The sequence below is a fragment of the Squalius cephalus genome, assembly GCF_949319135.1.
Source record: "Squalius cephalus genome assembly, chromosome: 9".
NCBI lineage: Eukaryota > Metazoa > Chordata > Actinopteri > Cypriniformes > Leuciscidae > Squalius > Squalius cephalus.
Window position 1 is genome coordinate 38,957,645 of NC_137130.1, and position 72,089 is coordinate 39,029,733.

Below are 72,089 nucleotides of genomic sequence, written 5' to 3' on the forward strand. Positions count from 1 at the left end.
GACTGCAGTTATCAGGTGCAGTATGGATGTCCTGCTGAGATGCAGATCAGGAGGTCAGACTCCCCATCAAAATAGTGCCTCAGGATGAGGACAGTGCCATTAACCTGAGAGTCTGATGTTGGGTTTCCACTCTACAAAACCACCAATAAACAATATAATGTCATGCAAGTGCCCTCTCTTTCCTTGCTGATATACAATGTTTAATTAAAATTATGAATTATTTTACAGTGTCTTTGTTATACATATTACATGTAGTTACTATAATATATATAAATGATGCATAATTACATGCAACTAATCCTACAACAATACGGAAAAGTGTAGTCTGGAATTGGCTATTTAGTCCATAACAATAAAAGTCAGTGAGAGTGAAGTCAGTGATATATGCAATGTCCAAGAAGTGTCCAGTGTCCTCAAGCTGGTGGTCAGGTCTTCTGTAATGCTGGGTGAAACTCTGAGATGAAGGAGAGCAGGATCCAGAAGCAGTGAAAGTTTTATTAAAAATACAAATAAAGATAATTCAAACCAGGAACATAATCCAAACAGGGGAACCAGGAACCAGGAAACCAGAAACAGACCAACAAAACATCTTTGTCATGCTGTTGATTACCACAGAAAATGTTTACTCGTATTAAAATACCTGTTTATCTGGAACAAATGCTGTTGTAATTTGTCATCTGTAAGCTCTAAAGAAACTTATGACAGAAAACTACATGACTATTGGCCAGTCAAACACACTACACAACAGCTCTAACACTGATAATACCTTGTGAAAAATAAGTTTACTTTAGCATAGTTTTGAAAATAATACAATAAGAACAACCTATTGTAATCTGAATGTAATGCTTTTGGACACTTAATTGAAATTAAATGAAAATCTTTTATTGTTTAAATTTATATTAAACGCAATTAGCTGAACTTTAGAGTGTGTTTTGACCCAATTAAGCAGGACTTAAGTACATATGTATATGATATATAATTATATATAAATCACTTCATAATTATTTTGTCTTTAAAATATGGTTAAAGTGTGCTGCCAAATGTTACAGCTGACAGAGTCAAATGTTAGAAAGAGTTACACAGATTCATTTAAAGGAAATGCTCATTTTCACTCAATCTCCTGTTAATCTTGAGTACCTATAGAGTAGTATTGCATCCTTCATATCTACAAAAAGTCTTTAGTTTTATTATATTTTTAACAGGAAGATAGGCTGTACCGAGTCTTTCCGGAAAAAAACGAGCGGCTGGAGGCGGGCCCTGTGGGCGAAGCTAAAGCTGTGCTAACGCGCCGAGCTAACAACACACAGAGACAATAGAAGCAGTTTTACTCACCGAACCTTTATCATTGTGACTGCTCGATCCTTAAGCATTAGACGATCTGCAAATCCGTCGATCTGGGCTTTGTTTATAAAACAATCATCGTCGAAATGCAGGGAACAAACAGTCTACACCTCCGTTTATGCTCAGGAAAAACAAACTCCATCCACTGGTCCCTTAACGCTGGGTTCTTTGGGAATCTGTGCAGGGTTGTCTTGCACTGGCAACCAAAAACCCACTTCTTTGGTGACATTGGCTTCCCAAAAGCCGGGCAGGGCGCTTTGATGGCGAACTGCTTTCGCTCTCTCTCTCTGGTCTAAGCGTGCGCACGCGCCCGCGATCTTATCGGAGAAGTGCCCTTAGGACCCATATAAGGAAATTCCGTTACATCTGACGTCACACATACCCACACTCGAAAAAAAAACTTTCCTAAACTTGTGACAAACCGGAAGGACAATTTTTGGCACAGAAATACTCCTTCAAACGTACAATTTAATTTTTGAAACTTTGTCCATGTTTAGCATGGGAATCCAACTCTTTAACAGTGTAAAAAACTCAGTATGCATGAAATAGCATTTCACCCCCCCCCCCCCTTTAAGTTGCATGTAAAATAGATTTGGTGTTGGCGAGAAACTGGTGAGACTTGATCAAAAACACTTTCCGCATGTCACAAATGCTGTTGATCAAGCTTCACTTAATAACTGGAAGCATTCTTTAAGACTTCCTTAAGATCGTATCTTCAGTATGAATATCTTTCCATATGAAATTTGACTAAGCACATTTGTTTCACTGGTAGATTTTGTATTTGGTTTATTTTTCCAGCAGCAATATTCATTTATGCATATTCTGATATGCATATATGTAGATATGCTGCTTTCACTACATAAATACCAGTTGTGTGCGGTGGTGTTTTACACCGCACCGGAGGCAAAGTCTGCAGTTTTTATATACTGTATATCAAAAGTAAATTTATGTCAGTTACACTTAATTTTCCTGGTTAAATTATCATTACAATTCTATTTTGTTTTTTTGCAATTAAAGTTTTTCTCGATTCCTTAAACACAGTTCTTGAAACTATGCCTCGTATTCTCAAAACTGTAAACACAAATCCATAACATCTCACCCAATTCCCCAAACATCCTATTTTCAGTTCAAAATGAAGCTCTAGACTCAAAACCATTCACTCTTGCTGAAAAACGTACTCGGTTACTAATGTAACCTCGGTTCTCTCTAGAAGAGGGAACGAGTATTGCGTAAGGTTAGCTTACGCATCGGGAAAGTCTTCTTTCTTCGAGATCTGAAGCCAAAAAATTATCCTTAATTTTGTATACATTGTCAACGCAGTGCAGCAGCCGACAGACCTAGGCAGGCTGTATAAGCGTGCTCATTGGCTGCTCGGCGGCAACTGCTTAAGCCTATCGGTGAGCGCTCTGAACGCGGCAACCAATGAGGGCGCTTCGCGCCCTCCACACCCTTCTAACCGTCAGAATGGGTGTGGCCAGCGTGTATATATTCAGCGCTCATAGGCTAAAATTCTGGTTTTCGCAGTCTGAAGCGCAAAAGCTCGTGGCGCGACATGGCAGGTTACGCAATACTCGTTCCCTCTTCTAGAGAGAACCGAGGTTACATTAGTAACCGAGTACGTTCTCTTACGAGAGGTCTCTCGTATTGCGTAAGGTTAGCTTACGCATCGGGAACCCTTTGTCAACGCCGTGTGCGCCGAGCATCCAGCCCATGAATCCCAGGAAAACCGGGGAAAACACTCTGCTGGGAAATGTGGCCGGTCGGAGAGACGGGCCAGCGCAGTACAGGCACTTCATGCAGCATATGAAATAGAGCGGCGCGGCCGGTCTATAAACATATAACAGTACAAACAGTAGGGCCGGCAGAGCGAGCCCATACAGTACATAAGCACTCATAAGGGTAGGAGAAAAACGACATAGTCGGTCTCACATGAAGGGAAAAATTCCCGCGCGACAGAGAATAATACGGGCGGCCAGCAGCGCGGGCCAGCACCGACAACAGCGCGTAACGGGAAATAGGAAACAGAGCGGATCAGCCGGTCTGAGTCAAACACTTCACCCTGAGTATAGTACCAGAATAGCGCCAGCATATGAACGTAGTCTGCACACGAGAAATGGGCAGAGCATACATGTCACTTATGCTGACAGTATTTTTGCCTGTAGGGCAGGAACTTCCAGGTTATAAAACCTCACGAATGTTGACGGGGAGGCCCAGCCCGCCGCCATACAAATACCGTGATTAGAAATTCCGCTGGACCAGGCCCACGACGAGGCCATGCCTCTAGTGGAGTGGGCTCTGATGCCCAGAGGGCACTGCAGGTGTCTGGAGGCATAAGCTGCTGCTATCGCGTCCACTATCCACCTGGACAAGCTCTGTTTCGAGGCGGCAAGACCCTTGGTGCGTCCGCCGAAGGAAACAAAGAGCTGCTCTGAACGCCTGAAAGCGGCGGAGCGTGTGATGTAAACTCTCAGCGCCCGGACAGGGCATAGGAGGTTATCACTGTCCCCACTGTCGGATGCTGGCAGAGCCGAGAGAGACATAACTTGTGCCCTAAACGGGGTTCCAATCGCTTTGGGGATGTAACCGTGTCTCGGTCTGAGAATGACTTTCGAGTCATTCGGCCCGAACTCAAGACATGCAGGGCTAACAGATAGCGCGTGCAAATCACCCACTCGTTTGACTGAAGACAGAGCTATCAGAAAAACGGTTTTAAGCGACAGATACTTTAGATCCGCGGATTCAAGCGGTTCAAAGGGAAAAGCCTCTAGGGCCGCTAGGACCAAGGACAGATCCCACGAGGGAACCGAGGGGGGCCGCGGGGAATTCATCCGTCTAGCTCCTCTGAGGAAGCGGATAATGAGCTCATTCCTTCCCATTGCCCGGCCGCGCGTCGTCTCAGCGAACGCTGCAATAGCGGCCACATATACTTTGAGCGTGGAAGGGGATCTGCCCTTTTCCAACAGCTCTTGTAAGAAGGAGAGCACCCGCGGGACCCCGCATGCGCGCGGATCCAAGTTTTTAGTAGCGCACCATTTAGAAAACACCGACCATTTAGACGCGTAGAGCCGTTTCGACTGTGTGATCGTGTTCACGACCCCTTCTGACAGGTCAACGGGTATCCGTTGATCACCCATACATGCAGCGACCAGCGCTCTGGATGGGGATGCCAGATCGATCCACCGGCTTGGGAGAGGAGATCCTTTCTCACCGGGATCGGCCATGGGGGTGAGTGCGACAGCCTCACTAGCTCTGGGTACCAAGTTTGGTTTTCCCATTGCGGGGCTATAAGCAGCACTGAGTGGTGCGTTTCTCTGATCCTCGAAATGACCTGTGGCAACAGGGAGATCGGAGGAAAAGCATACAGCTGGAGGCTGGGCCATGTCTGGGACAGCGCGTCCTCGCTCTTCGAATAAAACTTCGGGCATTGAGCATTGTCTTTCGACGCGAAGAGGTCGATTTCCGCTCTGCCGAATAGGCACCAGAGAAACTGGACTGTCTGGGGGTGCAGAGACCATTCTCCCGGGGGAATGTTGTCCCTGGACAGTCTGTCTGGACCGACATTCAGGTGGCCCGGCACGTGCGTGGCTCTCAGCGAGCGCAGCGAGCGGTAAGCCCACACGAGAAGGCGTTCTGTCAGCCTGCACAGATTCCTGGATCTGACACCGCCCTGTCGGTTCACATAGGATACCACGGACGTGTTGTCCGAGCGGACTAGCACATGGTGATCCCGTATGAATGGGAGGAAGCGCCTGAGCGCGTTCTCGACCGCTATCATCTCCAAACAGTTTATGTGGAGGCATTTTTCCCGGTCTGACCACAGGCCAAAAGCCGGTTTGCCCTCGAACAGAGCGCCCCAGCCTGAGGTGGAAGCGTCCGTCGAGATAACTTTGCGGTGTGAGATAGCTCCCATTGTCACTCCCCGCTGGTACCAGTCGGCCGCTAACCAGGGCTTCAGAGCTGAAACGCAGCTCTGAGTCACTCTGATGCGGATACCGCCGGAAGCCCATGCTCTGTGAGGCACTCGGGCATTCAGCCAGCGTTGTAGCGGGCGCATTCGTAAAAGACCCAGCCGAAGCACTGCTGCGGCTGAGGCCATACAACCCAGTAACCTCTGAAATGTTTTGAGAGGTACGGTGCTGCCCGGCCGGAGGGACGCGGCCAGGCGTCGAATGCAGCGCGCGCGCTGTGTCGACAGGCGGGCCGTGTACTGATATACCTGACCGTCGAAGGCGAATCTCAAGAATGGCCTGTGACGGGGTATTATCAGGATCTGAAAAGCACGCGTCTTTTAGATCGAGAGATATAAACCAGTCCCTCGGGCGAATTTGCGCGAGAATTTGTCTGGTTGTGAGCATTTTGAACGGTCTTCTCATAAGAGCCTTGTTCAAACGTCTCAGATCCAAAATTGGTCTGAGAGCTCCGTCCTTCTTGGGAACGAGGAAATAACGGCTGTAAAAGCCCGACTCGCTCATGGAAGGGGAAACCGGTTCTATAGCCCTTTTGCACAGAAGTGTAGCTATTTCTGCTCGAAGTAGATGTGCTACTTCCCCATTCACTCTGGTCTCGATACGCGCTTGAAAGCGCGGAGGGCGGCGAGCGAACTGCAGAGTATAGCCCTGTTTTACTGTGCTTAGCACCCGTTCTGATGCGCCTGGAATAGCTTCCCACGCTTTTGCGTGTGCAGCCAGGGGCAGAATGGCCTCCGGGCTCCGATCGCCGCGCATCGCGGGCTCGAGAGCTCGAAACGGAGGGGCGGGCGCGGCGCGCGCGCTCTTGGTGCTTAGATACGGCGGATCGCACGCAGCGATAGCTGGCCGTTGTACACACAGTGTCCCGGTGGCTTTAGACGGGGAACATAAAGTGTGAGGCGTGACGCGCGATGGCGGCGTCGGGGGCGAAAATGTTCGTTAGTATGTGTGAGCGCTCGAGGGCGGGCACAGGACTTACATTCAGGGGCGGGCGCGGCGCGCGCGCTCTTGGTGGTTAGATACGGCGGATCGCACGTAGCGATAGCTGGCCGTTTTACACACAGTGTCCCGGTGGCTTTGGACGGGGAACATATAGTGCAGGGGTCGGCAATAGGCGGCCCGCGGGCCAAAACTGGCCCGCCAGCAATATTTTCTGGCCCGCCGGATTATTTTGGAAGTCCGTTTTTTTTTTTTTTTCAGCTTATTTTTATTTTACAATAACGGTTTACAAATAGGCCCCGTGTATCATTCGTTACTTATTATTTACTCGGGTAGCCTATAACACACTGATAAATAATATGTATTAGCCTACCTGATAAAAAATATTTGCACTAAATGCTGCACAAAACTCTTCCACTAGGCTACTTGAGAAAAGCCGTAGCCGCGCGGCGATTTCACCGCCGCATAGCCTACTGTGTAAAACGCGCATGAATCATGCGGCGCGGGATTCAATTTTAAAATATAAAGACGGTAGCGGTCGGAACTCTGTAGCCTACCTATACTTTGGACGGAGCGGGCGGTCTGACTGACAATAGCCCACTCCGACATCTTTTGACAGCGTATCCGCACTTCATTCTGACCACCAGGCTGTTTGGTACTGAAACCATTGTTAATAAATAATAAACAACATTATTTTTTTGCAAGAATGTTTGAAATAGTTGGCAGAAAATACCATGCTTCATTTGTCAGTAGGGCAATATGGTTTTCGTTTATGTTGCTTAACAATTTGAGTGATAGGCTTTGTCCTATTTAATTTATGTTATTTATATTTCATTATTTTTTTCTGTGACATTTTTTTCTCTGCTGACAGTAGCCTACAATGTTAAAATAATATTTTATGTTGACACGAACACAAAGCATTTATAATTGTTATAGGCTGCTACTTAATCTCTCAAATTTCAGTTAGAGACATTTGAATGTGAGATTCTGGAAACTAGATCTAAATTTTGCGGACTCGTCAGGTCGGGAAATAATGCGGGTGAACACAGAGTGTATTTTAATTGCTGAATTGAACCTTGTGGGAGCGGGACGAAAAGAAGAGAAAAAAAACAGTCCCGCGCAGACCTCCTTAAACCATAGGTGTGTATGTGTGTGTCCCGAATAAATAATAATAATAAAAAAGGAATAAAGTTCAAAAGTCGGACTGTAAGCAAATTAGGCATTGCTATTCACAACTTTATTAAAATAGCTGTAATGTTAACACAATAGTACTTGATCTGTTTAAAATGATTTCATTGATATGCAATGTAGACGTTAAGAGTATAATAATTAATAATTAATAGTTAAAGTCCCTGTAAAGGCAATTCTAAAAAAAAATTCTAAACACATTATAAATGTTAGAAATGTATTGCTAAATCATATTACAAAGACTGTGAACTGTGAAGTACTGAATTGTGGAGTTAGACCGTTAAACAGTTTTTCACCGTTGCTGTGTTCCGGATTTTTTGGGCGGGGCTAAAACGGGGGCTCGATGACGCACTGGAGCCCCTGAGCTCCTGGACACGCCCCTACTTGATGACGCACTGGAGCCCCTGGACACGCTCCTACTTGATGACGCACTGGAGCCCATTCGCATCAGTTTGCAACTCAATCGCGAGTTACTGTCAGTACTATTAGTTACTACTACATCCTACAGTTTGCTAGCTAGCTATGCCTTCGTCACGGAAATGCGTATTACCTGGATGCGATCACGTACAAAACAGATCGGTGTCCTTATTTAAATTTCCGAAAAACTATCATATCAACAAGAGGTGGATTAATTTTGTGAAGAGTCACCTTGATGGAGAGCTGAGGATCACCGCCAAAACCCGCCTCTGTAGTGATCATTTTACACGGGATAGTTTTATAAACTTTCGTCGGAGACAACTGGGATTCATTCACTGATAATCCGCTGTTACTGGTGAATGGGGCCGAACCGACTATCTCCCGCCTCGGCCTTCGTCCTCCCGTCGCGCCGACAACTGGTGCCATCATCGGCACTGCGTGCCCACCAATGAGTGTAAGTTGCCTTGTGTGCTTATGTTATAATTATAGTAGGTAGTCCAGGCTCGAACATGTATGGCTTTGTAAAACAAATTAAGCTGCTAGGAGCATCTTTTCCGGCTGTAGCGGTGACAGTTGAGTGTGGCGAGTCGACGGCAGCGAGCTTTCCCGCGAGTGGGCGTGGTTTGAGCGCAGCCAGCGGACACGCCCCCAGCGTTTGAGAGCAGAGACTACTGCTCATTTTTTCAAGATTTTGATCGCTTATTTTATGTACTTGCCGGCTTTTTTTATCATTCAAATTTGGCTGGGTGGCTAATAACACATTTTTCTGTGGTGTGACAAACTCAGAACACATACTTAATTTTGACTTTACAGGGACTTTAAGAGTATTTAATTTGTACCCATAGGGCTACTCCGTGTAGCTGGCCCGCCATCTACTGGCTAAAAGAAAAATTGGCCCGCGGCCAAAGTTAATTGCCGACCCCTGATATAGTGTGAGGCGCGACGCGCGATGTCGGCGTCGGGGCGAAAATGTTAGTTAGTATGTGTGAGCGCTCGAGGGCGGGCACAGGACTTACATTTAAAACATGACCGGTCGTGCGAGGCCGTGTGACAGAGCGGGCAGTGAGTAGGTGTGGGCACGGAGAAGTGGACACGTGACCTACTTTTAACACTAAAGCGGCTTTTGCCTGCTTCATGAGAGTGGGCTCTGTGAGAGACACGGGATGTATAGTGCTTGTGTACAGGGGTGAGCACAGAACGTGGGCACATTCACTGTACTAGAAACACATACGGCGTCAGCCGTGCAACCAGACATTATGCTCTTTTGAAATTTTTCTGGGTTGCCGTGAGAACGGCGGATGCGCGCAGGCGAGCGGGTAGATACCGGCTCGTTGACTGCGGGGTAAACAGCTGCAGTAGCCGTGGCAACGGGGACTGACAGAGCGTTAAGCTTCGACGGTGGTCCAGCCGCAGGGCTGCGGGATTTAACCGTCTTTTCTTCTCTCGTGTTTAGACGCTCAAAAATACTCGAGCACCCTGAGAAGGTGTGGTGCGAGAGGCGGGTTCGCTTTCTGTAAGTAAGAAAGACTGGCCGCGAGCTCGGAGAAGCAAACAGCATAAATTTTTATCTTCCCCGAGAGCTGGGATCGAACGCGGATCTCTCGCATGAAAGCGTATGATTCTGCCACTGAGCCACAGGGGAAAACACATAAGCTTTCAGTTAGCGCGAGCATATAAAAAGCGACCTCATGTGTCGCGTCGGCGTTTGTTTGCAGGCGTGCGTGTGTTTAAAACAGGCTCGTTTACTGCAATAGTAATATTTCCAGTCGCCTGAACTTAAGAGGGGACTGAGAAATGTGTGAGGATTGGCGGTTGTCCAGCCGTAGCGAGACTAACACACTCTCTTCTCTTTTCGCCGGTGAGTGAGGCGCGCACGCTGAACGCTGCTCGTGACCGTCCGCTTTGTCATCCCTTGAACGGCGCAATCTGCGCGGCCCAACGAGGGAGAGAGCGGGCTTGTTTTCTGTATGTAAGAAAAACTGGCCGCGAGCTCGGAGAAGCGAACAGCATAAACTTTAACTGCCGCGAGAGCGGGGATCGAACCCCGGTCTCTAGCTAGACAGTCTAGGATTCCGCCACTGAGCCACAGGGGAGAATACATTAGAACTCGGTTAGCGTCATCATGTCTTGTGACGGCGTTTGCTTGCAGGCGAGCGTGTATTTATAACAGGCTCGTATACTGCAATAGTAACAATTCCAGTCGCCTGAACTTAAGAGGGGACTGAGAAATGTGTGAGAAATGGAGGTTATAGTCCAGGCCACGGCGGGACGAAAACACTCTGTTCCCCTTTCACCGGTGAGTGACGCGCGAGGACGGAGTAGCTTTCTTGTAACGTAAAGAGAGCTCCAAGACCGTCCGCTCCTGCCATCCCTTGTGAGCGGCGCAGTTTGCGCGGCTCGAACAGAGGGAGAGGAAACTCGCTCCGAGACCGTCCGCTCCTGCCATCCCTCGTGAGCGGCTCAGTTTGCGCGGCTCGATCAGAGGGAGAGGAAACTCGCTCCGAGACCGTCCGCTTCTGCCATCCCTTGTGAGCGGCGTAGTTGCACGGCTCGAACAGAGGGAGAGTACGGGTATCTATCACATTCGCCTCATCTCCTGACGTGGCGGCGGCGCGGGCGAGAGCCGGCGGTTGAGCGGCCGGGAGGGAGAGGGCGAGAGAGAGCTCGAGGGAGAGGTTCCGGCGAGCTCCTCAGTCACAACAGTCTCCGGTGGTCGCTGCGAGCGGCGCTTCTTATTGCGCGGCCCGGCAGGGACAGGCGGAGCGACAGCTTGGTCGAAAGCTTCAAGTCGAGCCCGCAGGGTCGACATTGAAAGCTCTTCGCACTCGGAGAGTGCGGTGGCGGCGTGCCCGCGGCCCAGGCGGAGAGCGCAGAGAGGTGGCGGTCTCCGTTGCTGAGCGGGGCGCGGCACGAGCCGCAAAAACGAGGCGTTTTTACAAAAATGCCTCGTGCTCTTTTAGAGTACACACAGAAACAGTAATAATGTAAAGGATATGTCGCCGGATAGCGTAGCAGGCACGGATGGCTGAAGGCGGCGAAGACGGCCGGCTTCCTCAGGCGCTGTCCTAAGCTTGCTGGTCGCTGGTTTCAACGGCGGCGGCTCTCAAGATCCAGCGATGCGAAGAGCGTCGCTGAAGACAAGAAAATCAGAATTTTAGCCTATGAGCGCTGAATATATACACGCTGGCCACACCCATTCTGACGGTTAGAAGGGTGTGGAGGGCGCGAAGCGCCCTCATTGGTTGCCGCGTTCAGAGCGCTCACCGATAGGCTTAAGCAGTTGCCGCCGAGCAGCCAATGAGCACGCTTATACAGCCTGCCTAGGTCTGTCGGCTGCTGCACTGCGTTGACAATGTATACAAAATTAAGGATAATTTTTTGGCTTCAGATCTCGAAGAAAGAAGACTTTCCCGATGCGTAAGCTAACCTTACGCAATACGAGAGACCTCTCGTAAGAGAACCAAACTTTGCCCTCAGACAGGACACACAAGCCCTCACAAACACACACACTACAACATAGTCTAACACACTGGTGCAATAATTCAAAACAACATTTCCAAAACTGGTAAGTTATGTCGCTTGTGATTCCCCCCTCACAAACCTTTTCACATGATGAACACAAAAGACACAACCAATGGATACATTGGCACATTTTTATTCAGTCATGTACTACAGAGTACAACACACACAACAACAAAACAAAACAAAATTTCCACTCCACTCAAGGAGACAATATGATGAACACGTCTAAGAATGTTCCACATATGGTTGAAATACCATCACTTGCCTAGAAAGATAACATTCTGGGAGTCAAGACTATAAAGGAGAAAGGATGCCTTCACGGTCACACTCTGCAGCCACTCTGTGTAACTGTACGACTGCTGGCCTTTTCTTGCAAGAAAATAAACCTCATCAAAGACTATTGGAAATGTTTGTCTCTTATTCAGTGATAGAATTTTGTTTGTCACCACACCTCCCTGAAGGCTCTCGAGGCGACGGTAAAGCGACTCAAATTTGGCCTTACTCGTAGCCCAGCCTCCCTCATAGTCAAACCATTGATAAAGACATGGGCAACTAGAGTGGCTTGAATTTCATCTGAGACTGCTTGTCTTCTTGTCCTTGCCCTTCGTCCTCCTCCTCCTCCTCCTCCTCCTCCTCGATCTCTCCCTTCATGTCTTTCTGGATCCATTGTTCCAAAACTCAATAAACTGATTTGGGCCCTTTTATATATCTATTGAAGGATCTGATTGATGTGTGTTTAATTTTGACTCTTAGTGTTTCCACCTGGGTAATTGTGTGCTAACTGAGCTGAAGCCATGCTGACTTGAGTGAACAATATTGAGTGCTAGTGCTTTCTAAATGACAACATGGTCTAGGCAATGAGAAATGAAGGGATTTGTGTGTAGAGTTTTGCAGTGACAGTTCAACAAATCTGACTTATGTGTCAAAACAGGGAATAGTGTTTATAGTTTAGTGAAATGGGTGTGCTTTTTGATAAATGGCATTATGGTTTTGAAATTTTAGTTCAAAAGCCTGGTTATAGTGTTTAAGCAATCGAGGAAAACTGTAATATTCTATTTAGTAAAACCAAGTATAAATTTCATCAAGTTTTATTTACGCATTTTACATTTATTCCAAAATAATAACTAAAATGTAAACAATATATTATTTGTGAACTAATGTTCAGCTTTTTAATATTCATCTTATTTTCAGCAGTCATCAAGCTTGAAGACTCAACACACTGGTCACAGACACGAAGATGAAACTTTAATTTCCCTAAGCTGATTAAAACTTATCACTAAAAACCCCCACAGTCATTATGTTCTCAGGCAGTGGCGGTGCTGGGAATCATAGAATATCATAGAAGCTCCTCATCAGCAATGATCATATTGGAGAACTATGAAATATGAAGAAAAAGACTGCAGACTTCAGACACATCTCTGAATAGTTCAGAAGACAAATGAGATATTATCCTCTTGTAATCTGCTCTTGTAATCCATGAGTAACTACCCTGATCTTTTTGAACATTCACTCACATTATAAACAGAAAATAATATAGATTTTAATATAAAGTCTTGCACTTTGTTCACCCTAGGTAGCCTGATGATGAAAAAAAATAAAGAGAAAAGGTTGTTTTCGATCTAAACATATAGATTAATGCGTTAAACAGGTGTCTTTGACTGTTGCAACTGCTCTGATTTTTCAGTTTCTTGCGTCAATTTAAAATTCTGTGTCAAGTTAAAAGTTCAACTTTTGAAAACATGTCTCGGCACCCTGCTATCCTTTCCATTTTGTTTGCATTTTAATAGCACTGTATCAGTTATTCTGTTATCTGTGTGCTGAGTTTCGATTTCATGGACTTTTAGTTTGCATTCATCAGTTCCTGTTTTCCTTAGTTCAGGGCTGCATTCATCCCCGACAAAACGTTGCACAGCGTTTTTTAAACAGAAACGGTGATGCGTTGAACACACTGTTCTGATGACGCAGCTATGGCAGCTGAGAAGGCCATTCTTTGTGAAGAATTTTCTGAGCTTGATGAAGTCTGTATAAATATGTGTTTAATACTACAAAATATGCCCGATGTTACAGTTACTGCACTTGCCGCCCAGAAGAAAAGAGAACATCCCAATCGAGTGAAGGGATTGCTGAAACTGAAATGGAAGCACACATCTTACCTAATTCAGCCTAAAACACATCTATTTAGCCTCACATACTGACTTTATTTTGTAGTTCATACTGTTTTAATACCCTGTGTTTTCTTTCTCATTTTTAGGAAAAGCACTTAATTACCATTGTTTATTTCTATACCAAATGTCATACACTTGCAATGAAGCTAAAAATATAAACAACTACATCATTATGTTGATATCCTATATTTTTACAATAAAACTTTCGACAAACATGTCTAATATCCTCAGTTGTTGCGTATACCGAGCTGCATCGAACACATTTGTAAATTACTTTCCTTGAACCCATTGTGGGAGTTCACTTTAATACCGCGTGCTTTATATACATGTTGCTGCTGATTGGACTGCAGTTCTGACACACCCACCAAACAAGAGAAAACGTATCTCAAACCCCGTTGCACACCGGTGCACGCCGTTTCCAGGAAACATGACGTTCAACCCGGAAACCGTAGCAAAACATTGCGCACCATTTTGAACTTGAACGTGCCCCAGTTTTCCCGCTACTTCTTTGTTGTCATGGTAACTAATACGATTTGCGATCATGTTCAGCGGTGTAATCTTTAATCACCTCCTTTACCTGTGTATTTAAGTCCCTGTGTTTTTAGTTTCAGTTCAATTTGCACGCCCATGAAAAAAAAAATACTAGATACTGTTTTCTTTTCAGGCTATTTCAAGTTTGATTTTGACATGAAATAATATGGTGATATCTGAGTGGCTGAGTTGTTTACTAACTTTTTAATTAGTCTTCCCATTAAAGGCATCATTGTCTTCTGTCAGGGTTCTGTCACTTGAGTCTAGTTAATTTCTTGGTTTTGTGACAGAGCTCTGACACTCCCGGTTTTGTCTCGTCTCTGTGTTAGTGTGCGGTTTCGAGCGCGCTCAGGCCGTGCACTCACTTGTCTACGTGCCTTGTTATATGTGCGGGGCATGGTGTTTGGATCCCGACACGTCTGTCTAGTTAGGTTTCGGTTCTGTGTTTGTTTTCTTTTGTGAGCCCACGGAATGAGCTTTCGCTCGTTCTCGTGCGCTCTGTCTTGTCACGTGAGCGCGCGCGGTTTCGAGTTCGCTCGAGCCATGTTGTCATGTTTTGTGTGAACACGTGGCTTGTGAGTTCTCATTAGCTGCGTGTTCATGTCTTGTTAAGTGTGAGCACATGGCTGGTGATTTGTTTTACTGGCCATGTGCTTGTGTTTTTGTCATGTTTGGTGTGAGCACATGGCTTGTCATGTATGTTTCCTTGTGCCATGTGTTCTCCTGTCAATTGTCTAGCCCCTCCCATCTTGTTACCTGATTATTAGTTCATTTTCCCCACCTGTCCTCCCTCGTTACCTGCTTTGTTTGCTCTTCCTATTTATTCTCCTTGTGTCTTCAGTCTTGTGCTGGTTCGTCGTCGTACACTGTGTGTTTTCCTGCTGTGTGCTTCATCCAAGTCCAAGTCCAAGTCCAAGTCCGTCTTGTTTTCCCCCTCGGGGTAGTTTTTGTTTGTGTTTTGCTTTATTTTGTGATATATTGAATAAAAGCCCTTTTTCTCGCAATTGAGCCCTCGCTCCCTTCACTCAACCTGACAGTCTTCATTCAGGCCGATTCGAGAACACCCATGAAAACAAGAGGCAGGATTTATCGCATGAACCAATCATACCCAATCACAACCGATCATATCCAATCAAAGTGCAATGGAGGCATAGCCTCCTCTCATGTGACTTTCGCCCATTCATTATCAATTACCCCCAACTAAAACCACCTCATGCTTCACCGCCTGTGGTGAAAATCCAGGTTTTAATGTTGTTTATATGTCTGTGTTGTTTTTATAAATCTTTAAAGTTTCTGATGTCACAAACTACCTTGTAACCAATCAGATCAACGTGTGACCATCAACGAGTGGATCTCTGAGCTGTGAGTGAGTGGAGGCGGGGCTCATTTGCATATTCATAGAACCGTGTATACTAAATGAGGCAAGGGTTACATTCGAGTTACATTCAAGCTATTTTAAGGAATGAAGACTTTTTGTTTTCAAGGAAAATATGTAATTTGGGTGATAAAAGATGAGTTTTAAGGGATAAAATAATTGACTACAGGGGGACTTTAAGTCAATGGAGCTCAGAGAAGGCAAGAGAGACACCCCCCTCTGTAACTTCACCTGCGGGTGTCGCCGTTGGACACTCTTACTTTATAAATAAAAGTGACTTATACACTTTTTAATGTCACATTTTGTAATATTTGTGTTGTTTTATTTTTTGTAATATCGATTATTTTCTCATCACTGGGCAAAGGACCGCCTGATGCCAAAAGCAGGATCCAGACATAAAATGTGTAATGCACTTCATTTCACAGCATTACCTTAAATATTTTCCTGTCCCTTTGGATGTAATTTGTATTTCAAATTCATTCATTTTATTTGCAGTTCTGTCATTTAGTGAATATTTGGTTTACACAGCTTTGGACTTCTGTTAATATTTCTTAATAAAAAACATGCTTTTAAATGATTTACATTGAAATTTTAATTCAAATGTCAATTATATTGCACATTTTGCAGACATTTTTATCTAAAGTAACTTACATTGCATTCAATATATACATTAATGTAATGGTTTCCCTGGGAATGAAACCCATTACATGGGCATTGCTCTACTGTTTGCTACAAAAATGCCCAGTATACAATACTATAAATGCTAAATATAACAGTAAGCAAGAAGAGAAGTAGACTTAGAATTATCAAAACATGATTACAAAGATATAAGAATTTCCAGTATGCATGGTAGCAGTACTAAACAGATAAAAAAAGAATATCAGCATTGTTACATGAAAAGATCCTCATGATCGTCTCAGTGGAACATAGTCTGTGATTTCAAGCTACTTTAAGAAATGTATTCTTCTATTTTTTCTAAAAGCTTTGTTGCAATATCCAGTGCACTTCTAGCTTTATCGAAGTTGAACTGCTTGTTTGGAATGTGAGGAAATTGGTGATAGTTCGGATACTGAGTTTTTTTGCCATCAACACCAAGTTCAGTCAGTTGCTTCACAGTGTTTGGTAAAGAAGTCAACTGTGAGCTGTAATGGGACACCTGCTGAGCAAGGCTAGTTATTGAGCAGTTCTTGGGATGCTCTCCACTTCTCTTGTACATTGCTGCTATCAGGGCTTTTTCCACAGCCTGATGCACCTTAAACAGACACCACTCTGAGCAATCTCCTCCAGTGTCATTGTGAGCTGCTCTGATGTCACATTGAGCCTGTTCATACCAGCGCTTTGCCTCTCCTGTGTTTGGCCTTGGTGTTTCTCTGTGGTATGACCAAAAGTTATAGTGTCTTCTAGAGTAGTTCTGATAGAACCTCTCGCGTCCCGTCCTGTGGCTCCGTGCCTCTGTGTTCCACGTGTCATAGAAATCTCGAAAGTCTCTCCAGGTTGAGGATGTGCTATCTGCAGTTTTCCCTTGTTGTAGTTCCTCAATTCTGTTTTGCATGTATTTGAAAGCCTCATTGGCAAGTTCTTCATTGCCTGGGTTTTTGTCTGGATGCCACCGGAGGTAGAGACGTTTAATGGCTTTTTGTTTGTCCTCACTTGACATATTCCAGATTTCATTTAAGCTTTGGTCAATTTCTCTTTTGATTTCTTCAAATGTCCCCGGAAAGACTGTTTTGGGTGGAGGCCTGGACGTCAAAAGAAGTTCTATATCTGTGCAAGTGGACCCTGTTGACACAGTTGCCTTCTTTTCCCGTTTAAATTGGTAAAGGTCAAGAGCGCTTACTTCAATTAAGTCATCACTACCAACTTGTATTTTATATCTGGCAGGAAATTGTCCCAGTGGATCATCCAGTCGATTGATAACAATGGCATAGAAATATTCACCGGATTCATCCTTGCTGAAGCCAACATACTCTCCACTTTCAAAGTTGTTGAGGAAGTTCATATCAAGGCAGTCATGCCATTCTTCAGGTATGAGACATCCAGGTTTCGGTAAGGCATCATGTCCTTCCTCGAGGCCACTATTATGAATGCCATGATTCGCCAATGTTTTCTCAACATCCTCCATATTATCACACAACAGAAGTTGCCCAAGGACTAGAAGTCTTGAGATGGTCAGACAGTTCTTAAGAAGAGCATTGATTTCTTTAGTAAGACACATATTAACTTCATTTACTACTTTGTGGGCCATGTCATCATTGTGTTTCAAGTAGAAACTACATCCATCTTTCTTTCTTTTTACATAAACATCTGTTTCAGCCTTACTACCTTCAAGTGCCTCATGGTTTAACAGAAGTTCAGTTTGAAGAGTTTTGCAACAGATAATCTGAATCTTAGAAAAGATTTCTTCACACTTTCCTGCAGCTTCAGACTGTGAAACCCCACCTTTGCTGTCTTCTCTGATGAGGCAGACTAGACCATGAAGAAATGCAGCAGAAGACAAGTGTTTGTCAAACCAGCCACTAAATTCACATCCCCCTTCATCGCAATATTGGAAACTTGCTCCCTCCAGGTTTTCAGAAACTACAACCGAGAGAAATTTGGGGCGAACTTGCTGTGGAAGGAACTGCAACAATTTTTGATGTTCATAGTGATCATTTCCAAGATGACAGCAGTTAAATTTTTCCAGCAATTTCAGCTTGTTTTCCAAAGGACCCTCAAGTCTTGCAGGCTGGAAGACTGTGTCGTTGAAGAACAAAGTGTTGGATTCATAGAGTCTTCCATCTGTTGATGGAAGATAAAGTAGGTCGTTTTGGAAAGAGGTTTTGTTCTGATCCTCTTTCAGCAGGCAAAACAGCTGTTGTACAACACGCTTCACAGTTATCTGCTGATTTGCCTGAAGGCTGTCTTTGTCAGAACTATCAGAATAGATTTCTTGAAGAACAGTGATATATTGATTAATGGTGGGCCTCTCCTTTACACCAATCTTTTTAAAGAAATCTTCAAATTTCATATAATTCGATGGTATGCGGTACAAATAAGGCCTAAACTCAAGAGCATCATGTAGCACAAGTGCTGTCTGCTTTGCCTTCACAAGTTTTGTCCTGCTTTCTACCAAGATAATGGGGAGGTCTGAGAACAGAGAGGCATCAACATTTATTGACTGAAGGTATGCGTATGACTTGCTAAATACTGTGTTTCTTGTTTCTAATAATGTGTCAGTGTGACACTGAGACGTACAGATGTTTTTCAGATTAGCAGCTATTTGTCCAAGGGTTGGAGTCTCCAAGGCTCCGGCATCCTTCATTTTCTTTATGTGATGTGAAGAGCAGAGTTCTGAAGGTAGGATTGGCATAGATGTCCATATCAGATAATGGTGATCACTGTCTCTGTCAATCAATGATCCACTGATTGCAACAACGTCCCTCTCTTGAGCAAAGGCCTTGTGATAATCACAAAGTTTTTGCTGAATTTGCACTGGGAAGATGAATTTTATGTCAGCAACTCTGTTAAGTAAATTTGAGTTTTTGTCACTGTTCTTTGACAAAACACTCTTGAGCAAAAGTTTTGATCTTTTCTTGAGAACATCTAGAGGAGTGTTGCCTCTTGTTTCAGATTCAATTTGTTTTGCAAACTGAATAATTTCCTCATCAGACACTTCATGTTTTAAACCAAGGCCGTTTAAGAGACAACGTGCTTCTGTACGTTTACCTTGGAAAATGTCCCAAAACTTTTCTGGCACAAATCTCTCTTTTGGAAGCATTGCACTGTAAAGGTGTACATTGTCATCATAGAAGTATGAAGCCACCTGAAGAGAGCCATGGATGTCTCTAATAAATCGGACATCTCTCAATGCAGAGACAATCCTGGGGTCCACTGGTCCAAGTTCCACTAAAAATCGCATTAAATCAAGAAGCTTGGCCTCTTTCATCATGTGCACAGAAGGAAGAATAAACTGTACACAGAACTCCAGATCATCTAGAATCTTTATGTTTAGACATTCTGCCAAGTCTAGGTTCACAAAGGTGTTCTTCAGGAAAATACTGTCACATCCATCAACATGGTACAAGTTTGGAAAGTCATTCTGATGCTTGGATTTCAGAATGAAAATCATTCTATGTAAATCGATCCTTTCCCGTTTTCCTGTTATTGACTCAAACAGGGGCAAGGACTTGAGTATACCCACATGTCCACTTTTCTTTTTGGAATCTCTGATCCCATTCTGTAAGAAGCGTTGAAGATCTACACATTCATCTTTTGACAGCTCCTCAAACTGGGAATGAGGTACATGATAAACCTCTTCTAAGACAGCACTGCTGTCTCTTGTTTGCAGGAGTTCTGGATTCATATACATGAAACGGAACTCAACAATGAGACCAATGAAAAAGCTGGAGTCTAATTTCATAAACCCGAGTTTTATGAGAATGGAAGCTATTTTTTCATCTGGCTTCAGAGTCACTTCTTGATACTGAATCACTTTTGATATGTTTCCCAATGTTTGTAAGAAATGTGTGTTATTTTGACTGGGGCAAATGACTGGTAAAATAGGACTGTCATCAAAGTGCTTTTTTATCTCACTGAAGACATTCATATTTTCATTTTGGTAGAATATCTTTTGATCATCAAAGAAGCTCCATAATGTTTTCAGCCATTTGATCGTCTCTGCCTCTGCTTTGTAAAGCTGGCACCTTTGATCAGGTAATGACTGACTGAGGAGTTGAGCAAGTTCTAGTTTCAAATACTCTGCTGCTATGTCAATTGTTAAGTCCTTAATTAACTTTCCCTGACACAGAATTTGGACATGACTTCTATTCACATAACTGTCTGCAAACATTTCCTGATGTCCTTGGAAAAGACAGTTAAATCTTGATATCAGCTTTGGGGATTTAGAGTCGAAGACTCTTAACATCTGATCTTCTGTGAGGAGAAGAGGCAGCCCATTGAGGTCATGAACATTTTTCTCATTGGCATTTGTCAAGCAGAAGCTCAGAAGTTTTGAACATCTTTTTTTGTTTTTGATCAAGGTCTGGTTGATGGGCAAAGGCAATCCACCAGTTGTCTGGTAAGGATCATTCAATGATCTTTGTTTCAAGAAATTCATCACTGTTGAAGCGCTGACTTCTGTCACATTCACACCAGCTGATTTGAAGTTGGATTTTATTTCATGCATTTTAAAAGTGTCTGGCACTAATTTCATCCCTGTGTCATCTAAAATTTCGAAAATTCCATCTTTGTCAGTACTTGTAAAATATGGACAATTTTCTGAATGTGGTTTAGATAGACTGTACCAGGTAACTGTGTATTTTTGTTGTGAAAGGTGTGATGACTCAACAGAAACAGCATGTACAGTGGGTATGACTGGAAGATCACGTTGGCTGATCGATCTATAGACCTCATGGATCATCTCATGCCAGCCTTTGTTTACTTTCTCTGAAATGCATGGAAAGTAATCAAGGCAAGAAGTCTCCAGTTCTAACTTGAGGGATACAAGAACTTTAGGTGTATCCTTCTTCATGACTGAACACAGATGTAACAGGAGGTCAGCATAGAGTGGTGAAATTATGTTTACTTTCAGTGACTGGTTCCACTCTGTCTTCAGACTATCGCCATCCTCTTTCCACAAATCCCTTCTTGAAGAATCTACTTCAAAATTTGCATTCACATGAACTGGTAAACCAGTTTCTCCAGGTAATGGCAAAGAACAAAACGCCCTGCCAGTAAATTTGTAGTTAAATGAGCATTTCCTACATGCAGCCAGAGCAGCTTGAGGAACTTTCAAATTAAATTGCTTGTTTTTTTGCTCATAGTTTTGTCTTGAAAAGCTAAAGCACTCTGCAATGACCCACTGACTTTGGTTATTTCCAGATGAGATTTGAATGTCATAGATGGTTTTGCAGGGTTCTGCTGTTCCTGACATGAGGGATTCTCGAACATGTCTGTGAAAGTTTTCCCTGCTTACTGTGTTCTTCTCTGTTTGTTTTTTTTCAATAAGGAAAGGAACTTTTTTCCCTTTTCCATCTTCACCGATCTCCAAGAACTGAATTTTTGTTATGTGTTTCAAGAAGAGAATTAGTCCTTCAGGATCTTCAGTCAAGGCAGAGTAAAGGTCGTTCATGTCACGATCTGTGACGGTCTGTCTAGATATTTCAGATTGTTCTGCCATTTCCTCTGTTCTGAGAGGGAGCCTGAACATGGTTCCAGAATTGAGGGCAAACATTTCTGGGAGAAAGGTATGATAAACATCCTCAAAAGATTTTTTTAATTCATCATCAACTGAAAACATGCAGCCTGGGGACTCTTTTGTTATACCTTCCACATATTTTAGATTTGGATCAGAAATGCAGAGCCATTTGTCACCGGTCAGGATAGATGGACAATCTGTCAGATGATACACGGAATTGAAGCCAAGTCCATATTTTCCAGTTCTGCCTAAAGTGCCATGTTTTCCTCCTTCCCCCAGCTGCTGAATCCCCTGCAGATCATCATCAGAAAATGTTCTGTTGTTGTACACACAAAGAGCCGGGCCTTGAACCAGTTCCCATTCCTTTCCAAATATTTTTTCACTCTTATGTTTTCTTTTGTCCCACACAAAGTGAATTTCTGTTGCCTCTGCATCATCAGCATTTTGAATGAGCTCTTTCAGAACATCCTTTTTAGATGGATATGCATCAATTATATTTTTTATTCGGACAGGTAGTTTCTCACTTTGTCCAAATTCTTTGGCATGAAGAGAAAACTGACTGACCAAATGATTATTCAGAGTATGGTGTCTTGTTGTCTTAACACCAAAATGACAGGCCACAGAACGAGGTATCAGATCATGGATGAGCTTGACACCAGCTGAGACAGGCATCCATGGGCTGTCATTAAATCTCAGCTCTTTAGAAGATGTCAACACACCTCTCTCATCAGGTATGAGACAGTTTGTAAGCTTTTCGTCTTTGATTTTGTATAGCCCATTTATGAGTATTGTGACACACTTATCGAGGTCTGACGTGGAAAGAGGTTGAGATTTATTTAAATTCTCAATTTTATTAAGTGCAGCAACAAATTGCTCTTTTGTAAATTGTTTGTTGACACCAAGGCAGTCCCAGAGCCTCTCAAATTTGGAGAAGATGACTGGAAGCACATAGAGATATGGTTTCTCCTCAAATTCTGTACTTCTGGCCACTGACATCACATTTACAAATTGATCCTCAATGAAAATGAATGGAAATGATTTTGCTTGCTCAATAATGGGATTGGGATCTTTCTGTTCAAACAAGTATTTGTTGAGATATTCATAGCAATACTGGGCAATGTTGAAGAGAGCTGTCTTTTCAAATGCTTTGCAATGTTGGTGTGCATTTAACAGCTGCTGAAGAACCGTCTCAACTGGTGGATTTGTAAGTACTCTCAATTTTTGGAAAACTGGATGATAATTGTGTATTTGAAGGTTTGAATGATCAACTGTGAATTCTGTCATGCTTACTAAATTGAGACAACTGTCACTGTAAACTTCAGAGGGTTTTTTAAGAACGGTGGCGTTCTTGTTTTGCTGAACTAAAGGAACTAAGGCAGGAAGGAATGGTATTTGAGACAGTGTGTGCCAGTGCAGAGAATTCACATCTTCTGGGGAGTCTTTCACTGACTCCACAAGGCACTGAAGACGTTTACGATATCCAGATTTATCCTGTTGCCAAACACTGGTTATCTTCTCTGCTCTTTCTATGATGTCCTCTAAAGGGAGGTGGTCACTCAGCATTCCCAGATCTGAAAGCCGTTGAATCCTTTTTGGTGAGAGAAAGTCATTTTCTGTTCCTTCAAGAAAGCGTCCTTCCTTAAGTTCATACAAACAAGCCATTTTGCCAGAAGGATTCACAAGTCGCTTGATTAACTGAAGCTTCTTACAACTCTGTGTTGGAATACAAGGGTAGCTTTTCAGTAGGTCATCAACAGCTGGATCATTCAAGTCAATGGCATTCAACACAAGAGTATTTCTGCTCTGTGTGTCCACTGAACTCAAGTTCTCAAAAACAATTTTGTAAAACTCAGGCCAGTTGATTGTTCTCTGTTTGATCTCTGGCTCAAATCCACAATCGATGAAACTCTGTCTTACCCATGATGGGAGAGAAACAACACTGGAATATGAAGCTCCCAAGCTCAAGAACACTTTCATGGCAATGTCTCCAATTACTCGGCTCTCCTCAATTTTTGGATTCAGAAATCTCACGTTGTCCATAGAACACCAATTATGTCCATTGCTGAAAAGCTCCAGAGATTTGCCATTGACATTCTGCACAACTGCTGAGTAGAAAGACTCAACCATGGGTAAAAATGCTTTGCTTACTGTCTCTGTCTTAGGCCAGAATGTATGGAAGGAATAGTTCTGGATATGTCCATTTTGGGCCATTTTTTTCAGCTCAAGCAGTGTAGTGATGTAAGCAGAGGTTACAGCATCTTTCAGTAGAGCTTTGTTCCACTCAGATTTCACTCCTTTTCCCCATAATCCTTTCCTATTAGATGTGACTGCAAAAGTTCCATTGACATGGACTGGAAGACCCGTCTCAATTGAGAGAGGAAGAAAGCAAAAAGCCTGGCCTTCATGCTTCAGGCTTTCATCAGGAGACCATGAATTATTTTTTGCCTCTTTATGCAAAGGTACAGCTATACCTCCAATTGGAAATGAAAACACATGCTCTTGTTCATTTCTTCTCTGGAACATTTGCAAAGAATCATGCGTCCCAAAACAGGAGTACAAAAGCCAGTACTGGGTGAGGGATTTATCTGAGGTCTCCTGAACTATTTTAACAATGTGTGCTTTGTTGACATCAATAATGTTGAGGCATTTGATATCACTATTTCTGAAGGTGTTCTCGACCTCTTGTAGACGTGTGTTATTCGAGACAGCAATTGAATTCATGACTTCTCTGGATATTTTGAGAGGAGTCTGAATCTGATCATTCCATGGAGGAGTCGATGCGTTTTCAGGGACAATTTGAAGGGACATAGATGTAATGCTCTTCAGAAATAGTAGGTGTGTTTGTGAATTGTCAGTCAAATGATTTTTAAAACTCCTAATTCGCTCCACATCATATACCTTTGAACTGATCTCTGACTTGTTGGCCTCCTCCTGAGTGCGAAATGGTAATTTAATCAAGGTGCCATTGTAAGCTTTCTTGCTGTTTTGCACTGACAAATCACAATCAAAAATTCCTTCATAAGATTTAAACTGGCCAGGAAACCTTTTGTACAGTCGTTCCTGGAATGGGTCAAGTTTAATTCCTGGGTTTCCTTTGCTGGTTATGTGCTTTTCCAAATGGGTGACATTTGGATCAAGTATGAGAAGGCTTTTTCCACTCAAAATTGAAGGAATATCACTCACATGGTAAACAGCATTAAATCCAAGCCCAAACTTTCCAATCATCTCAACTTTTTTTTCCTTTGATGCTGATCCCACTTTGACAATGTTTCTCCAGTCTTCTTGTGAAAAAAGCTCATTGTTGAAGATCCAAAGGCATGGTCCATTGCAGAGAGCCATTCCATGATCAAAGAGAGTTTCAGGGGGGTCTTTGTGTTTTCTGAAGTCAAGGAGGAATTTACATGTGGTTGCCCCAGCATCCTCAGCATTTTGTAGGAGTTCTTTGAAAATATCACTTTCTTCATCATACTCTTTCAGAATGTTTTTAATTCTTTGAGTAATTGGTTCAGATTGCCCACACTGTTCTATACCAAAGGACTCTTGCCCTGCTTGTATGAGCTGTGGTTTTAAGATGCGAGTACTTAAGGATGGGACTCTCAACCATTTTGCAGTGATGGGTAAAACTTCTTCATGAATGACATAGAACTCCTCATTGTCTTGTTTCAGGTCATCAAGTCCTTCAGCACTGATGTCACAGAAGACTGTTTTGGACAAAGACTGCAGAGTAAAGTTTTGATTTTGTGCCATGACAGGCACAGGGGTACTGTCCTTTAAAAGCTTCTCATTCTTTCGCATCCAGTCAAGAATGGCAATTGACACTTTACGTTCTGTCAAGTCTCCATGAGGAGGATACCTGCAGTCAATTCTTTGTTTTATGTCATGGAGTATGTCTTCAATCTCTTCATCGGACAGAGTTTTCTTCACCCCAAATTTTGTTAGTAGGTTTTTATATTGCAAAAACTCTTCAGGCACTTTCTTGATGTAGGGGCTTAGATCCAATTCAGGTGGATAGGCTAAAACTATATCTCCTGGACAGACAAACTCACTTTTATTCCATATCCAGGGGATGCTTTTTGTGTCCATTAAATCTGTGAAATTTCTCACGTTGTCTTGCATGAATTTGTAAATACTGTGCAGCTCGGTTTTAAGCTGAAAATCTGAATTTGGGTTAACCATTGATCTCAGTGCAGAGAGGTTCTCCAAGACTTTTTCAGCAGGAGGGGGTTCATAAAGTCCAAGATTTTTGCAGACATGTCCTGTTAGCTCAGAGGTAAGTGGCATTACATATCCAACAACTGAAGAATACTTTGAATCCCGTACTTCAGTTGGCTTATACAGACCTCTCTTGAGATTTCTACAAACGCTTCCATTCAAGAACTTTGGATTTTCACAGGGCACCCACTGCCTTTGCTTCAGCTCTTCTATCTGCGCCTTGGTGAATTTTGAAAGGAAATCATTCTCATTCAGGACTCGAACAAGAGTATGTGCTTTTTTTGATGCCTTATCTGGTGAGTGGACAAAAAGCTTTTCAGTATGATTTATGACTTGGAGTATGTTTTCTGTTGATATTTGTTTTTGCTCTGTCCTTAGGCCAAGGCGCCGCAAACTCTGAAGCATTTCCTCTGTCTTTGTGTAAATAGGTGGGGGAAAGAAATCTGCCTCGAAAAGATCCTGAAATGTCCTGTTTCTTGGATCAAAAACATCTGAGGCGTGTTTGTGTTCTCCATGAGTTGTCTCAATAAATGTGAGCCTTTTAGTTTTCATGAGCAGCTGCTCACTTTGTGAGAGTAGAATGCTACCATTAGTCAATATCCAGGTCATTACTGTCTGTTCCTCCCCTTTTTTGAAAGAGGCTGTCTCAATAGAGTCAACCAAACAAACAGCCAACTTAGCGGCATCTAAGAGTTCAATTTTCAGAAGAGTCAAAAGTCTGCGATCAGCTTCATTTGCACACTTTACAATGGTCTCAGGCATTGGCAAATCATTTGGAATGGTTGGTTTGGTGGTTGAAACAACTGCTTGCTTTGATTGAACTGCAACATATTTCCCAGACATCATTCTGAAGATTGGCAACATGGAAAGCAGGATCTTTTCAGCATTTGAGAGAGAATCCAAAGAAGATAGGTACACTTTCAACTCCTCTTTTTCCTGTGATGAAGCAGAGGCAATGCCTTTGATGACCTGATCTCTGTGTGAGTTCACAAAGACTTGTAGAACACTTCTTGGTGAAGCGGGAAGAACATACCTCTCAATGTCATGATGTCTAAGACACATATCTCTTTTTATGACTGTACACCCCACCATTCCTAACACTTTCTGAACATGATCTGACAAGCTAGACGCTGTGCTACTCTGAAAAATCAAAGTTGTGTTACTCTGCAACCTTGCTAACAGTACAGAATTGCCTGAACTCTGTAGTGGCTCCAGTGGTATTAAAGGCATGTCAATAAAGTAATTTAACTCATTCCATTCAGTGCTAAGAAACTTCCAGAATTCAGCCAGCCAGCTCTTTGGTGGATGATGATCTTCTGTTGTTTTCCATGTCACATGATCTTGGGTCACCTTCCAGTCCATGGGTAAGTGCTTCTTGGTGAGTGCAACAACGTGTTTAGCATCCAAATTGATTATGTTGTATGTGTCTGAAAAAAAGTGAAATGATTGAGACCAAATTTCACAAACATGTATGATATTAATTCAATATTTTATAAGCACTCTCGATAAAATATATGAAACAGTTGTCTTACTCTTTGTTGCTAGTTTCCTTAGTTGCTTAGTGCAAACATGGCTCAGATCGTTGGGTATAAATCTTTCTTTACAAAATGGCAGCAATGTTCTAAACAAAGAAAAAATTGATTGGTACTTTGAAAACACAATATAAACACACCAAAGAATTCAAGTAGGAAAGAGACAACTGTATCACACCTTACCTTGGAAGCTTCTCATTGTCGATCAAAACAGTGTTCTGCACTTCATTGCTAAATGAAGTGAAGGTTCCATCACTGAGAGGCAGAAGCTTAAGACCTTGTAGCTCTGTGTACTTCTCATCACTAAGAGCAAATTCAAGAAGAGAGTATCTGTCATCTTTACTGAGGTTTTCAGTCTTACTTCTGTGAAGGACATCTCTAACACAAGATGGAGTCACCCATGTCAAGGTATCATTTTCAGGGAAGATTTTTCGAACATCTTTCAAAATATGTTCTGGGACTGTGACCAGGTTCTCTCCTTCAGAAATCAATAATCTTGACACTGCAGACATTGTGTCACTACATATATTGTTAACTGGAAAAACCGCATCTGAGGGAGACACCCAGATTTTCTCATCTTTGGCAAGGTGAAAGATCTCGTATTCAATTAGACCCTTCAGAGTGTCTGTTGCAACTTCATGCCATCTGTCTTTATGTACAGTCTTGGATAGGTCAGGCCAAAGATTGTACACAGTGGCAGCAGGCAGGGTCGAGTTTCTGGATAACTGAATGGCATCCAGGATCATCATAAGATATACATGAGGAAGAATATCTTTTATAAGTAGCTCATTCCACTTTGCAGACTCGTCATTCTTCTGATCCTCCTCTTGCCACTTAATGAACCTCCGATTATCTGTCAGGCCAAAGCAAGCATTGACGTGAATGGGAAGCCCAGTTTTGTTTGAGTCATTATTTGGAAGTGGCAGAAAGCAACTTAGTCGTCCTTTGCAAAGTGATCTGTCTTCATCTATTTGAAAAGCTGCATCAACTTGAGGGTAGAAGCTCAGCTTACTGGCTAGAAAGTCAATCTCTGGTATATACCCATGTTTCAGAAGGCAAGTTGTCACAAGCCATTGAGACTTTGTTTCTTCCATTTTCTGGGAAATGTGTGACACTGTTTTCAAACAAGTTTTTCTGTCAAACGATTCCTGCTTAACATGAGAAAGGTCAGTGTAAAATTGATTTGACGCTGAAACTTTTAGCCTATTGTTGCAGAAGCCATTGGTGTCAATATGCAGCAAAGTAATGGATGACACATTTCTCAGGAAAAGAAGACTGATGTCTGCATCACCAATGAAACTGTCAAAAAGCTGTGTAACTTTTGTGGAGTCATACAAGTTATCTGAGATCTCAGAAGCCTCATTGCGCAGAGGGAAACGGAAAAGCGTTCCTTTGAAGTATTGCTCCTCGCTGATGACCTTCTCCCAGGAACAACTGTTGACATGACTGACTACATTTTGAAAGGGCTGGAACTGATCTCTCAAGTTCAAAAGGCTCTCTCTGTCCTCTTCATCATCCAAAGACCATCGATAGCCTTCTTCATCATCTCCAAACACCTTCTTTTGTGGGTCAAATATGGCCAGGTGTTCAGAACTGAATACACATGGCAAGTCTGTAAATAAACAACAATAATAATAATTATAAATATTGTTAGCGTCGCCAGTGTTGTGCCAATTTAAATGTCAGAATCCGACACCACAAGTACCCTGAGGGGCAGTTATTTGTAAAAACTGATGTTGCAGCTGATCTGGGTGTCATTTATAAAACTGTGTGTAGGTTTTGATGTGTCCCGGGATTGATGCCGGGATTGGGACCTATAGTAACATTGCCGGGATCAGTCCCAGAACGCGCCCTGTGTGAACAAAAGCCAGGACCAATGCCGTAATGGGTGATGATGCACGCACGTGCCATCGCAATGACATCCTGACGCCACATGTCTTTATGGGATCTTTACGGGATGTGTGTGAACACACTCACATATTCCGGAAAATCACTGGCAGTGTGAATGAACCAAAATCAAACGATCCCGGGACAAATCCCAGGACACATTATCCATGTATTTTACGGAATATCTGTGTGAAAGGGGCTTTAGAAACACAATGAAGCTGAAGCCACAAGTTTACTTGAGTTTACTTAATTTAATTTAAACTAAATTAATAACTTTTTTACAACAAAAAAAGAACCATAACTGAACTTACTTAAAGGTACAATATATTAACTATATAATATATACATTTTATATCAAAATATCCCAAAACCACTTGCACAGTTTTATATATTTCTTTCAATAGTGTACTTCCATTATCCTAAATGTTTCCAAGAATTAGTAAATTCAGAGAAATTCACAATTTTACAAATTGCCCGTCCCTGTTCACTTGTCGCCTGTCAATGACGTTATCCCTGGTTTCCGCTCGTACTGCCATAGTAACCATGGGCGACAGACGTGGAAAACTGCGTAGTGTGTAACATCTAGCTCATGCTCTAGTTGTTTCGTTCAAACATTATGGACCATTCACACTCAAATGCTGTTTAGTATGATAGTGTAACGTTAGACTAAGTGAAACAGTGTTTCAAATTTCATTCGTCTAATAAACTGACCTGTGTGAGTAGTAATTCAGCACTTGCGGGTAAGTTAGTTCGGTAGAATTAAATGTCCTTATAACTTTATATCCGCGGGACTTGCGTGTGACACTGATATCTGTCTCTCATTAGCAATCGCAACCTGCTTCATTCCACAGTCATGTTAAAAACATCAATGTATTCAATCCTCCATAAACATTATTAGATCCATCAGCATGACGGCAAGTTCCATGATTCCACTTATGCGTCATCAACCTACACCTTTGTTATTGTAAGAGGTTAGCGACCCCTAGCGGTGAAAAAGCGGTTATTGTCCTGTTATCTCTGTAAAGCTGCTTTGAAACAATCTGTATTGTAAAAAGTGCTATATAAATAAAGGTGACTTGAGTTGATTTGACAAGTGCGGTCATGCTTCATTTAAAATTTGAGAATGTTATCTCTAAAACTATGAATTTTATGAAACATTTTCTAATACCATGTCATGTGTTTTTTTAGAGAAGGCAAATAAAAAAGTGCTCCCTGTAAGATCCCTGTTAAAAATAAATCTACTTTGTTTATCTGTTTTTTTTTATCTATTGTTTTTGCAAAAATCTAACCTTTCATTGAAGTAAAAGAATTGATAGTGGGGAGGAAATCACATTATGAAATAAATGTTTTTCTCCAAAACATGTTGGCCATAATTATTGGCATATAATTATATGAGTAAAATACAGTATCTCTGAAGTATATTCCCATTAATATTTACCTTTATTTAGCACACCAGGGTGACTAGGAACATGAAATTGTCTAGCTATGACTTCTTGTTTCACAGGAGTTTAAATATGAGGAAACACAAAGGCCAAATTCCCTGAATCATCCATCACAATGAGTAAAACCAAAGAATATAGTTCTGATGTGCATTAAAAGATTGTTGAGCATCACAAAATAGAAAGTGGATGTAAGAAAATAGCTAAAGAATTGAAAATCCCCATTTTGACCATCAGGGCAATAATTAAGAAGTTATAATCAACTAAAGATGTTATGAATCTGCCAGGAAGAGGACATGTGTCTATATTGCCTTAATGCATGGTGAGGAGGAAAGTTTGAGTGGCCAAAGACTCTTCAAGGATCACAGATGGAGAATTGCAGAGATTACTGGAGTCTTGGGGGTCAGAAAGCCTAAAATAAAATTATCAAACAAACCCTACACAACCACATGTTGTTTGGGAGGGTTTCAAGAAAAGTCCTCCTCGCTCCTCCAAAAATAAACTCCAGCATATTCAGTGGTCAGACACGACTGGATCTTCAAAAGGGACCAGATTCTGTGGTCAGATGAAACTAAAAAAGGGCTTTTTGGCAGCAAACCCACCAGATGTGTTTGGTGCACACAGGGATGAAGAGTACCCCATGTCTACGGTTAAATACACTGCTGGATCTTATATGTTGTGGGCATATTTTTCTGCTGGAGGTCCAGGACTTCTTGTTCAGATACATGGCATTATGGATTGTAGCAAATACCAACAGATAAAAAATCTAAACCTGACTGCCTCTGCTAGAAATCTTATAATGGGCCGTGGTTGGATCTTTCATCAGGACAACGATCCAAAACAAACATCAAAATCAACACCAAAATGTGTCACTGAGCACAAAATGAAGCTTCTGCCATGACCGTCCCAGTCCCCTAAACTGAACCCTATAGGAGAGGAGTGGGGTGAACTGAAGGAGAAGCACCAGCATGAACTTGTGAATCTGAAGGGTCTGGAGAGATTCTGTATGGAGGAATGGTCTCTGATCTCTCGTCAGGTGTTCTCCAAACTCATCAGGCATTATAGAAGAAAACTCAGAGCTGTTATCTTGGCAAAAGGAGGTTGCAGAAAGTATTTAATAACAGGGAGTCAATAATTATGGCCAGCGTGTTTTGGAGAAAAGCATTTACTTTATGATGTGATTTACCCCCCACTTTCAATTCTTTTACTTCAATGAAAGGTGAGATTTTTGTGAATTTTTTGAATGAAAGATCAAAAAGATAAACAATGCAGATTTATTTTTTACAGCCATTTTTTATCATATTTATCAGGGGTGCCATTCATTCTGACCACCACTATAAATATTTCTAATGATATTCAGTTTGTCCAGATCAAGTAAGAGTGTGATGTTTTAATGTGCAGTGAATGTTGAACAACAATAATCTGGGGTCCTCTGCGATCTTTGTGTATAAAGTTTTTTATTTTATTTAAAAATGCTGGCAGGGAAAGAGTCACATTTATTACAATTCTCCACTATTTTGCCTTAATAGATTAAAGATAAAACTAATATAAAACAAATCGTTTGTAATGCTTCAAATGCATTTACTGTAGGAATCAGAACATTATAATGTACTGTTTTGATACTTGTTAAATATTATATTCAACAGTGTTATGAAATGTATGTTCTTTTAGTTTTATTTAAAGATTAACTTTAAGCGAGTGATGATGGAAAAGACAATCTAAATGTAAAAAAAAAAAAAAAAAAAGGGAAATAAGCATACACATTTTACTATTAAAAACAGACTAGACAATAAAAAAGGTTACTGTATTCTGTAACAGTCTCTTTCTGTACATCATTCTATGAAGGTTTGCGTTTCTACTAACTTGTTAGTCTAGTTCACCTGTAATATGATAAACGGAGTTGAAGCCGATCCCAAATCTCCCGACTTTTGTTGGGTCATCCTGCTTGATGCTTCTGCCAACTCTCTGGATTCCCTCCCAGTCTTCCTCTGTGAAGGCTGCATCATTGAAGGCATAGAGAGCCGGTCCTGCGATCAAAGATACAAACAGATGATCAGACAAAAATGACCAAACTACTTTGAAAATAACACACTTTGCTTATAGCACAGTAAAGACCTTCAGTTTCTGGTCAAATACTGGTCATGACAGAGAAGAATGAGTTATGTCTCTCATATTCTATGTACGTTATGCCCTTATTTTCAACTCATTTTATTTTATTTTATTTTAGGACAAAACTGTGATTTTGACACTGGTTGGGCCGGACTAAATCACTGCATTATTAACAGTAGCAATAGTGTAGGGGTAAAGTGTGTCGCAGAAAGTTTTGACCCAAATCGACCTGAGATCACAATCTGTCTTTTGCTGAACTTGCTCTATTTCCTTTTCCCATCGCATATCAGATCGGAAAGGCATGTATTTTCAATAAAAATGAAGAAAACATTTGAAAAGTGGAAACAAAGTGTCTAACTTGTGTTTAATAATAAAGTGTTTAGGGTTAGGGGTCGGTGTAGGGACGGCTTTATTGTCCCAATAAGGCAGAATCCATTTAATAATTTTAATAAATATAATAATTTATTATAATTGCATACCGTATAATGTACAACAACACTGAGATGCAAATGCTATCTGCCACTATTTGAAGTATAAATCACATCTAACTACTATTTACACTTATTGTAGTGTAATTAGAATCTATTGCTATTTTCACTCAGTGCAAATAGCCGCTGCCAAAAAGTTGGATTTAATATAAAAACATACTGTAAATTCAGAGCTCAAAATCCGCCTCCCATTAAAGAAAGGCAGAAGGTGTAGTTGCAAAACTCTTCATGGTTGTGACATATGAATGAGGACAAATGTAAACCCCTAGACTGTAATATCCTTTGTTGCGGGCTCTACAGTAATTTTATAAAGTTTAAGTCTAGTGTGATTTAAATCTGTTTGCAACACAAATACCTTGATACTTTCCGAGCTCTTCAGTCCACAGGCTCTGAGTCTCATAATGCCTCTCATCATGAATAAACACCACACGTGAAGCTCCTGCATCATCTGCATTCTGGATCAGCTCCTGGTACGTTACAGGATTAATATTAAACACAGATACGATACGATATTTAAGATACATACAATTTAACAATGATGTGAAAGTATTCATGCAACATTTAAACCTTTTTTGCGTACCTTCAATATTTGTCCTCCATCTGGGTACCTTCTCAAAATCTCTTTCAGGTAATCAATGAATGGTGGAGACGTCGCACCAAATTTATTTCTGCATTGAACAATGTAAAGTTTATCACAAACTGCACAAAACACAGACAGAGCAAATTCAAGGTTCCTGTAATTGTCTCGTCTATTCAGTTTTGTTAGTTCTTAGTTTCTGTTTTCCCAGACTTTTAGTTTGTTTTCATCAGTCACATGTGTTTCTTTGTCTCAGTTTCCCGCCAGTTATCAGCTGTCATGAACAATCATCTAATCATCTCACCTGTTCATTATCATCTCATCATCAATGTGTATTTAAGTTGCTCTGTTTCACTCTTTAGTTGTCGGTTGATGTTTGTGTGTGTGTTCGTGTTTGCGTTTGTTGTACACATGCACTGTTACACCTTGAGTTTGCTTTATTATTAAAAGACATTTGGTAACACTTTACAATAAGGTTCGTTAGTTAACATGAGTTAACTACATTAGTTAACATGAACTAATAATGAACTGCACGTATACAGCATTTATTAATCTTTGTTCATGTTAATTTCAACATTTACTAATACTTTATTAAAATCTTGTTAACATTAGTCAATGCACTGTGAACTAACATGAACTAACAACGGAAAGCTGTATTTTTAATAAGATGTACAGTATTAAAGATTTTGATTATTATCTTCTTCATCATGTGCACATTACAGCCACATTGTGACACTTAGGTATCTCAACCGCAATATAACAACGACGATATTTTTTGGCTTTTAGTATATGTTAGCCTTACTGTTATCTATAAGCTCCAAAACAATGACAAAATTCACATTTAGAAGATATAATTGTCACATTTTAGAATAATGTTCACTATTAGCTAATCAATAACAATTTGTTCATACCCCCCAGAGGATTACTAAAAACTACTATATACAGGTTCATAATTAATGTGAATAATGCACAATGTATAATTATTTCTAAAGTAAAGTTTATGGTAACCCACTAGTAATGACTCAATTATTACCAAATCCTAACTAATTATTTCAATCAGTATTCTAAAGTGAAAAACATGATAACTCTCTAGTTATTACTGAAGTCATTGTAAGCTTCATCCAAAAGCTTCAAAAGCTTACAATGACTTCAGTAATTACTAGAGAGTTATCATGCTTTTCATTTTAAAATATTGTTACAAATAATTATTGATTAACTTGTCCACAAAAATGTTTTAGTTAAAGGAGAACTCCGGTCAATTTTAACATTGAGCTCATTTTTTTGTACATTTGGAGTGCTGTCAGTACAGAGAACAACGACAAAAATCGGTGTTGCCTACACCGTGTTATCCTCTTTTTAATATTTGCACCCTGTTGACTTCAATAGGGCAAGTACTAAACCTGCTTTTAGGCTCTTAACATCCTTGATGTGTCATTACAAGTGCACAGAAAATGTGAGTGATTCCTTCTGAGTGAACACGAGTGAATCTGACTGCAGTAGATGTGAAAGATATGAATAAAAATGATGATATTTAAGCCAGCGCAAATACCTGTTTACATCCTGTTTTTCGGTTGAAGTCCAAAGTAGTCGATTGCCGAGTTCACGCGCGTGATCATAGGTAACTAAACCAAGTGTAGGCAACACCGATTTTTGTAGTTGTTCTCTGTATTGACAGCACTCCAAATGTACAATAAAATGAGCTCAATGTTAAAATTGACCGGAGTTCTCCTTTAAGCACGGACACACTAGTAAATAATGATTAGCTTAACATATTATAAGGACATACTAGTCATTATTTACAATTTATTAAACATTTAAAGGATCCACATAATAAGCTAGTAATTAATGATTAACTGAATGTACAGTAAACGCCTTTTAGCCATTATTTACAACTTAGCAAACCATGTATTATTTTTGTGCAGTAATGTACTTTATATTTCAGTGATTCACCATCTATTAAGTTAACTGAACAATATGAAGCTAGTAACTATGTTTACTTAGTGCTGCAGAAAGTTATTTTATATATTACCGTTTGTGTCCCATGGCAAACAAAATAAGTATTACATGATGAATGATGTTTAAACGATTACATAAATGTTATTAATTTTAAGGTTTTAAAGTGTAGTTTTGTTTAACATAATCCTTCGAAACGAGTTTGCAGCAGAAGTCACGAACAGAGCGAAATGTTTTTTAGTGCTGTTTAAATACGTGTATACGTATATATATTTTAGTGCTGTTTCAGTGTATGAAAACAGATAAATGTATGTGAACCACGCTACGTAAAAATACATAGTCTCGTGAGATCATGTTGCAGAATAACTTCTAAACAAAATGAAAGTGTGAATAAGAACCTACAGTACTGTGCAAAAGTACGGGGGGGAACGTCTCCAAGATGCTTGAAGAAACCTTCCTGCAAAGCTCCCTGAAAAACTATGCGCAAGTGTACCTGGACAAAAGCCGCTTTAAACGCAAAGGGTCGTTACACCATATATTGATTTGAATTAGTTAATAGAAGTTAAATCATAAATAAATTCAATTTGTGATTTTATTTTTGAAAGCATTCTCACTTTACAGCATTTTAACGCAAGTGCCAGTGCTTTTCCCAGTCCTGTAGCTTTGCAGGAAGGTTTCTTCAAGCGTCTCGGAGACGTTCCCGCAGTTCTTCTGGATTTAGTCTGTCTCAGTTTCTTCTGTTTCTTCATGTAATCACAGACGGACTCGATGATGGTGAGATCAGATCACACCGGCTGTTGTCAGACTCCTTGTGCATACACAAATCTCACTGGATTATTACAATTAATGGCAAAAAGAATGTTTGGAAATGTAAACTGATATTTCCTACTGACACACTACAGCAAAAGATATAAATAACTGACTTAAAACCATTTTTTTGAAGGGGGGGGGGGGGGTATTGCATTTAGAAGACAAAGGCTAAGCATTCAAAATGCCTCGGTTACAACTGTAACCTCGAGACGCTGCGTTGATCGACGCTTAGGGAACGCTTCGCGTGATGACGTCTTGAAGCACATGTAAAATCAGTCCAATGGTGTGACGGAGCGTCAGAGCCGGGTAATGTCATGAACCAGGAAGTATAAAGCCTGCCCAAAACAGAGCTAGCTTCGTAAAAGTCTGAAGTAGCCTAGTCGCTGACAGCCACGTACACTGACAGGTGACAGTCGCTGTCTACCCTGGTGTAGTGTCCAAGTCCAAAGAGTAGAACCTTACAAATGTGTGCGGTGAGGACCACCCTGCCGCATCATAAACATCTTGGAGAGCAACTCCTGTCATAAGGGCCTTGGAGGCCGCCACACTCCTCGTAGAATGGGAACGGACAGCCACAGGGGAAGGCTGTCCGACCAACTCATAAGCAAGTGAGATAGCCTCAACCACCCACTTGCTCATTCTCTGCTTAGATGCTGGGGACCCTTTGTAAGGGGGCCCAAAACACACGAACAGCTGTTCAGATTTACACCACAGGGCAGCTCTGTGGACATAGGCATCTAGCGCCCTGACTGGGCATAGCAGATTATTCTTTTCCTGGTCCGAGTTCTGGAAAGGAGGAGGACAAAAGGCCTGCAGCATGATAGACCTGGCCACATTAGTGGGGAGCTTTGGAACATAACCTGGTCTAGGGTGAAGGGATGCTTTAACCATTCCAGGTGCAAACTCCAAGCACAAGGGTGCAACCGATAGTGCTTGCAAATCTCCTATCCTTTTAAGAGAAGTGATAACGAGGAGGAACAAAGCTCCGGAGACATGAGAGCGACGGGGGAGGAGCTTCTGGAAAGCAGCCGCCTGATTGGCTGCCTCCTGGAACCTCTTGACGACTGAGGCCAGAAGGTGACAGGGGCGCATCTATAAGACAATTCTTGTCCTTCTCTTTAATATTGCTCAGACTGAGCCTCAGATGCCTCTCAGTGGCCACCAGGGCTGCCATAGAGCGGCCGATGGATTTAGCCGTCTCCTTGGTGGCCCTGAGAGATAAATCTGTGGCTTGACGTAGTTCGCAAACTATGTCAAGACCAATACCCCCGCCCTCATCCATGTCTCCTAACAATTCAGTAATAACAATTCATTTAGGGAGGATGCCGCCTCAGGGGAGAGATAGCTTGCTAGCGTCTCGTCCACTTTTGGCATCTCCCCATAACCGTGTTCTTTATAGTTCGATATAGAGGAATAGTTAGAAGTTTGTGAACTGTATACTCTATATGAAACCGGTTTCTCTCATGATATCTACACCTCGGTAGGCCCCGGCGTTGAGGTTGTGACCGTGATGAAGCGTCCGTCCAGTTTACTTTTGGAACGAACGTCCTGTTTATCTGCTGACCAGTCAATGCTTAGTCTTTCAACCACTCTGGTCACAACCTCAACCAGCTCTTCGAATTCATGAGACTGAGGTGACGAACCAGATAGCTGCAGTGTCGGTGCCTCAACCAGAGCGTAAGGAACCGCAGAGTGCTCACAGCCAGCGCCCTCGAGTGCATCCTCACCCAAACAAGCTACACAAAGAGTGTGTGTGTCCCCACCCGTTAAATAACGCGGGCAGGGGTGCTCACACATCCTCAACTGCTGCTTGCTCGCCATGACTTTATATATATATATATATATATATAGACTGATATAAAGACAAAACAACACCAAATAGACAAGGACAGTTTCACAATGAGCACTACTGAAGATGCAGAAGCTAGCGCGGCTGTTTTGGGCAGGCTTTATACTTCCTGGTTCATGACGTCACCCGCCTCTGACGTTCCGTCACACCATTGGACTGATTTTACATGTGCTTCAAGATGTCGTCATGCGAAGCGCTCCCTAAGCGTCGATCAACGCAGCGCGAGTTCCCTTGAAAGGGAACTTATAGCCTCTCACTTCCCCCAATATGGATCGATGATTTTGATGGCATCACTGCACTTCAGCTTCTCATCAGATTTTCTGTCCAATCAAATGCTCTCTAGAATCTGAAGCTCCGCCCCCTACACTATAAATAGACGCTGAAGCTGCAGCACATAGTGCACTATAATATAGGGGATAGGGAACGATTCACACTGTGTAAATATGCTTTCCATTGGGGCGAATGAAGTCTGGTTTCACATTAGTGTCACACACACAGTCTGCTCCAGCCCAGAGACATGATACACAGAGTCAGCACACACCAGAAAACTTATCAGACCCGTTTGAGTTCTGCACAGAATGCTGTATTTTAAAGCGATACGGAGGAGATCAGGAGGAGAAACGGTTAGAGATTAGGAGGAAGCTTTGCCGAACTCAACGGCTCTGGCTGAACTGTGATTTAAACTAAACACTATTGGCTATTTAAAAAGGGGAGGAGCTGATCGATATGTTTCAGTGGACATTAGGTCAACACATTCAAGGCACTCAGTGGGCCTTTAACTGCAGACAGGGCTAATTAACATAACCAGGAACACGTGTGAACTCAGTCAAAAAACATGCAAACTAGCAAAGGGGAACACAGGCAAACAGGAACAAAACTGGACATAATCATTACAAAAACATGTAGTGAATAAAACCACATACTTCTTTTTCTTCTTTTGCCTCGATGCTGAACTCATTGTTCTTCTTTTACATTCTCCTGTGTGGATAAAAAATTTAACTGTATAAAATACAGTAATTAACTTTAAAATTCTCCAAATTATTAAAAGAAGCCAACTTTTCGAACGGTTATTCTGTACAAACTGTTGTAACACTGTAAATGTAATCTCTCTTTTTTCATACACATTTAAGTAGCTTGTCTGCCTTGTTTTTTGTTGGGTCTCCTGTGGCCTCCAGATAAAACACAGTTCTGCTCATAAGATTACACACACCTCACATAATCTGCTAAATGTTAATCATTAAAATTAGAGGATCATAAAAATTGCATTTTGTTCTTTATTTTGTACTGCCCTGAATAGGCTAAACAGCATTACAGATATTTTCCATATAGTCCACAAGAGAATAAAATTACTGAATTCACACAACTGAACCAGTTCAGAAGTTTACATTCTGCACACTTGAATCTTATACTGTGTTGTTGGTTGATCTACGACTGTTTTCATGTTTTGTGATGGTTGTTCATGAGTCTAGCAGTGAAACTGTCCGCTGTTCTTCAGAAAAATCCTCCAGTGCGCTCTCTCTCTCTCTCTCTCTCTCTCTCTCTCTCTCTCTCTCTCTCTCTCTCTCTCTCTCTCTCTCTCTCGACCTAATCGGTTTACAACAGCATCCTAAGCTCCACCCCTAATATCCACAGTGCTCCCATTTGGCTCTTTAGCGCTTGCATACACACATTCAATGTTCAAATCATATGTTCGATCTCATTCTGAACAACTTTGCCTCAAGAACCAGTGGTTTCAATCAAAATTTTACATTTTTTTCAAAGTTTTACATTTTAAAGTTTTTCTCTGCAAAACCAGTGTAGTACAAATCATTCCATTTCTGTGGTAAATTAGCCTACCTGAAATTGCCGAATTTTTTTAATTTTAATCTCTGATTAATGTGCATACAATATTTCTATGTACTTAAAGGTCTTAAAGCACTTGAACCTCGACAACAGGTAGGTAACTGCCAATTAAAAGCACTTAGGTTTGTAAAGACATGTTTCCAGAAGACAAAAAAAATTACTATGCGGTTATCCGGACTACACCTGACCACACGTGACCACAACCGCTCTTGGTTGGTCGTAACCCCAGTGATGGGTAGGTTTAGGGGCGGGTAGTGTGGTCCGGATAACCGTATAGTACCCAAAAAATTAACAATTGTGGACTATATATAAAAGTCTGCTATGTAAAATAGCTTATTCATACTTGTGTTAAATAAAAAAAAACAAAATGCCATTTTTATGAACCCACTTTTGAACTTTTTAAATAAAAAAATACATATAAGTTATGTTATATTGTTGAGTTATATTATTGCCTATTACATTATAGTATTATATTATATTAGTAACATTTAAAAAACTTCTAAACTTCTACATGCGGTAATCTCCTACCTTCAGTGGTCCTGATGCAGAGTGAACAGCGATCAGAAAGAGTCTGATAATAACCCGCTCATCGCGAGCAGATTCTCTAGGTTTCTGTTCACTAGAAAGATCCTGTTTAGCGGAAACGAAACTTACACTCCTCCTTCACTAGTTCAATGAATGAGTTGTCAAATAAAAATCCGTTTTTAACTAAACCAGACACTTAAAGTAACTGTTGCAAACCAAAGAACAGGATAGCCTGTTTGAAAACCATTAATTTGGTTATATGGTCCATGGTTTAGCAAACATAACCGTTTTTTTTTTTTTTTTTCTGTAGTAAAACCATGGTTAATTTGTGGTTATGGTTTCGAGGAAGTGACACCTAGATGACTGAATAAAAAAGAGCAGGAAATATAAAGAACAGGCTTATAGTCACTCTTCAAAATCGAAAAGAAAGAAACAAGGATTCTGAAAGCTTTTAAAATGTTAGAAGGAGATCCATTTTTTAATGTATTATGAGTAAGCCTACACTGTAAAAAATTTCTAACCTCTCCAAGTCAAAATTTTCTAGTGACTGATCACATCTAAATTTTTAAATTGACCCAAGTGCAATTCTTGTTGCAATAGTCTGTTAACATTGGCTCAATGAGAAATAATACGTCAGACTAATTGAAAAATTTAGATGTGATCAGTCACTAGACATTTTTGACTTGGGGATGTAATTTTTTTTTACAGTGTACCTTACAAAAAATCAATGTAAAAAATGTAACATCCTGGAATCTGTATTTGCTCAAGGGGATTTATGACTACCTTAAATAGAATTATAAATAATTAGGCTACTTTTATTTTGATAGCAGTGACCAGGCTGCTTTCTGCACGGCTTCCACCATGGAAGAGAGAAACTGATTTCCCTTTGTTTACATCTACTGATAATATCGCTGTCAGCTCGTGTGATTTTCGCCAAAAACCTGAAAATGCTGACGTGTATTTCATGGCGCCATATTCTACATCCATGTCCGTTCATCTGTGGTGAATTAGCTTATCTCACCATAACCAGAGTCTGACTCTTGTGCACTGAATAATGTAACGAGATAACGTTACTCTGTAAAGCTTCAGTTCAGGGAGTGATGATGTTCTGTGCGGAAACTGTGGTGAAAGCGGTGAGTCTGCATTTTTACACTGGATGTTGCGTAACTTAATCACGAACAGGGTGAAATGAGGAAATGTGTTTCAAGTATTTCAGCCCTCAAGAAATGTTTCCTCTGGCGTAAGTCATGTTTGCTTGTCTTTTGTGGGGGGAAAACTCTGTTGGGCATACAGACTTTATTCCACGCCCAGTTATTAGCGGACATACTCAGCTAAGGTTATTTGCTGCATCATGTTTTGGATGTGTGAAGACAGTCGCGGTTTTTGAGGCAATTTTCCAGGAAGGAAATGTGTAAAATGTGGCTCAAACCTGCTGTCCTCAACCATATAAAACTATAATATGTTTTAAGGCCATTTTAATGATCTGCTTTTGCTACAGATTATTCTATAAAATATAAATAATTATCTTTAAAAGTTTCAAAAAATATTCCCAAACTTAAAATGAATGGAGATCCTCATGTAGGCGTAAATTAATTCTCCCCTCCTTTATTAAATCATTTATTAATTTTGAGTTATTCAGTGTTTTAGCTAAATTTGAAATAAGAAAGTCTGTGTAGCCTAATGTTTGATACTGTATAAATGCTGCCATTGGCAACAAACAGCTGAGACGTCAAATGAAGCAGATAAGGAAAATATGTCACACTTTTAAGAGCCCTTCATAAAATTGAAGGCCACTGGTTAAACATCTGCTATGTGACGAAATATTTGCAATTTAAATGCAATCATAATACAGTTACATAAATACCAAACCTTACCCAGATAGCACACGTACGTCGGGCCGACGTTGGCCCGATGCACAAAGTTCCATCGGCACGATGTCGCTCAGAGATCGTTTGCTCATCGGCAATATGTCGCCTCGACGTCGGCCTTTGATCGCAAATGATCTCCGGCCGATGTTTGAACGATGCAAAGCTGTAAATCTTTTGCCAGCTCTGCATGGGTTTTATAGGACCTTTATTTATATAGGTCGGACCTTTCGGGCTACTCCTTACATTAGACACCATGCGCTGCTTTCATTGACGCACGCACTTACGAACGCATGCACACACACACACACACACACACACACACACACATACAGAGCGGAGATCGCGCTGCAACACTCACTCAGCAGCACATAAACTGTAGTCAACATTGCCCCGAGACTTAAATTGATAAAATAGCTTTGATACTGAACACATGCAACTTTCATCCCTCTTAATGGCCATATTCAAGAAAAAAAAGTGGAGTAGTTTTACACTTCCATCTTACCTCGCACTCTTTCAACGTTAAACTGCTGGAATACATGCTCTGCTTCTGTGAACAAACACCACCTTCTATGATTTGATTGGCTATCTATTTGGATGGTCGCTGTAAGGTAGACCAGCCTAAAATGTAACTTTTAAACCTTTTTGCCATCCTAAAAACAGAGCGGAGCAAGAATTTCCAATATTGTATTTCCAGTTTGGCCATTTCTAACTATTGACATACTATTGTTATTATTGACGTATAATTATACACTGCAAAAAATGATTTTCTTACTTAGTATTTTTGTGTTGTTTCTAAAGCTAAATTATCTGCCAGTGGGGTAAGAAAAATAATCTTGTTTTCCAATTGAATCAAGATTATTTTTCATACCCCACTGGCAAATAATTTAGCTTGTTTTAAGCAAAAATTACTTAAATTACTTTCTGTTTATCTGAAAACAAAATAGAATTTCTTATGTTATTTTACTTCTCTAGTAAATGCTTCTTGATTTAAGAATTTTTAGATATTTGAAATGGAAACAACACAAAAATACTAAGTAAGAAAAGCATTTTTTTGCAGTGTAGGACATGTCCCCCTCAATGTCTATGTACATATATACAGCCCTGGAGTTACTTGACTATCCAATATAAAAAAAGTAGGCTCTACTGACATTGAAAAATATCTTCTTAATTTTTTGTGTAACTGTCTCTAGTATAATGAACAGACACAATTCAAGTTAAGACATTTTAATGACACCAGAAAGAACTCCAGTAGAAAAGGGATCAAAAAGGAACAGCAACAATGTAGAGAAGGATTCTTCCTGGCAACCTGTAACAGAGTGAAAAACATTGAGAAAAAGCAGTTAGGACTAAAGCTAAGAATAAAATTGTCATTACACTGGATAATATAATTAAAAATGTAACAACAATCAAAGGTACATCAGCTGGCAAACCATTTAATAGTTTAATAGGTTTAATAGTCTATTTAAAGGGAATGATTGTTGTGGGGAGTTTGCTCAAACTATGGCAGCGATACAGCGAATAGTTGTGCTAAAAGACGGCGCCGTCCGCGGAGCGCTTTCAAAGGCCAGTGAAAGCATACTGTCAGTTAAATTGTAAGTAGATGCTAACTGTTTCTCATGGGTTCGTATGGTATTTTAAACATTTACAGGGGTAAGTCTGTGATTTTATTGCCATCCGAATCCATAATGTCAGTGTTTATTTTCACCCAACCCGCGTACATTTCTTAATTGCTTTTATAAAGAACACCGCTTTCTCACATAACGCAGTGAAGCAGCCCCTGCACGAGAGAATAATTGATTCTCGAGCCATCAATATCAGCAGATTCAGCAGCATCGCCACGGGCAGCACTGGGTAACGTCACACGTAAGAAGGAATATCTTTAGCAGCTTTCTAAGGTATGGTTCGGGGAACACGCCTATAAATGGTATACCTTTAGTTAAGTTATACCTTAAGAGTCTTCGTAGCACGCTAAGAGATAACGTTATCGGGAAACCCAGCCCAGGTGTTTATGAATGAGACACTGAATTAATTGGTTTTAAAATTGTTTGAATTAATGATTCAGTTGAGTATCTTTTTTTTAAGTAGACTGAAACATGTTATTCTGATGTATGTTATCGTGGTCTCCATTTTAAACAAAACAAAAATGATTTTAAACCAAATAGATTCTCAGTTTACCCTGAATTAGGGGCCGTTCACATATCGCGTCTAAAAACGTGTGGAAAGCGCTCTCTCCTTTCTAAAAGGACTTGCGCTCCCGTGGCGTCTGTCGTTGCTATGCAACCATGAACTGCGCTCTCCATGATGACAAGGAAGTATCAGCAAAGGATTAATTGATTTCTAGCCCTTGCATTAGCTTTACTACTAGATATATTTATGGAGATGAGAAATAAAAACTCGCCCTGTACAGCTATGATCAGCTGTTCAGCCGAGTTTTCCATGTTGTTACGGAAAGGCCAAAGCTGATCAGTTATTTTTTGTCACATGACCTGCGGTGCGCTTGTGGCATTCTGAAAAGTTTAGATGTTTTCACCTCGCTGTGGCATATGCATGCCTGGAAAAACGAGCACGCTGCATCGCATGCGCGTCACTTCTATTATGGTATTACCGGTGTTGTCACACTTTGACTCATTGGTGGGGAAATATCCGAACGTATGACTTACAGAAGGTACAATTAACTAAGAACGTTTCGGGAAACACGTATTAACGATAAGGTACAGCTTAAGGTATAACTTAGGAACGACGTAGCATTAAGAAGGTTTCGGGAAATCCAGCCCTTATCATAATTAAAAACGTGTTTGACGTCACCGATTACATACGTTTATGTTTACGTTTGTGTAAAATAAATTAGCTCACTTCCAAGTAAAACCTTTACAAAACCTCTCATATACACATAAGAGGTGATTAAAAGCCCAAACTTTCATAAACAAAAGCTCAACCGAGTTAACGTTAACTTAGCTTAACTTACCTAGAGCTTCTGAAAACGGTTGAGATGCTAACGGACTTTTTCCGAAGACACAAAGCCATGTCTATAAAAGTAAATATTCAACATAAGCGTATCAATTACAAGTAAGAGAAGTGTCAAGAACAGTTGTGTGTATTATCCGTGTGATTTTAGAGACTTATATCACCTGAAAGCAGTGAATTTGAAAACAACAGCGAGAGAGGGAGTTTTCCTGCTTACCAGTCAACAGTGGTCCCGCGGCGTTTCCATGGCAACTCTGCGCCGCGGCCGCTCCAGTGTTTGAAAGCGACTTGAAAGTTCACAAGCACAACGCGACATCGGCCTCCCGTATAGTGGGCCGACCTAAAGCCGACGTAACGGAGCTGGGAAATAGAGCACTGACTGACAAGAGATCTGCCTACGCCTGGCCGATGCCTTTGCGATGTTATAGGGAGGGAGGCCGACGCTCGATGTTGGGCCAACGTCGGCCCGACGTACGTGTGCTATCTGGGTATGTTTAGATCAAACTGATTGGTTGGAAAGATTTATATCCACCAGTTAACAAAATTATGTCCTAAAATGTTTTGCTAACATTCCCATTAAGTTATGAAAACTTTATTTATTCATTTTCTATGAACGTTTAAAACATCCAGTTTTTTAAAAAATGTATTTTCTTGGTTATGCGAACATTAAGAGAACATTCCATTTCATCGTTTAGCAAGCAGTGTTACTTTTGAATGTTCTCTGAACGTCCCGAAACAAAAATGTTAGACAAACGTCCAACTAAAACCTTAAAAGGAAACGTTTCATGAATGATGTAAATAATGTTTTTGTGCTTATGTTTTGAGAACATTATTAAAGATTGGAAGAACGTTTGTTCGTAACTTTGAGAGAACCTTGCCGCAACATTAACCAAAGTTCTGAGAACGTTCCCTGTTAACTGGATTATTCCATTGTTATTAGTTATACAGGAAAAGGATATTTGTTTTCTATTTTGGCAGAAACAAATGATGTTGCCTCATTTGCATATCTATTTAAATCGTTCTTATAGTGTTGTCAAATAGTACTGACTTCATGGTACTAAAATTTAAAAATGTGACGATACCAGCATTTCCCTCTAGCATTTTGAGCGCTGTTGAACGGATTCTTAAACACCTCTGATAGGCCATTACGTTCACATGCTCAACAGATATGTCTGTGTAAGCGTCAAGGACAACATGTTTTTGAAGCGTTGATAATTGTAGCCAATCAGAGACATATCTGTTGAGTGTGTGCACGCAATGGCCAATCAGAGGTGTTTAAGAATCCGTTCAACAGCGCTCAAAATGCTAGAGGGAAATGCTGGTATCGTCACATTGTTAAAATGTTAGTGCCGAAGTCGTTACTTTTGACAATTCGAAGTTCTTATACAGTTGTATACATTAGTAAAGAGTTGATTATTCCATTTGCTCTCTTTAGAATAAATTAGTGGACAATTAGACCGCCAATGGATGCTGACTCTCAATTACATTTTGAACTCACTGTATAATCATTGGTTAACTCAGGCAATGTTTTTGTCATTAGGTGTGATGGACTTTTGAATCATTCGGCATGTCCCACTCGTCCAAACCTCGATCTCACCCGTGTGGCCTGTGTGACAAATCTTTTACCCAGATTTCCATGCTCACCAAACACCAGCGAATGCACACTGAAGACAAGCCCTACAAATGCCCCTACTGTGACAAATCTTTCTCTCTTTCTTCTCGGCTGGTCCTGCACAAACGCAGCCATGCCGGGGAAAAGCCTCACACCTGCCGGCTTTGCTCCAAGACCTTCATCTCTTCGTCCCACCTGTCTCTACACATGCGATCGCACTCCGGAGAGAGGAAGTACAAATGCAGTGTGTGCTCCAAAATGTTCATGCAGTCGTCCCAGCTTCTGCGCCACAAGACCATCCACACCGGCGAGAAGCCCTTCAAGTGCCCCGACTGCAACAAGAGCTTTGGCCGTGCCTCACACCTGAAGACCCATCGCAGGCTCCACACCGGCGAGAAGCCCTTCAAATGCACACAGTGCGACAGGGCTTTTACGCAAAAGGCCGGGCTTGTAATACACCTGCGCTTGCACACAGGCGAGCGTCCTTTTAAGTGTGACAAGTGTGGGAAGGCCTTCCGCACGTCAGCACACCTGCTCAACCATCAGGCGCTGGAGTTGGGCGAGGGCAGGTTTGTGTGTGCCACGTGTCAGAAGGGCTTCCGGTCGGTGTCCATGTTGAAGCAGCACGAGAAGAGCCACCAGGGCGGAGGGGCGCTCTGTTGTAGCGTTTGCTCCGGGACCTTCGCTCAATCCTCTTATCTGCAGCTCAAACTGCACTTGCACAACGGAGAGCAGCTCTTCCACTGCAAGGTGTGCAACAAAATATTCGTGAAGATGTCCACCTTTGAGAAACACTGCACAAAACACCAGATGGAGATGGACGACGAATGTGAGGACGAGAGCGTAAAGGAGGAAGATCCCCCATTTGAGCTGCATTCGGCTGCGTCCCCGACACCATCAACATCAGAGGTCAACACGCGCTCCAAAACAAGAGCCAAAATTAAGAGTACAATGGACAACTCGTAAGCTTTTTGCAACATTAAAGAGGACCTATTATGCCCTTTAAGTCTTGATGTTGTTTTTTGTCTCTACTAGAACAGGTTTTCCTGCTTGAATGTTGATTATTCTCCTCATATTCTCCATTGTTGCGGCTCCTCTCTTCCCAGTCTGTCAGTAACGCTCTGTTCACTTCCTGTCTCTATGAAGCCCCTCCTTCTGAAAAGCACACTGTGCTCTGATTGGTCGGCTGGAGCAGTGTGTTGTGATTGGTCGAGTGCGTCGAGTGTGTTTGGGAAATGTCCCGCCCCTTACCATAACCGCCAGTTTAACACACTACTAACTAACTCAACCAGGCCCCGCCCCTTTATTCTGCGTATGAATTATTATAACTAGATGTACCGCATCGCGGTACAAAATATGACCGCCGCTCAGGCCTGCACTGGCTTTCCACAAAAATAAATGACGTGGAGTAATTTGGCTGTATTGCGTGTTTATGTATATACCTATAAAAAGTAATAGTATGTGCATGTCTGTCTGTGTGTGTGTGTGTGTGTGTGTGTGTGTGTGTGTGTTTGTGTATGTGTGTGTCTGTGTGTGTGTGTGTGTGTCTGTGCGTGTATGTATGTGTGTCTGTGCATGTGGATTTGTATGTGTGTGTATGGGTGTGTGTCTGTGCGTGTGGATGTCAGTGTGTGTGCATGCTTGCATTTGTTTGTATTCCTGCATGTGTGTGTGTGACAGTATCATCCTAAACCAGCAACCCTTCGCTCAACAGCACCATCTACAGGCCGATGAGTGTACAGTCACTAAATGTGCACATAAATGAATTTATTTTATACCCCCCCATGGATGAAATTCTACAAAACTTAGCAGAGGATACCCCCAGAGGATGTCAAGTTAATCATACACATGAAATATGGTGCAGTTCTGAACATCTCCACTGAAGATAGGGGCGATTAAAGCAGAATAATATTGCATTTTCATTTTTTATGGGAGGGGCGCAAATCACAAATGACTGATTATGGGCTAGGTTGATGTGGGCCCTTAAGAGTGGGCCCTACATACCATAAAAATTTCTTCATCCTCGGTGCCACGGTTCAGGTAGTTATTTAGGAAAAACTGCATTTTTTGGGGTTTGGGGGGGCCCAGCGCGGGGGGGGGGGGAGTGGCCCCCGGGGACCAAACGAAATTTTTCCGTAGAAGTGTAGTGGGGCTACATGCCCACCAAATTTCATGTTCCCCGGTGCTTCGGTGTCCCTGGCATCGTTGACGAAAAATTTACGGGGGCCCCAGCGCGGGGGGGGGGGGGGGGAGTGGCCCCCGGGGACCAAACTAAATTTTTCCGTAAAAGTCTAGTAGACCAACATACCATAAAAAATTCTTCATCCTCGGTGCCACGGTTCAGGTAGTTATTTAGGAAAAACTGCATTTTTTTGGGTTTGGGGGGGCCCAGCGCGGGGGGGGGAGTGGCCCCCGGGGACCAAACGAAATTTTTCCTTAGAAGTCTAGAGGGGCTGCATGCCCACCAAATTTCATGTTCCCCGGTGCTTCGGTGTCCCTGGTATCGTTGACGAAAAATTTACGGGGGCCCCAGCGGGGGGGGGGGGGGGATGGGGGAGTGGCCCCCGGGGACCAAACGAAATTTTTCCGTAAAAGTCTAGTAGACCAACATACCATAAAAATTTCTTCATCCTCGGTGCCACGGTTCAGGTAGTTATTTAGGAAAAACTGAATTTTTTTGGGTTTGGGGGGGCCCAGCGCGGGGGGGGGAGTGGCCCCTGGGGACCAAACGAAATTTTTCCTTAGAAGTCTAGTGGGGCTACATGCCCACCAAATTTCATGTTCCCCGGTGCTTCGGTGTCCCTGGTATCGTTGACGAAAAATTTACGGGGGCCCCAGCGCGGGGGGGGAAGTGGCCCCCGGGGACCAAACGAAATTTTTCCGTAAAAGTCTAGTAGACCAACATACCATAAAAATTTCTTCATCCTCGGTGCCACGGTTCAGGTAGTTATTTAGGAAAAACTGCATTTTTTTGGGGGTTTGGGGGGGCCCAGCGCGGGGGGGGAGTGGCCCCCGGGGACCAAACGAAATTTTTCCTTAGAAGTCTAGTGGGGCTACATGCCCACCAAATTTCATGTTCCCCGGTGCTTCGGTGTCCCTGGTATCGTTGACGAAAAATTCAGTAAGGTGACGGGAAAAAAAAAAAAAAAAAACTTTGACAATCCCTATATGACCGCTTTCGCTAGCTACGCTAGCGGCGGTCATAATGAGGAATATTGTGACGTGTTCGTTCCCGGAAGAAACTCAAGACTACAATGGAGGCGTTTCAGGAGTTCAGAAACACTGACACTGATATAGAGAAGAACTCAGAGCTTTTTCATGATCAAACAGCAACACTACACAATAAAGAAAGATGAACGTGAAAAGGCATAAGAGGACCTCTTTAACATAATGCCCTACTGTATTTATGATTTATGATATAAATGATGCCTTCATTTGCGCATATTTATGAACATCTCTCTGCACTCATACAGACCTGTGGATCATGTGCAGGTGTACTAAAACTTGTCTTTGCAGAGATTTTTGCACTTAATTTAATTAGTTGTTGTTTTTTCCCATCATACTTATCAAAAAGTGGTAAAGCACTATAGGTACAAGCTCAGTCCAGGTATAGGAACAAGCTCAGTCCAGGTATAGGAACAAGCTCAGTCCAGGTATAGGAACAAGCTCAGTCCAGGTATAGGAACAAGCTCAGTCCAGGTATAGGAACAAGCTCAGTACAGGTATAGGAGCAAGCTCAGTCCAGGTATAGGAACAAGCTCAGTCCAGGTATAGGAACAAGCTCAGTACAGGTATAGGAGCAAGCTCAGTTGGACTCTGCATGGCATATCTTCAAAGATGCCATCACTGCCATGCATTATCCAACTGAGCTTGCCTTTTCTATTCCTATCCAATTCCCTCATATTTAATTCCTTGAATTTGAATTGAGGTGGCAAACAGATTTAAATTCTGCCTTAATATTTTTATTTATTTTGAATGTTGTATATAACCTGAGGGTGGAAGGACACTTCTTTTCTATGTTGAATTTTACTGCATTAGAACTATGATTTTTGTCGTTGCACATTTTGATTCAAATTAAATCTCAATCTAAACTGGAACCAATTTTTCAGTTCTGAATTTTGCACAAACCTGATTAATACAAGAACTTACTACTATACATAGCCTACTATATCTAAAAATACAGACACATGTAAAAGAATTGAGACCTGCATAAAATCTGCACCACTTTCTGTATTTTCTCTGTAGATTTCCACAGAAGGCCTGTCATTTGTAGCATTCTACACATTTCCACTCCTGGAGAGACTATTTATTTAAAATAATAATACTATTTTACATCTAAGATTGTTGTAATCTTGGCAACAAACTAATCTCAATTAAATGTGTAAAACTATTACTCAGAATTCTGCAGATTTTCCCTAAAAATCAGCAGAGAAAATGTGTTTAGTCATATTGCACAAAGCACATCTTAGATTTCATAAAGCACATGAGGTCAAATCTGAAGTCAAGGAGGATGATAAAAAAAATATATATTTAATAACAAAACAGCAATATGATTTTTATTGCGTAATTTCAAAGAGCTCAAGTAAGGTATTATTGACAGTGGTCAGTTGAATTATGTAATATAATGTGCAGTCAGCTGATTTCATATCCACAGAGAAACTCACAGTACATAAATGCTTTGTATATTTATGCAATTCCTGAAGTCTATTATGAAAGTGAACAATGCTGTTGATTGGATTACTTGTGTTAATACTGTGTAGATGTTTATTTATTTTCTTAGTTTAAATGTAAGATATTGTTAAAAATGTGTATCCGATTTACTGTTAAATTTATACATCGTTATGTATATGTTGTTATAAAGCAATGCAAGACAACATCTGTGATTGGCACCTGAAATAAAACTGTTAATTTCTTTAAAAAACATCGTACTGACCCCGAACCTTTGAACAGTAGAAGTGTACAAGCGAGAACAGTTTCATTTTAGTCGCATGCATTAACCATGATGTCTAATGTAAATTTTTCCCTAAACCTTACTATCTGGCTCTCGTCTACAAATCAGCGTCCCCATTCAATAGTAGTCTCCTAACTAACTTGTTCCCCTAAACTAGCTTGCTTCCTAAACTAGCTTCCTTAACTAGCTTCCCTAAACTAGTTTCCTGCGCAGGAACAAATCGACAAACAGACTCAAGCAAATGTCCTTTAAATGCTTTAATCACGGCCAGGAGATCTTCTCGAGCAGTTCTCAGGGAGTCTCTCCCAAGAAGCAAGGCCGGAGGATCTCAGACAAATCCCATTGAGAATCCCACCAGAAAATACGGATAGAACAGTTTTTATAGAATCGAGAAAACAAATAAGACTAACATGTCACCTTCAATATGATTGGTTCAATTGGTTCAAAAGCCCCAACCTTTTCCCTCAGTCACTGGCACAAGCAAACTCTGACTTTGTGATTACTTATCACAAGGTTTGAGAACTAGTCATCTGTCTAGTTTCACTTCCCCTATTTGTTATTTATACACACACACATACTGTACACACTCAAAGTCACAAGTTTTCCCCAAAGAGTTTGGAAACATTTAAAAGCATATGAATGTCGTTCCTGCAAGAAAAACAAATGTTAGTTGATTAATTTAACTTGATTAATTACAAAAATCCATCACACTAACAATAGGACAGGTGTGTATAACACATGGACATTTTGGAGTAGCTTTAATGGTGGCTAAGTTTTACTTTTATTCTAATGCGAAAAATTTTAACAAATGCGTAGTGTACTCTAAGGGCATCATTTTTTTTTACTCAAAGATGAGCGATATCCTTTTAGCAAATGTATAGTGTATTGTGTTATGCACTAATAATGTTGTTGCTGTGTATCAACACTAGATGGCGCTGTATGGCTGGTAATGGGGAGAGCTGAACTGGGACTCGCTCTCTCTGCTGTACTCTGGTTAAACTGGTTTGCGGTGTTCTTGTGGTTTCTCCAGTGCTCTGGTGTTTTAGTGCTTATTTAGACTGTCGCAAACAGATCCTTTTCTCGCCTTGATTAACCAGCCCGTGACAAAAATTTTTACCAATTAAAATTCTATAATGTTTTCACCCTCATGTTGTTCCAAATTCAGTTGATTCTGTCTTTAATGAAACAGGGATGTTTGCAGAGCGTTTTTGCATATTTGGCAAATAAAGTCATGGTTTTATATCAGGGGTATATGAGCCCCTTCAGCTTCAACCTTAAAGGGTTAGTTCACCCAAAAATGAAAACTCTGTCAGTAATTACTCACCCTCATGTTGTTCCAACCCCGTAAGACTTTTGTTCATCTTCCGAACACAAAGTAAGATATTTTTGATGAAATCTGAGAGCTGTCTCACTTCTCCATAGGCTGCTAGGTAATCGATATCTGCCGGCCCAGAAAAGTTAGTAAAGACATCGTTTAAAATAGTCCAAGTGACTACAGTGGCTCAACCTTAAGTTTATCAAGCAACGGGCAGAGATGGGCATAAATACATGGAAATGTATTTAAAATACAAATACAAAATACTGTGTGGAAAAATGTATTTAAATACAAATACAAAATACTGTGTGAAAAAATGTATTTAAATACAAATACAGTATTTTGTATTTTGAAAATACACAAAATACAAGTGGAATTGGCCATCCAGTGCAGGTATAGGTCACAGTGAATGAAGAAACTACATAGGCCTACTGACTTTTCATTCTTAACCACATCTCTGCCCTCCCTGTCATTCTTTCTGTCATTCTTTCTTTCTTTCTTTCTTTCTATCTTTCTTTCTTTCTTTCTTTCTTTCTTTCTTTCTTTCTGGCAATTACAAATAAACTTATGCAAAATAGCAGCCATTTATATACTTATTTCTGGTTACAATGTAGTCTATTACTTGTGGTGAACACTATTAAAAAATTCATACTGCATGTAAAACTATGGGAACATTTTCTAATGTCTAGCAAAGAATATGGATGGGCGATATGACCAAAATCTTAATTTTACTTCACAGTAACAATATCATGTTTTCACTATTCTCAATATCAGTTTTGATTCCACAGCATAAACTGAATTTCAAACTCTTTTTTTTTTTTTTTGCAGGTAGTCCAATGCTTTTTAAGTAATTTTATGTTTATTTTATGTAAAGTTTATTTGTTTCTATAAGTTTATTCAAATTGGAAAGTGTATCTAAATAGAGATTTCATTTAGAATTAATTTAGATTCATTTGACACTATTTCCCCCTTTTTTATTATTATTTTTCATGTACAATAAAACTAAAAGCTGAAGATTTTTGTGGAGTATCATTCATCAGTGTTTGTTTTTCCACTCCAACGTTCCAATAATTCCTGCCCACTAAAAGCTGCACGGATAAATTTGCTTACCCCACAATTAGGCCCATCTATGTCAACGATTTAGAAAAAGTTCCATCAATTAACACTTTATATCATCACTATGATAGTGTCATATCACCCAGCCCTAACATGCAGTAATGCTTTAAACACATTTGACAAGCTAGTTGATAAAAATCAACAACCGGTCAAGATTGGCTAACGCTATTTTCCTAGCCTGGTTAAAACCAGACCATTCTCAGTAGTAACTGAGTTATGGTCTGGCAAAGCTTCATTAATAACTAATTTCCAAAGGGGCGTCACCAACGGACGTCGCTCAAATGCCTCTGGGCGCAATTGGATAGACCTAAAACCAATCAGAGCGATCGTCATCGTGTAAAGCTCGCCTCAACGTTTCTGATTGGTGCCTCGATTTGGACGGATTAGAAATCGGCTTGAATGGGCTCTTTGCCAGACTACTTGCAGAGCAAATCTAAATTTGCCGTTAGTTTGTCTGGGTTTTCCAAGGCTACTATTTTCCCACTTGTCTGTGCACTTTTATTCTTTCATGTTAACTAAAGTGAATAATGCACTATTTTAACTTCAATCAACAAGTAGAATAGATCATGACATTCTCACCTTATTCCAAAAAAAAAATCGTTGATCCAATACTGAGCTAGTGAATGGGCCCTATTTGAACGGTCTGAAACGCAAGTATCAAGCGCGAAACGCAAGTAACTTTGTGGGCGGGTCTTGGGCGCTGTTGCTATTATACCGGCGGGATAAATGACTCTTGTGCCCGACGCAAATCTAAAATGTGTTGGTCTGAAGTCGCTTCATTATTCATAGGTGTGGTTTGGGCATAACGTGAAATAAACCAATCAGAGCGTCATCTCACATTCCCTTTTAGAGTAGGCGCGCTTGTTCTATAGCGGATTGCTATTATAACGGCGGATTTGCCAGACGCGCGCCAGCAGCAGTTCACAACCGAGGAGACCGACGTTCTCGCCAGGGCCGTAAAACACAGAGAAGTGACATTGGGGATGGAGAAACACACCCAGATTAACTTCAGTTAAACAGGCGTATGATAATTTGGGTAAATGTGTAAGCTATATGTATGCTTTTATAATAATCTATCTATCTATCTATCTATCTATCTATCCATCTATCGTAATAATGTATGATTTGCAAAAATGAAAACTGCTGCTTTTGTGTAGATGAGAGAATTAAAGTGCATGCGCGTTGTGCACACGCTACGCTACATTGATTATGGCCAAGCATGCGCCCTTAAAATAGCATATGAATAACCTGCGCAACGCGCCACTTAGTGGCGGAATTGTTTTCTAAACCTGCAAAATAGCATGAGGGAACGTTTGTGCCGGAACACGCCTCCTCTTTGCGCTGAACCGCCCCCGGGAGCGCAAGTGTATTTCTTAGTTAACCGACATGCGTCTGTGGAGGGAAAAGTCCGCTGTGCGCGGGTGCAAAATAGGAATGATACATGCGTCGGTGTACAAAGTAAATTGCGCTGGGTGCAAGATAAGGCCCAAGGTCTGAACTAGTTGATGCACAAAATCAATACCCTGATAAAGAGGTTGACTGGCAAAAAGTATTTTATGTATTTTGAAAATACAAAAATACTCACCTTAAATGTATTTAAATACAAATTACATTTGAATTTTTCCAAAGGCTTTAAAATACAAAATACAAAATAGTATTTTGTATTTCAAATACGTATTTTAAATACATGTATCTGAAATACTGCCCATCCCTGGCAACGGGAATACTTTTTGTGTGCAAAAAACACAACAACAACACAAAAATAACGACTTTATTCAGCTATTGATTTTCTTCAGTGTGGGCCTCTGAGTGAGTTCCTGTAGTGTAACAGCGCAGCACTTCTGGGTTGTACGTCAGAACGAAGGCTCACTATTGGCCGACGCTGGTCATGTGTGTGATGCGTGTGATGCTGGCCAATAGTGAGCCTCCGTTCTGACGTACAACCGAGAAGCTCTGCGCTGTTACACCACGTGAACTTACTCACGTAGTTTAAGTCTATGTTTTTTTTTTTGTTTGTTTGTTTTTTTTCATAGTCATCTTGACCCGTGGAAGTAATGTCCACTGGAGGCAAGCTTTGAGAACCCAAGCTTTATTTAAGAAATGATCAAACATAAAACAAAGGCGTGGAGTGGCATGAAGCTCAACACATGAACTCACCAAACAGTGGTAACAGGAAACAATACTTGACAAAGACACATGGCAAACATGAGGGCGTAAATACACAATAGAGGTCGACTGATAGTGGATTTTACTGATGCCGATAACTAGGTTTGACCGAACTTGCCGATAACAATGAATCAACCGATAGTTTTTAAAATTGATACTGGATAAAAAACAAGCATAACACTCCAAGTAAAACAGTGCTAAACTTTACTACAAAAATAAAAAGAACAGTACAGGACCATGAACATGCATTCACACTGAAACTGTGAAGAAAGTGACACTAAATAGCAAATAAAAACAGTTCCATCCAAAAAAACAAAAATTATAATAAAAGGCTCTTCAAAAAACAACAAAATTTGAACTTTTAAGGGGATTTCTTGGCCAGATGTGCAAGTGTTTTAAATCTTGTTTAATTTTTCTGCCACCACTGCAGAGGCATGTCACTTATTTCAATGACAGGCTCTGACAAATAGCACTCGAGCTCACTCTCAAAGCTGTGCATCCCCCGAGACACAGTTGTGGCACCAAGGACCCTGGCATACAGGGTGTCCAGTGAAGTGGGCTGATGGATTCTCTGCTGCTTCGTCTCTGGTTCCACAACCTCATCCTGCCCAAGTCCTTCTGGTGAAGGGCTCGGATCTTGTTCTCTGAGCTCGCCAAGCTCTTCAGCTTCCTCTTTTTGTCACAGTTTTCCTTTTTCAAGTGTTTCTTCAGACACAGAGGCATGAGCTTTGTAGCTGGGATCAAGGAGTGTTGCTAGGACCAGAATTTGTCTCTTCTGCCTTGGAAAACCACTTTGTCAGGCTGTCAAGCATGGTCTTTCGCAAAGTATTGATCCCTACTGACGATGGACCCTCTGCCTGCAGCCTCAGCTTTAGAGCAGACTCACTGGGGATAATACTGAAGACTCAGAGTTGATCATCTCCATTGGGACTACTTCGATGGGAACCAGTGTGTCAATAAGGTTACAGACAATGTCCCACTGTGTAGCAGATAAGCAGCTGATATGGCCATGTTCACTGTTCATACACACATTTGGAGCATGTGTTGAGTTCCATCGAGTTGGGACGGTCTGGATGATGTTGTGCTTCGGGAGACCCAGCTCCTCCTGAATGGTTCTTAGCCTCTGTTTGCCCAGTACAGAGTGGCCAAAGTGAGTTGCACAGCTTTTTAATATGGCAATAACGTCCAGGACACCTAGGACAAGATAGGCCATCGTTAATAATGAGCTGAAGGATGTGAGAAGTGCAGCTTAAATCAGGAAGATCAGCCAGTTTCATTCCTTTTACCATGTTTGCTCCTCCATCTCTTAGGACAAGAACAACATGTTCTGTTGCAATATCCCAATCTCCTAACATGTTGAGGAAGGTTTCTTGAATATAACTGGCCATGTGTGATCCAGTCATGGGCTTGACATTTAGCACCACTTGCTTTCTAGACCAGTCCTCAGAAATGAAATGCCCAGTTAGGCTCATCGGCGACTCTGTAGTTGCAGACCAACAGTCAGTTGTGAAGGCCTTGAATGGGGCCTTGTCTTTCGTCACTACACTTTTGACTTTTGTCAAAACTCTGGAATATGTTTCATCAAGCATCTTTGTACCTGGGTTCCATAAGGGACATGAGCCTCTCAAACCCAAGAGTTGGTGTGCGGCCATCTTGTCTGAAGACACATGCGCGGCTGACATGTTGTGAAGCGGCTCAGGCTTGGAGGGTACAGTGGTGTTGTGGGGCTTCTCTTCCGCAAAACCCACAGTAGAAGTTGAGCCGCTCAACAAAAGGGCATAGTCAATATATTGCGCAAGGGAGAAATGAGTTTTCCTCTCAGGCAATCCGAAGTGCAAGGGTTCTCTTAACCCAAAGCGAAAAATGTCCTTTAGAGCCACGTCGTTAAAATGTACTTGGCAGCACAGTCCACAAAATTCCTCCACATACGTCTCCAGGGGACCGTTCCCCTGGCGTAGATGCAGGAGGGCAACCGCTGGGTTCATAGTAGCTCAAGTATTCTGTAAGTAACGGCCACTGGAGGACCCAAGCTTTTTTAAGAAATTATCAAACATAAAACAAAGGCGAGGCGAAGACCTCAAAACATGATCTCACCAAACAGTGGTATGAGGAAACAATCCTTAACAAAGACACATGTAAAACATGAGGGCTTAAATACACAAGACTAATGACTAGACAAGGGACACATGTGAACAATGAAACAATGAATCAATGACAACATGACAACACAGAACACATGGCAGGATCACATGACAGACATAAAACCAAAACGTGACAACCTGCTTGATTTGTGTTTTTTTTTTCTCACAGCAAAACACTTGTCTATAAACCCCTATTGAGTCCGCTAGTCAGGAATGTGGAAACAAGTAATAAAAACTCGGTGAGTGTTTTAGCGCAATTTTCTGACCTCATGGGATCACAACACTAAGAGATAGTAAATCTTTTCCTGTATTTTTTTTTTTTTTTTTTTTTTTTTTTGTGCGTTCCCGAGATTAGACCTTCCTTAACATAATGCCGAAAACCCGAAGTCTCTAGGTGGTCTGGTTGAGGAGGAGATAGAAGTACAAGATTGGTGCGCACAGACAGAACAGAAATCATGAGTTAACAATCGCAATTTTGTCCGGTGGAAAATTGCGCTAAAAAGAGACGTTCTTAATGTTTAATTTCTATTTCCAATAAATGTGTAAATAAAAATTAAAAAACCCTGAAGTGAAACCTTTCACAATCACATTTTTCTCACTGCTCCGTCTTCTTTTTTTTTTTTTTTTTTTGTGAAATAATGACAAACAGCCTGTCAATGAACAATGGTTCAAGCCATTAGATAAATCAGCTTATAAGTTTAAAAATGGTCATCTAGTCAAGTCATACTAGGCTCAAAGAGACTTTTTGTGAAATATTTCATGAAACATTTCTGATCAGTTAACCTTTTCTTGAGTTCTTAACTTAACTATACTGAATTGTGAAATCTTTCACAGTACAGTTTTAGTCAGTTAACCTTTGACTGAGTCTTTAACTTAACTATACTGATTTGTGAAAGATTTCACAAAATACTACACAAAGGTAAGAGTTACCACGTTAGCATAATTGTTAAATAAGTTTATTAGACACATTAATATGTTATTGTTATATTTAGGTCAAATCTTTCATTTGACTAACGTGATATGCCAAGGGTTATGGCAGTCGACCTGATCGCATTCCCCCTTGCGTTGTGGTTGGTGTCTGTGGCAAACCCACAACACAAAGCTCCGCCCAATAACCCCTCTTCTTTCTGATTCGTCTAGAAATGTGCCATTTTCCTAACAAAAACTATTAAATTAGCATGCCTAGCACCTAGCGCATTCATAAGGTGTTTCTCAAACAGAAGGCTGCATCCTAGTGTTGTGTACTTCCTAGTCCAGTCCTTTGGAGGCATGTAGGCTGTGCTGCATCCCAATTCGCCTACTTATACTACGCCCTAGAAGTATGTACTCTTTTTGTGAAGAAAAAGTACATGATTTTAAATGTGGAGCTGAAGAGTAGACAAGTTTTGGGACAAACTATCATGTCATAAATTTGCTTCTTTAATGGAAGATCTGTAACATAATTACTTGTATCCTGTCACTGTAAACTGGCCTGTCAATCATCTTGTCACAGTTAACAACCTCCACATTTGATTTAATTTAATTTCCTACTGTACTGGAGAGAAAACAAGTAGCACGTTGATCTGCCAGTCGTGGGCCTTTCATGCGGAGAACTCTGCTCATATTTTTGCATAATGATGCACTTAAAATTTAATGGCCAAAAAGATCATTATAAAAGCTCACATTGTTGTTTCAAATGAAAAAAAAAATCTATATTTTTTTATCAGGTTAAATGTTGATTATTAGTCACTCAAACCCCTTTATCTAAACCTCTCTTCTTAACCGTGGGTTTTGCACATCCGCCATGTTTGTAGTTTTTAGACACTTTTTACTCGTGTTTGTAGTTCTGAACTGGATCCTCCTCTAAAGTGCAATGGGTTGTGGGTAATATTAGCTGTTATAGTGAGCACGGATCCGCACTTCGAAATAGTAGACCACCGGGGACTTCTGACATACTCTTTTCAACATACTATGCCTAATAGGGAAAAACTTATTCTAATCCCACAGACTGTTTAGGATAGATGGACATTGGGATACAGGGCTGGAGTTAGGCTGAGATGGCCTAGTAAGAGTGCATGGCTACGTCACACATGTTCCTGACCCACGCTCACAGCATGAAAATATTATTAAAAATTTTAAAACCTTTATACTAACTGGCTTTTTATTAATGCAGTGAATGACAAGTGTCTGTACGTTATTGACAGTTTAGTGTCCAGTGATTCATTTACACCAAAACAAAAGAAAACATGTATGCCTTCATCTCCAAAAACATTATTTTTGTCTTACATTTCATAAGGAACTCAGATAACCTTAGTGTCGACTCGTTTTTCCCGTCAGTTCTTTTTTGTAACTGGGAATGTATGCAAAGGATTGTGGGTGATTGAAGTACACGAGGGATACACTTGATGCATCCTTCAAAATCAGCCGAATGGAGGACATGAAATTAAGGACGTGGCAGCCGACACATGCAGCCTTCAGTCCGAGAAACACCCCGTTAAAAGTGTCTTGGTTGTCGCTTCTGAAAGCCGCTCTTGGTTTGCATGAAGTTAAAGAGCTCAGAGTCTCTCCAACGGTTGATGACGCCAGAAATCGCCAGCTTGCTGTTGAAAATGAAGTGGTGCTTTATTTTGTGACACCAGGGATCGTTTATCATCAGTAATATATCTGTGTAGTATGGAAGCTTGTTTCCGCCACTGAATAATAAATAAATAATAATAATTGCGACTTTTTATCTCAAAATTCTGAGTTTTTTTCTCACAATTGCGATATATCAAGTCAGAATTGTGACTTTTTTTCTCAGAATTGTGACTTTTTTTCTCAGAATTGCAAGATATGAAGTCAGAATTGTGAGAAATAAAGTCGCAATTCTGAGATATAAAGTCGCAATTGCGAGATATAAAGTCAGAATTGCGTGAAATAAAGTCGCAATTGCGTGTTATAAAGTCAGAATTGTGAGATACAAACTATTCTGAGGTAAAAAAAAAAAAAAGTCCGTCTTTTTTTCCTTAGAATTGGACTTTATATCTAACAATTCTGACTTTATATCTCACAATTCTGAGAAAAGATGTCAGAATTGCGAGATATAAACTCGCAATTATGTGTTATAAAGTCAGAATTGCGTGATATAAAGTTGCAATTGCGAGAAAAAAAAGTCAGAATTCTGACTTTATAACACGCAATTCTGACTTTATATCTCGCAATTCTGACTTTATAACACGCAATTCTGACTTTATAACACGCAATTCTGACTTTATAACACGCAATTGCGACTTTATTTCACGCAATTCTGACTTTATAACACGCAATTCTGACTTTATAACACGCAATTGCGACTTTATTTCACGCAATTCTGACTTTATATCTCGCAATTCTGAGAAATAAAGTCAGAATTGTGAGATGTTAACTCGCAATTATCTTTTAAAATGTTTTATTTTGTGGCGGAAACAAGCTTCCATAGTGTACATACGCTATCCAGGTACCACAAAATAAAGAAATGTTTGCCCATTTCTTTGTTATGCTAAAAGAAAAGATGCATAATATGGTTTAATGATTTTTTTTATATATATATTTAACGGCGACCTTTAGTCTCTGAAATCTTTAGGTCACAACACACAGTAGGCCTGAATATCACAAGCTGTATTTACTGCCTTAATAATATTGCGAAAGATAGCATAACTTTGTCTAATTTAACATGATTTGTACTTTCTTGGAACTAAATTGTTATACAGTTTTTAGTGATTTTTATTACTTGTTCATCCAGGCCTGATGGCTGGAAACGTGCATTTTCTGTAAAGCTGATTTGAAACAATCTGTATTGTGAAAGTGTGGGAAGAAATATAGAAAATAAGAAATTTTCTGATGATAATAATAAAACTAAATTGCATTGATATTTTTTATTCATTCTTCATTCACATTAATTATGAAAAAGACCTGCAGCAACAGTCTTAGAGAGAGAGTGGGCAAGAGACTCATAGTTCAGATCTATGCATCATTTCAGATGGCTAAGTTGTTCTTGTAATTGATTATTTGATTAAATATAATTGTATATGTCAAGTCAACAAATTAAAACTTGATTACTCATAATTTGCAGTAGATTATAGTGCGCATGTGATGCTCAGCACAGCATGAAATCACTGAATGAAAGCCACTTTTCACCAGTAGAGGGCAAAGTTGACCCATACCTGGACGATGACATCACTGTTTTCTCCAGAGCTTTTTACATCAGAAATGAACCATCACTGAACTCACTTCAGCTGGACTGTGGCAATATATTCCTCTAGATCTGCTGTACAGCAGAAACAATTATTCTCCTGTTATCTCTGTAAAGCTGCTTTGAAACCTTTTTTTTTTTGTTTTGTTTTTTTTAAAAGAGCCATATAAATAGAGGTGACTTTATTTGACCTATAAATGTATCCTTTATCCTTTTACAGTGTGTGTGTGTGTGTGTGTGTGTGTGTGTGTGTGTGTGTGTGTGTGTGTGTGTGGTTAGAACTGCAAATAACCTGCAGATACAGTGCTGTGTGAACGACACGAAAAGTTGTTTCCTTTTACAACATTTGAAGCCATTTAGATATAGGAACTTTTTTGGGTAGCAGGTGAAGGTGATATAACATCTATAACATAAAATGACTTTAAATATTTTATTCCACAAAAAAATCTTTGGAGATGAATTTTTTCTCTTTGGAAAATATAAGTAGCTTACACCTCTACATTTAGTCCCTGTATGGCCCTCGTCATTAGAAATAGCTTCGTACTGTGTGTGTGTGTATTTATTATAATTGTTGATAAGTCTTTAATTGTATATTTGTGGACGGTTGAATTAAGCTTTGATTTAAAATATTACTGTTTTAACTGTATATGTGATCAAATAAATGCTATGTTGGTGCTATAATGGTAAAATGTTACATTTGCAGTGTAGAGAGAGGAAGAAGAAAGTGTTTCATGTGCAGTACCTATTAGAAAGTCACCTTAATTCTCAAATCCATCATTTAAAGATGGATTATAAAAACACACATTTAAACACGTGTATAATAAACCATAACATGACTTTCCCCTAATACAATGTTTCCATATAACCATTTTAGTAGACTTTCTTCCTAAACCAAATGTCTTTTAGTGGTTTCAGTCATGCAATTCATTTTTGCAAAGAAAGCGTTTCCTCTGTGTCTTCGTGAGATCGGCCTAACATAAGCAACAAAACCCACAACCACACACCATTGTGATTGTCAAACAGATCTCCTCAGAGCTTCTCGACTTCCCGTCTACCATGGAAATGCCTGAGTAGTGCGTGTGTCGTGATCTGACTCAGTAACCACAGTGGCTGTTGCTATGTTGCTCAAGTGAAGCAACTATAAAGAGAGGAATGGAGAGTAAAAGCCATTGATTTTAATTGAAAATATAGCATCATCATAACAGTAACAATCAATACATGTGTTTACAATGCACAATTCCAATGCAAACACTATAATACTGTGCAATACAGTCACAAATTATGCAATTACATGGAAAATGTGTCATAGGTCCGCTCTGTCATTAACTTCACGTCAAAGGCTGTGCATGCAGTCAAACTATTGGCCTTTTTTTTTTTTTGTATTTTGTCATAAATTCATCTTTCACTCAGAAGCATGGGCAGGCTGAATGACATGTTCATCCTCATGAACCATGAGCAAAATTAAGCAAGGTAAAATACAACAGAACCTACACTGCATACAATATGGGTTTAAAGGAGATTATGGTTTGTGCCCACTATGTAATATTTGCAGTGAATTAATAGCTACAAAGAGAATGCATCTAAAATCTAATTCAACGAACATTTACATTTAGAAAAAACAAAACACTCACATATAAAGACAAGCCTGTTACATCCATCATGGTCATACCAAATTACCAGTAATAAATTATTATTAAAAAGAATACATTTCGATGCGCAGTTTAAGGACATTCTTATTTACTTCAGCATTATTTTGATTCTGTTTTAGCCACGGGTCTGTTTGGTAAGCGTTGAGTCCACATGTACCGGATGTGGGCCGGACCTGGGCCGACACTGTCTGGGTGGCCGACACTTGATGTGAAATGTAAAATCAGGGTCCTGAAACACCAGCTGAGAACAACTGCTTGAATATCATGTTTGTATATTCTATTTATCTTGCCTATTGAACTTATTTAGAGTAATATTAATCCTTTAATACAAAAGAGATAGTCTGGTTAGCATTAGCATGAAATGAACGAGTAAATAAACTTGTATCTGAGTTAAAATAGATAACCCTCAGTAACAGTACGTTGTGTGTGTCACAGGCCCGTGTGATTAATACTGTAACTGTGGTAAACAGGTTCGGATCAGGAATGATCCGCTTCAGGATCATTGACCTCCGGCATAGGGGTAAGAGGGTTGTTTTCAGCCCACAGACAGGCTTTCTTTTTCTTCAGCTCACAGTTCCTCTTGTGCTCTCTTCTCAACAACAATATTATAACCAATACTAGTAAACAGATCAGAGGAATAGTGATTCCCAGCGCTGCTCCTAACGGCTCTGTCCGTTTTTCAGGATCACCTGAGGAAACAAATCAAATGTTAGATTGTTCTTTTTTTAGAAAAGCTAAATATTTGTTGTTTTGTGTATACATTAGATTTATGGTTGAATGTGCTGTAAGTTATTTTTAAAATAAGGTTAGGGTTAATGTTGTCATGATGTCATTTCCTGCAGCTCTAGAGTGATTAGTCATTTATGACTGAAGTGCTTGCCTCGAAATACATGTGTGTGTGTGTGTGTGTACTTCCGGGGGATCTTGCGGCCTCTAAGAGACTGGCATTGTGATGAATGGGAATGAATAGCTCTCTTCAGGTTTATAAGATGTCCTTGGAGTTTGCTGACTTTGCATTGAAAGTGTCAACAAGAAGGATGCTGATCCATTAACATCTACTTAGTGTAGTTGAAGGGATGTTGACAGAGTAATTTAGTGACTAAAGTCTAGTGGAAATTATCAAAAATGGCTCAAATCACTTACAATAGGGGTTCCCAAACTTTTTTTTTCAGACAAACCCCTTAGACATAAAATATTTACTTGGAGTACCCCCTGAGTTTTTAATTTAATATTAATAATTTATAGACACATTCACATGTTCAAGGTTCTCTAATGTCAGTTAATGGACACATGACATGCAAGTATAAAATATGTCATGTTTTTTAGTAAGTGTTACATTTTTATTGTTTTAATTCCAAAATAATATATAAGGCTGAATAGCTCGGCCAAAAACTTATTTAGTCAAATATTGCAATTTAAACTGTGCTGTGACAGTGGATCCCCTATGAAAAAGTGTTATATTGCTTCGACTGCTGCTGAGACTTCCAGGACAAAATAACAAAATAGTATTGTAGTATTAAAAAATCACTGTATTATAAGCTGTACGTGTGTAAATTAACACAGTGCCACACTTCACTCTGAAACTCTTACTCTTAAAGCACCTTTAAAGTATCTTTAGTATGAAGACATGTTAGTTTGTAGATAGTTACCTTCAGCATGGACATGGACAGAGAGCTCTCCAGATTTATCTGAAACCAATTTCCTCCAGTTGTCAGCAGTTGGAAGATACTCCTCGACCTGACAGTAGTATTGCCCCTCATCAGTGGGCTGGATCTGCAGCACAGTCAGTTTGTAGTGTGTGGCAAGTGGTCGTTCAAACACCAGTTGTTTATCACCGATTGGACTGTGTAAGGTACCATCACGCCTGGCAGTGTATATAGCGACTGGTCCGTCCTGAACCTTGAACCAGGTGACCTCAAAGGTAGACTTATCACTGGACTGTGACTCAATGACACAGTCAACGGTGAACCCAGCCTGATGATTGGTGATGTTGAGCATTCGGTTCTCCTTCTTAACACGCAGTTTACTTTCTGTTTAAATCAAACACAACATCACAGATCAAACAAGAATGAAACAGAATACAGTGACACCATTAAAGACGGTCATATGTTGGTAGCCATAAGCTATATGACAAGGGTTTTGTAAGTTATTAATAAGACGACTAGTTGACGAAAACTGGATGAGGTGTAAATGGATGTATTACCAGTACTGTGAACCATGACGTTAGTTGAGCCTGATTGGGCTAATGACAGTTAATGGACACATGACAGGCAAGTAAACAGATAAAATATGTCATGTTTTTTTTAGTAAGCGTTACATTTTTATTGTTTTAATTTCAAAATAATATATAAGGCTGAATAGCTTGGCCAAAAAGTACATTGAGATTATTTAGTCAAATATTGCTATTTAAACTGTGCTGTGACAGTGGATCCCCTATGAAAAAGTGTTATATTGCTTCGACTGCTGCTGAGACTTCCAGGACAAAATAACAAAATAGTATTGTAGTATTAAAAAATCACTGTATTATAAGCTGTACATGTGTAAATTAACACAGTGCCACACTTCACTCTGAAACTCTTACTCTTAAAGCACCTTTAACCCTCTGAGGTCGGCAAACGAGCGGGCGCGTTTTGCTGGATTTTCTACACATTGTAGCACTATAAACTTAAATTACTCCGTCATTTATGGTCATACAGAAAAAAGAAATATAAAAAAAGAATCTGTGATATTTCTACTTTTGTATGTGTCCACTTACAATCAAATCAAAACATTGTGCTTTTGTAAAATAAAGAAAATAAACAGGGTGTGCGTTCTGCCTCTGAACTTTTTTTTCTTTAGCACGTCTATAAACTGAAACAAAACTCAGCGAATACTTGTCACACATTTATGAGCCATATACCTTTATAAAAATTTAAGTGTGTACTTTTAAATGATCGGATTCAAACTGAAAACAAATATTCTCTGTTTAAGTAATTTGTATAAAACCAACAAGATGTCCAGCTCCTCAAACGCTTCCTAATTATTTTTTAATTTACCACGCCCACTCGCGCAAAAGAGATTCACATTCAAATCTCCACATGGAACGCAATCGCGCTCATTAGGCCTACAGTACCTCAAAAACAAAACACAAAAACACTTCACAAGTCTCTGCTTTTAGACGCGCCTGAGCTTACATTGGATTTACATCAGAAGAAGAAGAACGCGATATGAAGACAAGAAAGATGTAAGGTAAGAAATTCTTACATATTAGTTTGCTATTGTTGCATAAATTTCACATTGCAGTTGAACTGTTGCTAGATATATGGTGAATATTATAATATTTAGACCCGTGTTTACTGTTACTGTGTTTGTGGATATCTGGTCAAACGTAGATATGTATATGGTAACCATAATGTTTTATATTTGAGCGCGATCGCGTTTGAATGTATCATATTTTGTAGCGCGATCGCGTTTGAATGTATCATATTTTGGATCGCGATCGCGTTTGAAAAGCAAACGGCTTCATGTTTTTACTATTATCTCATTTCATATCATCATAACGAATGGAAACATTTGAAGTAACATGATAATCAATATATTTTTCTCTAGCTTAGTTGTTACTGAAATCTTTTGGAAGATTTATACTGGTTATTGTTATTATTATTTTATCCAGCACTGCATAGCTTATGCCTACAAGGCACAACAAACCTGGTGTTCATTATATTATATTATATATTGTTGGAAACATTTGTGTGTGTGTGTGTGTGTGTGTGTTCTGTGAATTTTAAAAAGCAATTTTAACCAGAAAAATCTAAAATTTATTCCCAAAATCGTGCAGGCCTTTCTCTTGATATCAGTATGTTCACTTTTTTTTTTTCAGGGCCCAGATGCCACTGAGGACTTCAACATTCACATGAGTTTGTACATGAACATGGTAAAGTGAAAATCAAACACCTTGGAAATGAAAGGTATGTACAATGTTTTTAGGAATGGCACAAAGGTTTCTGTCTTTGGATCATTGTTTTCAATAAGTGCTTTTTTGGCATTTGTTGTGTATCTTTGGACTATCTTGTGTTGTAAATAAATCCAGACAATTTAAAAGCCATTCTTTTTTAAATCTCCTCATTTACAGTATTGTGCAAGGTTGCTCAGAATGACAGGGCCTGATAGCTCCTAATAGGGCCGTTAGGGGAGGGTCTTTGTCTTTCTCAGGTGTGAAAAGCCTTACATATTAATGAGTATAAAGCTTTTTCACACAAAACACGTCGTAAAATTTTTAAATCAATATATTGTCTTATCTGAATGAGCAGTCAGGGTGATTTTCACATAGTTTTGCAGCAAATATTCTAGGCTACGTCATACAATTTTCAAAAGTCTTGTGAAGAAATAATCAGTATGGGTTTCATGACCTTATTTCAGTGAGAATTTTTTTTGTATTTTCACAAACCACGCATAAATGTCATTATCTCAAAACTACAAACTTTTACATACATGCTGCTGATATATTATTGTAGCAGAGTTTGTGCTGAATACAGTGTAATTAGACTTTAGCCATGAAAATGTCACAAGTAACAAAAATAACCAGAAATGTCAGAGCATGTTAGAACACCTCCAGGGCCCAGAAAACAGCTCAGACCTCAGAGGGTTAAAGTATCTTTAGTATAAAGACATGTTAGTTTGTAGATAGTTACCTTCAGTGTGGACATGGACAGAGAGCTCTCCAGATTTATCTGAAACCAATTTCCTCCAGTTGTCAGCAGTTGGAAGATACTCCTCGACCTGACAGTAGTATTGCCCCTCATCAGTGGGCTGGATCTGCAGCACAGTCAGTTTGTAGTGTGTGGCAAGTGGTCGTTCAAACACCAGATGTTTATCACCGATTGGACTGTGTAAGGTACCATCACGCCTGGCAGTGTATATAGCGACTGGTCCGTCCTCCTGAACCTTCAACCAGGTGACCTCAAAGGTAGACTTATCACTGGACTGTGACTCAATGACACAGTCAACGGTGAACCCAGCCTGATGATTGGTGATGTTGAGCATTCTGTTCTCCTTCTTAACACGCAGTTTACTTTCTGTTTAAACGAAACACAACATCACAGATCAAACAAGAATGAAACAGAATACAGTGACACCATTAAAGACGGTCATATGTTGGTAGCCATAAGCTATATGACAAGGTTTCGTAAGTTATTAATAAGACTACTAGTTGACGAAAAGTGGATGAGGTGTAAATGGATGTATTACCAGTACTGTGAACCGTGACGTTAGTTGAGCCTGATTGGGCTTGTGCCGTGAGTTCCCACTTGCCCTCACAATCGAGCTTGTGCTGCTCAACTCTGCACTGGTAGCTTCCACTATCAGCTGTATCTGAGTTTAATACAACCAGATTGAAAGTACTAGAAGAAGGTCTAGAGAAGTGTAACCTGTCCTTGTTTTCTGTAAAGTACTGTAGACGACCATTATAAGAGTATGACAATAAAGGTGTCCCGCTATTAGATTCCAGGCTATTAAACACCCATCTGAGAGTGTAGTGACGTGTAGGATCCTCTTTTTCTACATCCAAAGAGCATGCAAGCTCAAACTGCTCTCCTTCTTTGATGTTAAGATGCTTTTTAGTCCCATCCATGGTAAAGCTGTCTGTTTTTTTCCTCTCCGCAGTGTCCACATGGACGGATAGCTCTCCAGACTTGTCTTCACCAATCCTTCTCCACTTGTTCGCAGCTGTCTGAATCCATTCAGCAACCTGACAGTAGTAAAGGCCAGTATCAGTGGGGTTGATGTTTGGCACAGTCAGCTTATAGTGCATGGCACTTGGGCGTCTAAACACCAGATCTTTATCATCGATTGCACTGTGTAAGGTTCCGTCACGGCTGGCATTGAAGATGATGATGGGTCGTTCGTTTCTCTGACCCCTGGACCAAGTCACCTCAAACACAGATACATCACTGGACCGTGAGTCAATGATGCAGTCAACGGTGACCCCCTCTTGCAGATTGGTGATGTTGAGGCTTTTGTCCTCCTTGCGCACATGCAGTTTGTTCTCTGATTTAATTTAATTGAAGAAAAGAAAAATCAACATAAGTGATGTTCTAAATCAAAAATTTGTATGATTTCAGAACTCTAAATTAAAAAAATATAGAATACTCACCTATAAGCTGAACACTGACATTTGTGTAACCTGACTTGTCGCTTGCCTTAGATGACCATTGCCCTTTACAGTCCAGCTGGTACTGCTGAACTTGACAGTAGTAGCGCCCCCTGTCTTCCTGGATGGCTCTATGTATAGCCAAGTGAAAGACACCCACTGCTGGGCTGGAGAAGTGGAGTCGTCCCTCAAACCCATTGCTGTTGAATATCAGACGGCCATCATAATTATAGGTCAGAAGCGTCAAACTGGAGGACTGATCTCGGTTATACAACCAGGAAAGGGAATAGCGAAGTGTGGAATCAGACCCAATACCCTCCACTGAGCAATTCAACACCAGCTGCTCTCCCTCTTTAACCTTCAGCTGAGTGTTAGCTTTATTCATTCTGAAATCACTGGCTGAAAAAGAAAAGAAAAGTACAACATCCATAAGTGGGTTATGATATGAGATTTTTTTCTTCTTCTGAATTTCTTAATTTATTCAAAAATACATAATTTATATAAATACATACATGCAACAATTTGAATAAATCTCTTGATGTTTTAATTTCTGAATTAAAAGTCATTTTGATATTTTTGGTGGCATAAAGTTAAAAATGTGTTAACAACTTAAAAGCACTTTCATGGCAATTTGTAACTATTTAATGTTTTAGTGAATTGGTGGCTAATTCGTATGCGAAAATACTTATGTCCCACTGATGATTATGATTAAGGATGGGGTTAGAGGTGAACCTTCATGCTTACTTTTTTTTTTTTAAAAAGGGACATTTATTTACAACTTACATTGTACAACAACTCGTTCATATGAAATCGCAACATTGTTAAATTTTCTCATTAGATCGGCTTGCCTGCATCTCATTATATCATGAGAATAACAAAATAGAGTATATTGCATTATTTCTTAGAAACAGTCAGTAAAGTAGTTTTGTTAAAATATTAAAATATTGGAAACACATTTTAAACTAGACTTTTATTTGAGTAAAGAAGAGTTTTTGTTTTAATCATTAAAAACATATTTGTGTGAAGAATATTGCAGTTCAGTGAAAAGACCATTGCAATGAAGTGTGTGTGTGTGTGTGTGTGTGTGTGTGTGTGTGTGTGTGTGTGTGTGTGTGTGTGTGTGTTTCACCTTTCTCATTGACAACAA

The 72,089-nt window shown here is 40.4% G+C and overlaps 3 protein-coding genes across 6 annotated transcripts in view; 1 reads left to right on the forward strand and 2 right to left on the reverse strand.

Annotated features, from left to right (window-relative positions):
• Positions 1 to 15,923: 15,923 nt before the first annotated feature.
• On the reverse strand, positions 15,924 to 41,013 carry LOC307164170 (sacsin-like). The gene is made up of 8 exons (XM_079880626.1): positions 40,848 to 41,013; positions 39,401 to 39,455; positions 33,869 to 33,956; positions 33,644 to 33,755; positions 32,572 to 32,718; positions 27,549 to 28,977; positions 27,366 to 27,454; positions 15,924 to 27,260 (listed from the first exon to the last, which is right to left on the reverse strand). Exons 2-8 carry the CDS (start codon positions 39,433 to 39,435, stop codon positions 16,396 to 16,398), a joined length of 12,765 nt encoding a protein of 4,254 aa, XP_079736752.1. The 5' UTR covers positions 39,436 to 39,455; positions 40,848 to 41,013; the 3' UTR covers positions 15,924 to 16,395.
• A 676-nt stretch (positions 41,014 to 41,689) lies between these two features.
• LOC307164179 (uncharacterized protein) lies at positions 41,690 to 52,204 on the forward strand. 2 transcript variants are annotated; one of them, XM_079880650.1, is made up of 5 exons: positions 41,690 to 42,084; positions 47,217 to 48,622; positions 50,499 to 50,878; positions 50,948 to 51,010; positions 51,057 to 52,203. In XM_079880650.1, exon 2 carries the CDS (start codon positions 47,244 to 47,246, stop codon positions 48,252 to 48,254), a length of 1,011 nt encoding a protein of 336 aa, XP_079736776.1. In that variant the 5' UTR covers positions 41,690 to 42,084; positions 47,217 to 47,243; the 3' UTR covers positions 48,255 to 48,622; positions 50,499 to 50,878; positions 50,948 to 51,010; positions 51,057 to 52,203. The 2 variants fall into 2 exon arrangements, with proteins under 2 accessions (XP_079736776.1, XP_079736775.1); XM_079880649.1 differs by having other exon boundaries at positions 41,691 to 41,977; positions 51,057 to 52,204.
• A 12,878-nt stretch (positions 52,205 to 65,082) lies between these two features.
• The window catches only part of cd101 (CD101 molecule), a 23,227-nt gene continuing 16,220 nt past the window's right edge, over positions 65,083 to 72,089 (reverse strand). The window contains exons 7-12 of one of the 3 annotated variants that reach the window (XM_079880636.1): positions 72,072 to 72,089; positions 70,946 to 71,341; positions 70,042 to 70,839; positions 69,486 to 69,869; positions 66,465 to 66,845; positions 65,083 to 65,504 (exon numbers count right to left, since the gene is read on the reverse strand). The exon at positions 72,072 to 72,089 is cut by the window's right edge and continues 366 nt beyond it. In XM_079880636.1, the coding sequence (XP_079736762.1) occupies positions 65,293 to 65,504; positions 66,465 to 66,845; positions 69,486 to 69,869; positions 70,042 to 70,839; positions 70,946 to 71,341; positions 72,072 to 72,089 (2,189 nt within the window). In that variant the 3' untranslated portion in view covers positions 65,083 to 65,292. The remainder of the gene's footprint in view (positions 65,505 to 66,464; positions 66,846 to 69,485; positions 69,870 to 70,041; positions 70,840 to 70,945; positions 71,342 to 72,071) is intronic. The other 2 variants (XM_079880638.1, XM_079880637.1) reach the window with 2 other exon arrangements.

Bases quoted from the DNA above. Each gene is read 5' to 3' on its own strand.
- LOC307164170 (XM_079880626.1), bottom strand. From the start codon at position 39,435: ATGAGTTCAGCATCGAGGCAAAAGAAGAAAAAGAA. The intron at 32,719-33,643 runs GTATTTGTGTTG...CTTTGATCGCAG, and splicing joins AGAGCTCGGAAAGTATCAAG to GACCGGCTCTCTATGCCTTC. The intron at 27,455-27,548 runs GTAAGGTGTGAT...TTCTTTGTTTAG, and splicing joins GACAATGAGAAGCTTCCAAG to AACATTGCTGCCATTTTGTA.
- LOC307164179 (XM_079880650.1), top strand. From the start codon at position 47,244: ATGTCCCACTCGTCCAAACCTCGATCTCACCCGTGTGGCCTGTGTGAC.